Raw genomic sequence first — 72,089 nt, forward strand, 5'->3', positions numbered from 1 at the left:
TCCAAGCTGGATGTTGCACTGGGCACTCACCTCTTCATTGCCTAATGAGTCATTAATGGTTCTAAACATTGTGCAATCATAAGAAAGCATCTCTCATTTTGAAATTACGGTGGAGGGCATGGATGAGGCATCTACAGAGTTGGTGCCGAGCACATGACCCTGCAGAATTCCGGCGGAGATGTATGACAACTGAGATCTCTGCCCTTTTACAGCCAGGATCATCTTCACTTGTACTCAGGATGTAAACGAAGACAGTTGTAATCTCACTGGCCCGAGGTTTTTGAGGGCTCCATGTTGTGAACCTCTGGTCATAATTAATATATTTAAGAGCTGAATAGTTATTTTCAGAATTAAAGTTTTGCAAAAATAGGCGCAATTAATTAAGAAACTGATAATCAGCGCTTCTCTAATTGAAAGGCAAACAATGCTCAGTTTGGTGCATTGGCGAGTTAACGTGTGGTTGTGTTGGAAGGTCAGAGGTTAAGGTACAAAAAACAAGGAACAATGACAGAGCATGGGCTCTTAGCAGTGTCAGAATATTTGTCGTTGTCACACTAAAAGAGAAATGCCCACAATTCTGGAGGTTGGATTTCTGAGCTTTGTTCGTAACATACAGGCCACAAATTTTCAGAGAGTATACAGCACTTTGTGATAGAAATGTGGATATAATATTTCCACTTATGAGAAAGATGGTGACAGGAGTTCACTGACATGAAATACTAAATAACAGTTAGAACTCATCGTAATGGTAGAGGCTTCCACGGTATATTAAAGTAACATGTTAAATGTTCTGTATTGTGTTCTGTCATTTCTGCTCAACTCGATTGTTACCCATAGTCATAATTTTGCAGGTACTAAAGATTGTTAGAAGTTGAAACAGTCATTTTATTCCCACTCTGGTTAGCATTATTTATTTTATATATTGCCTTAAAACTGACTGATGTACGTTCGTCTTCAAAGCCTCTTCCTCCAAAAGAGATTGTAAAACACAAAGCCAAAAGTAGAGGTCTCTGGAAAAATAAATGTGCAAAGATTATGCATTGTAGATTTTAAAAATAGTTAGAATAAATCTAATCAGAATCAGACGCGAATCATAATAATATTTCTGGCTCGATATCCGTCCTTGCTAACGATCAGATCATAAATTAGTGTAGCCACGGCCCACAACTTGTCCGAACTTGCTTGAAGATAAATTCGTCCCAAAATATTATTTGTCTCAACATAATAAGTCGATATGGAGTTTTATTGAAATAACATTATTGTTCTGCCGTTTTCATTTTAGGAAAAATATCACATCTCTTTACCTCCAAGAGGACATTTTCCTTTGTAAACGGCGTTGCAAATATTAACGACCAGTTTACAAAGACTTTCCCATTTGCAATCCAGTGTTTATTTGCAAACTAAGTTAACTGTTTCATCAGTGGACAGAACAGAAATAATGAATATCATGTAAATGAAGCACCACATGGTTTATGCCGTCATAGTCTTCGTAACCACTTTGGTCAGGTATTCCATTTCATTCAGTTCCCCACAAACAGGTTAATTCTATCGTCAGGGATACTGCTCCTTGCACAAGGCCACTGGGGTAAGTTGTTCCTCTCCGGTTAGTAACTATCAGTCAGCGTAATTTTACTTTGAGAGATGTTACAAATAGCACTTTCAAACTGGTGTTCATTGTCCCACTTTGGCTCGAACCCGCATTTGGTAAAATTGTATTTGCAAGATGCTCACTGAGTCGCATTGTCTCTGCATCTGGGTGATGCTTTTAGATTGTTGGTCCACATGCAAGACAGTCATACAGTGAATGATATTCCCAATAAAATAGCAATTGGAGTCACGCTTAATCTCCTGCTGTTGCCCCATACACACTACAATTCTGCCTTTACAGAACATGCAGGAAAGCAAGAATAATCGGTCAAAAGTTCTATTTGAGCAGTTTCCCACCCTCAGTAGAACTTTCTTATGATATATTCTCCAAGCAGCATGAAACCACTGCAATGAAATGGTACAGTCTGAGGTTTATGATTCCCATTCAGTAAAATTCCACTTTCAGGAATTCCTAGACTCAGAGTGATTTCTGAAGATATCAATCAACAGTACACGACATCCCAGTCAATCACTGGGTAAAGCAGCGGGCCTGTGAGGTACAGATTAAGTTTATTTTTATCTTATTTAAAGAATTACAACATAGAATTAGTTTGGAAATGTAAACTGCGTGCATTGATTTCACACAACTCTAACTCGTACTGTCCACTTCCAGTCTCCAGTAAGTCAAGGGGTAAATGTATCCGTTCTACATAGGACTGGATCAGCATTCAGACAGCACGCGAAATCAGTAAGTCGGATCATTTGGAGAAGCAAAGACTGAACATCAAGAGAAGAATAAAAAAAAGGAAGAGAGCCGTCAGAGAATGACAGTGCTAGAGAAGGCTTCGTCTTTTGTATTGCATAAACCTCTGTAGGTCTGGTCAGAACACGTCCTCTCCGAATCTTCCAACGTCTTACCGGATGCCAAATGAAATTCATTTGATATCTTGCCACCCAACATTCCAGCAATAACAGTTTCCTTCAGGTGAACCATTTTGGACTGAAACAAACGGGAAGTTATTGCATCAAAGTGTTTGATCCACTTCGTTTCTCACCTGATGTATTATGGTGAGCGAGATATGTCCCAGCCAACAGTGTTCATTCTGCAGCCCAGACATTTACAATTTATGGAGGGAATGTTCAACTCGGTGTTATTGTTACTGCAAAAAGTTGTCAACTTCCAAGTGTTAGCTGGCAACAATGATTCCCTTCAATAATATCTCACTACAACCGTCAACACACATTCCATCCCTCACTGGACTTTTAAGACTGGGTTTACTCAGCATCTAAATTTGAACTCCAATAAACCACCTTGCCTTAATAAAGTGATTCAACTCACATGAAAGTTATCATCCAAGCAGAAAGAGTTAAAAATACTGAACTGCCCTGTCTGTGGTCATTTCCATGAATGACCATTGTCAACCCACACAGAGTCCAGTCATGAACAATGTCCCATAAAATCAACACAATCAGCGTTCATTCCAACTCATCTCTGCTTTCCAATCCTTCAGAGTGCACGGAAGATGTGACAACATTTCTAAGGTTCTGATTGGCTAAAGTGGCCAGCGAGATCATGAACTGTGTTGATGCAACTGCAGCAAGCCACATGATAATTGTTGGAATTTATATATGAAAAGAATCTGTCTCTGCATTCTAAATCACCATCACCATTTGGACAGACATCCTGTGTGACAATAGGTGCAATAATGCCACACACCATGAGGCACACACCATTATGTAAATCAGGGGCGATACATGATTCATGCTCTTTGAGGAATTTTTTGCTAATAGATCACGAAGTAACTGGTAGGACTGATTTCATTTCCAACTCACTGAGTCCCTCAATGCTGAGCATCAAGTCAAATAGATGTCACAACAGCCGAGCAGACGTTTAGTCCGTTTGGCCAGATGATCTTCATCATGATTGGAGTCTCGGAGCAGCACAACAATATCAAATATGTTAAATCACACATCAGTCCCTCCAAACGAACTTGATTTACATTCGCGAACTATCCTTTTGCATCACCCAACCTCCATCTTTTCAGCCAAGTACAATAACAGAGGTTTCATAAAGTTGACAGACAAACTTGTTTTTTTTTTTCTGTGTTCATTATGTGTGCATCGCTGACGCTGTATATTTAATGCCCAGACGGCAATTAAGCGTCAACCATAATGCTCTGGGTCGAGAGTCAGATGTAGGGCAAGACCACCTAAGAATGGCAGTTTTCACCGTGAATCGTGCCCATTTTGTTTTTCCCTGACAGATAAGTCATGGTCATCATGACACTCTTAATTCCAGATACTTGTTAACTTGAAAGTCCAACATCTGCCGTGGTGAGATTGGAACCCATGCCCTGTGAACATTATCCGGTTCATGGGTTTAGTAAACTAGTGGCAAAATCACTGGGTTATCATATTGAAGTTCACAATACAGCACTATGGAGTTGCTGTAAATTAGTCCAAAAGTATACCCAGGTTTTTCATGACTGAAATGTCAATGCCAACAAAATAACAATATTAAAGATTCCAAGATTTTCATGTATACCTCACATTCCTACTGTGCCACTATTTATTGATCACATCCTTGTCTTATGGCTTCTGCTAAAGTGCATCACCATGTATTTGTCAGGGTTAAATATCACCTGCCACTGATTTGCCTGTCTGACTAATCTGTCTATGTCTATCCGACCAGAGACTATTTTCAGCACTGAGAAATAAATGGTCATTATTTGTGTCATTGGTAAACCTACGTATAGTCCCCCACTATACCTCTGCACATCCCCTACCCCACATGGGACATGCCGTCAGAGGTTTGTGGGAAACGTCAAGGTGTGAAAAGTAGGAATGGAGTCCCATCGTCTGGACAAAAGTCACACAATGGGCAGATTCAAGGGCCACCAATGAGGCCAGCTCAATTTAAAATTCCCGTGCTGAGTTGCAATAATCTGATGTATTTTCCTCACTATCCTCCTCCAGTCCCTGATAAGAACTGCTCACACACCATTTTTCATCATGTTGACTAAACCGGGATATTAAATTGCTGTGATTTTGCTCTGAATTTGATAACCATTCATCTCCTCTTCAGAACGTACTTGGCCATTTTTGACAAACCATGTGTACAATCTGAGCCTGTCCTGCTCCAATGCTAAGTGACGATGCTCAGAAAAACTAAGTGACGTTCTGACCTTTCCTTACTGTCGGTCATTTTTGTGAGTATCTGCCTGTTTCTCTGCCATCTTTCAGAACACGGAGAAACCTCCACATTCAGCAATTTGTCACGTTTGTGTTGGTCCATGGTGGGTTTCCCCCACACACCCAAATCCCATGTACAATCACAACAAGACTTCCGCACTTTATGACTCCAAACGCTGTATGACATGGCTTCACAAAAATTGTCCTCCTGATTGTTGGCTGTATAGTCATTTTAACCATCTGTGAATTGGTGTTCTCTGCCATAAATGGCAAATGGGACATTATTTGAATGTGAGTATCATTCTAATCGAAGGTGCAAGTGTGAGAGACTGTCGGGGGGAGAGAGAGAGAGAGAGAGAGAAAGAGACAAAGATGCAGACAGAGAAAAAGAGACATGGAGAGGAGGTGCCAGGGAGAGGGAAGGACATGGAGAAAAAGTAAGGAGTGCAATGGAAATCAAAGAGGTAGAGACGAACAGAGAAGTAGAGACGTTTTGGCAAGAAGAGAGTAAATGCATTCTGAATCCAGATGCTGCAGCTTGCACAGCTGAGCTGCATTGAATACACGCAACATGCACGGGGATCAAACCCTTCTCACACACTCTCTCTCTCTCACACACACACAGACACACTCGCACATACGCACAGACGAGGATGGACACTGTTTGTCTCTCTCTCTCTCCCACACATACCTTGAACTGTACATTCTCTCTACCCCTCGCACGCGGATTATGACCAACACTGTCCCTCTCACACATTTACACTGCGATGGACACGGCCTCTCTGATGGAGACACTCACACAGACATACACTGTCGCTCTCACTCACACATACTCTGATGTACGCTGATTCACTCACACGCACAGACGCTATGACTTTCACTGTCGATCTCACGCACACTCTCTCACGTACACTGTTTCTCCCTGACACGGAGATAGATGTACACCATCTCTCTCAAACGGACACGCTCTGATGGACACTGTCTTGCACACACACACACACATACTCTAATGTACACTGTCTCTCTCGCACACACACGCACACTAATATAGACTGACTCACATACACACACACTTTGAAGTACACTGCATTTCTCTCACATGAGCACAACCTGAAACACACAAACTGTTGTTATAAAAGACGATAATTTGAATAACCGTTTGGAGATGCGTCCTATATATGTTTATTGTACCTCTCTCCATGTGTGATTAAATAAAGGTTGCCTTTGGACAATTAAAATACTTGCCTGAGTCTTGTATCGGGGCGGTAAAACTTAGACAGGGGAGTGGCAGGGACATGAAGTATGTTTCTCATTGATTGCGCAGTCAGGGGATAGCTGCAGGCTGGGAGCTTGCTGTGTATTATAGTCGTCTGCAAAAATGCAGTTAGCCTCTGCACCATGTCCTTCAGCCCAGAGGCTGTGAGCCTGCGAGGGGAGAGGATGAGAGGTCAATGAGACAGTGGCCATGCCCTTAAATTTCTGAGCAGGAGAGTGGTCAAAAGTGAGAGGCCTGAGAGAAGCGGAGTGTCTTACAGGTTGTTTTGAGTGGAGAAGAGGGAGGAGCTGTTGTAGGAGAGACAGATAGCGGAGGGACAGCAGAAGAGGCAGAGTGTGTGACATGTAGAGGAACAGTCTCAACAGGAAGCGGACTAAATGATGTCATTTGGACAAATCCTGAGGAGCTGGACAGGACAAGGATCATTTAATTAGGGGAGGCGTGCAGGCATGACGGGCTGAAAGAACTCGCTCTCGTACGTAAAACTTCTGTAATTATGGCATTGGGATGTTGCTGTGCATTAAAGCAATCAGTCAGAGGCGAGTCAGTACACACAGACTTACTTGCCTCTGCTTCGGGAATGGGGCTGAATGCAATATCGGGGCCAGCAAAATATTTGTGAGTGCACATTTCGTGAGGCAAATATTTGGGGAACGTCGCAAGTTTTGGAGCAGAGTGAGAATTTAGGATGAAATATTTTTCAGTGGGGTTCAACATTTGTTGGGTACTTTCAGGTTTGAAATGGAGAAAAAGAGAGGAAGAAATGGAGGTCGAAGGAGAAAGAGAGAGAAAGCGGGAGAGAGAGAGGAGAGACGAAGACTGTGGATGGCGAAGGGGGAGAGAGAGAAAGAGTGAAAGCGAAGGACAGAGAGAGACAAGGGAAGCGAGACAAGGAGAGACAGAGAATGACAGAGAATGAAGGATAGAAGAGCAACAGTCAGACAAAAACAAACACAAGTTTACAGTTGGGCAGGCTGAAGGAGTGATACTTCGTATTCCATTTGGTCCCAGCTCACTCGATGGTTTCTCATACTCACTGTCTCCCATGAGAGACAGAACCGCTTCCAGGGGTTTGCTTCAGCCTGAGAATGTATCCACGTCTCTCTATGTTCCTGAGTTATATCTGTGTCTCTGTCCAATTGGGGTCTCTGTCCACCTTGTGTCTTAAATGATACAATACCACACTCTGCTTGACTCCCCATGCAATTGCACAGGCAGAAGATTCTTTTGTGGGTTGGGGGGCAACACATCAAATTTTTTTAATGTCTCACATTGCACATTTGTTTCGTTCTTCAAAAAATGTCTTTCACAGAGCAGTCTTGCCCGATCCCTTCCGGGATTGTCCCTGAGATATGAGGAAAATGAGGTGAACATGCCCATTGTAATCTCAGACCTTCTACCTTTGAATTCTTTCTCACTTAAAATTTGCGAGAGAACATCAGAAAACATTGTAACCTGCAGAATGTGCAATGAAATTCACCCTGTCTCGTTATGAAACGGTTTACTTGAAGGTGTCTGGATCTAAGTGAAGCATTGTTTTTAATGTAGAAACATTATGTTTCATATGCATAATGTTAGGAATAGTGTTCAAAGCCAAATCATTTCCACGTTGCAGAGGGAACATGACATTTTTCCAATATGTTCTACACTGAGAGACCTTAATCCAAATCCAACCATTTTCTCACCAGTGTTGTGTCGTTATGTGTGTCTGTGTGTTGCTCTGCGTTGATGGTACTGTCAGTTTGGATGCTTCTCTGAGCTGTTTCCCTCCCTCTCTCCCTTTCTGAGTCCTCGATTGTTTTCACCCCATACCATCTGCTGTGCAGTGGTGTTTTAGACAGAAATTAGTAGACAGACATTATCATTAGGCATTTGGCATTCCTTAGGCCAATAAATTGAATCTCGATCTGTGTTGTCCTGTGTTATATATATTTTATGAAACTTTTATTTTCTTACAAAACTATAAAAAGCAAGATATAAATTACAACACCAGCGAACATTACTCTATATACAAATAACAGCAAAAAAAGGAAGAAAAGAAAACCCACAACAACTAGAACAATATATACCAAAATACAAGTATACTCATGCGCAAAACAGAAAAAAATCAATAAAGGTGGTTAATAAATAAACAAGTAAACAGCTCAGCACAAAAAAAACCTCTCGCCTTCTGTGAGTACTAAGTATTGCACGCAACATAATCCGAATTCTTCCTTCAAGGACATCTAGTGCACTCAATCAGAATGCCGTGGCTACACGAAAGCCCTTGTTAAAATGACTGATAAATCTGCATCCGAGCAGTCCAGAAAAGGATGCCATATCCTACAAAAATGTTCTGTTTTACGGTGCACCATATTTGTGAAAAGGTCAAGGGAGAGACTTTGCATAACCAGCCGATGCAAACCCAATCGACCCGCGTTGGGGGGGGGGGGGGGGGGGGGGTGACGGTTGGGGTGTGGGGTGGTGGTCAGAAAACCGACACATTAAAATATTTTTCCGAGCCCAGAAAGTGAGGATATTACAATTTTTTTCCCAGATGCATCCAAAGAGAGTATATTGGGTAGGCTGACAAGAAGATAGATAGGGATCCATCTTAACCTCAGCCTTCAAGGCCCTCTCGATGATCCCTGCCACAGAACGTCAATATACATGGAGCCAGTGGCACACCATAAACAATGATTGAGAGGACTGATGTTTACCTTACACATAAGACTAAAGGAGGATGCTCCCACCATAAACTTCGAGACATTGCATTTGACCGAATGGATCAGATGCAAAATCTTTAGCATTATGGCATGGGTCCTATAAATAGAGATGTTCCTCACATTTTCACAAATGATCAAAAGCATGCTCCCTTTCTGAATAAACTCCCGGACCTGAAAAAAGTGGAAAAGGTCTTTGTTAACTAGACCATGTTTACAAATTATTTGGTTAAACGTCATCGTTATTTCAATTTGAAATAAATCGGCCAAACAGTAGATTCCCCTCGCTTCCCAGGGTCAGAAATGATGTTTTGGACATATTACCCTTCTTCTGCTGCATTCTCCTCCCTGCCTAAAATGTATTAATAACAATCAGATTATGGCAATATTTCATGAGCCTCTTCATCTTATCCAAGAATAAAAGGCTGATGAGGAGACATTTTGACTGGGAGGCCTCAATATCTAGCCATATTGATGTCAGGTCTTCACAAGCCCAATCACAAACAAACGAGAGCGGAGAACTTAATGATATCGTCTAATATCTGGAAAAGCCATTCCCCCCAATCACGAGACAACTGTAGTTTAGACAACTTGATAAGAAACTGCCTATGGCGCCAAATAAAAGAGCCAAACCCTCCATTTGGTATCTCGAATTGTTGCCTTGGGAAAGTCAGTGGGAGCATTTGTATAGGATAGCGCAAATGGGAGAGAACATTCATTTCGATAAGAGACACCCTGCCGAGCCAGGATATTCGAAGTGCTTCCCATCGCTGAAAATCTTGCTTAATCCTGTCAAGCAAGTGAGCAAACTTGGCCTGCAACAACTGATCAAAATAAGAGTAATAAAGATGCCTAAATATGAAACATCCTCCTGTGGCCATTTGAAAGTGAACTTTAGTTCACCCCCCACCTCAGATATTCTTCTAAGACCCCCACAACCCTCCCTCCATAGGCATAGCTTCTGATTTTAAGAAATTAATCTTGTAACCTGTAAAGGAGCCAAATGAGTTGATGTATTGCATAAGATGGGATACAGAAACGTGTGGATCCAGCAGAAAAAAACAAAACATCTTCTGCATATAATGGCATCTTATGCGACTTAGATCCTACTTTTGGGGTGACTTTATTATGATCCCTACGGATCATCTCTGCCAGCTGTTCAATCGCCAACGTCATAAGTATTTGGTGAGTGGGGACAGCCTTGCTGAGAGCCCCTACAAATATCAAAATTACCCCCTGTCTGGTTTACTGTCACTTTCTCCTTTGACCGGCTTGTGACTATTTGTTGTCAAAAGCTGAAAACAAAATATTGCACTGAGAAAACTGCGACTGTGCTCCTAGCAACAACCTGCACCTTCTTCTGTCTGAAAAACATCCCCTTCTATTTTCAATATGAACCTTGGAAGATAATTAACAATGTGCCATTCTATTGTGATACAAAGTCAAGTTACTTTACTGAGACTTGGTGGGTGGCATTAGATTGGCTTGATACAGTTTTGACCCCTTTACTGCCATTTGCTTTAATTCTGTCGCTCAATGCTCTCACAGTCAGACACATTTTGGTGACAAGTAGAGTCCGGAAGAGGCTGAAGGGAGAAAGCAAAGGAGATAATCGCAGAGACCCAGAGATGGAGAGCAGAAGGAAGTCTGTGATTTTACTCTTCACTGTGTCTGGGAGCTTCATCCTCTTGTGGTTAATCGTTGTTGTGGATTTCTTATATTATGTCACTCAAGGAATCAATGCTGCCAATTACCCGCCTTTCCTATTTCACTTTAATAGTGTTGATTACATGCTGCATAACCTAAGCTGTTGCACAACCACGTTTATGTATGCAGCAACATTGTCTGGGTTCAGAGCAATGATCAGTAATGCAGTAAAATACCTGGTTACACGATTTCCTTGTGTTATGAATAAATGAAACTCCTCAGTGAACCACACAGGACGATCCTAATGTTTCCATATCATGAAATATTTATCTTATACACTAGTGGGACATGGGCATCATTGTCTGGGACACCATTATTACTCACCCTAGTTCCCGCTGATAAAGTAGTGGTGAGTTGCTTTCTTCAACCACTGCAGTGTTTGTGCTGTCAGCAGAAACATAATGTTAGGGAGGGAATTCCGGGACTTTCATCGAGCGGCAATGAAGGAATAGTGACATGTGTCCATTCAGGATGGTGAGTGGTTTGAAGGCGATCTTGCAGGGGCTGGTGTTCCCATTTACCTGCACCCTTGTCCTCTGAAATGATAGTGTTCATGATTTATGGAATGTAATGGCTGAGGAACTTTGGTGTATTTCTGCAGTGCATCTTGTAGATAGTACACACCGCTGCTACTGAGTGCTGGTGACGGAGGGTATGAATGCTTGAAGATGTCGTGCCAATCAAGAGAGTTGCTTTGTCCTGGATGGTGTCAAGCTGTTTCAGTGTTATAGGAACTGCACCCATCCATGCAGGTGGAGCGTATTCTATCACACTCCTGACATGTGCCTTATAGAGGGCAGATAGAGTTTGGGGTGTCAGGAGGTGAGTTACTTGGCGCAGATAGATTTTGGGGTGTCAGGAGGTGAGTATCCCTAGTCCCTGACTTGCTCTTGCAGCCACTGTGTTTATATGGTGTGTCCATTTGAGTTTCCGGTTAATGGTAACCCCAAGGATGTTGACAGTGGGGGGATTAAGTCATGGTAATACCGTTGAATGTCAAGGGCTGTAGTTAAAGTGTCTTTATTAGTGATGGACATTGTCTGGCATTTATGTGGCGCGAGTGTCACTTACCACTTGTTGGCCCAAACCTGGATATTATCCAGATCATGTTTCATTTGATCACAGACTGCTTCAGTATCTGAGGAGTCGCGAGCAACGCGAGTGATGGGAGTGAATGCTTTTGGATGTGGTGCTAATCAAACGGCTGCTTTGTCTGCATGGTTTTTTTGGGTCTGACAGGAAGGTGACAAGACAGGAGGATCGTCCCGGTTGTTCTGGCATGTCAATGTTTCCTGATTGAAGTGATACAGCTAAGGAGGGAACATTAACACTCCCCTCATCCCCCCAGCCCCGAAGCAACCGCCCTAACTTCTACATCCACGACAGCTACTCTCCAGCCTGTGACTCACTGCACGAGATTCCTCTTGATCTCTTATCGGAATACCAGCCCTGCACCTCCCTAAATCAGATCCTTCGTAATATTTCTGTCAGCCTCTGGACAAAGAGCCCCTCCCTCTGCTGCCAACCCCTGCCAATTGTCCACTTCGGTCTGGTATCAATCCCATGGCTGCTGCTGATAACCAAGCAGAGTGGTTCATTCAAATCTGATAAGGTTTCAGACACCAGGAGCTGTGATTAATCATGGCCCACTGTCCGTCCAGCAAGGTACAGATTATTTCCTGCTGACACCTGCGCTTCTCCACCAGGATTGCCTTCCCATAGCGCCTGTCGGAAAGTGGGGCCACTTCACCAGGGCTTGTCTGTTGCCTCGAAAAAGGGTCCAGAGTTCGAGTGCTCAGCAGACAGCCTTCACAACCTCTAACCATTTCTCACAAACCCACGCTAACTCCCCGGTCCTCTCAAGTACAAAGATTTATTGGACAATTGCTCAAGATTGCTGCGGAGTGGCATTGACTATTCTGTATTTTTCCTGTATGAAATGGAGGACAGGATCAGTAACTTTCTCACACTGTGGTACTGATATGGCTGGTAGATATTTGTTTATAGCAAAGCAAGGAGTCATAAGGTCCCTCTCTGCAGTTAGGGAGGTGGCCTATGTGTGAGAAAATACCTGATCAGGAAAATGGTTATATGGGTTCGAGGTCTGTGTGAGAGATTGGATACTTCAGTAAACTATTTCTGGGATTTGGGCAACTTGGTAAATCGTTATATACGAATTAAAGGACATCCAGTTTACAGTTCTGGGCGATTGTGACGGTGTGTACAGTGTAAGCTTTCAAGAGAATGGAGAATTGATTCCCAAACGATGACATTGTCAACAAAGGGGTGGCATGGACACAGAGAACTGACAAGCCATTTTTACCTGATGGCACTTTTAGTTGCGATCGCATAGAACAATCAGCAGAATATTTTTAGAAATCCCTTTGAATATGAAAAAGGAGCGGGATGTGGGGTGACAGACTTCTGTTTCTTGCTGTCATTGGACTGAGTGTTAACTCAGTGGTTTTTATGAATCAAACTTTGTACATTGGTGCTTACATGTGGTCTTATGTATAATTTGTTTCCTTTATCCCCTAGAACTGGAGATCCGGGAATGTTTTGATTTCAGTCTGCATGTTGGAATTCCAGGGTGATTTTAAAGTGTAGACTGTGTCGTTTATTACTTTAGATCGTGCCTGGTGAATGTTATTTCCCTTTGAGGGACTTTCTGTCCTGACTTAAATTGAGCCATGCTGGGAAAGGTTCATCAAAAGAAAAATTGGGTTGTAACGAATGGTTAAAATTATCATGTTTGCATTGATCATGTCTGAAGTTTCGTTTTCTGTCCAGAGTGAATTTCCAAATACGAATTCAACATTTAAGCTAATCATTAATTTCAGATGATGCAGTTTTCTCATTGCACATGCACTTTGTGAAAATTGGAGTTGTGGAAATGTGGTTCTAAAATCTGAGAAAACTGATGAAGATGTGAGGGTGATGATGCTCGATATTCAGGTATTGAAGTAGATGCTGGTTCCTTGCCATTGTAAGTGCCATTGTAACCACGTTGCAACTATGTGTGAGATGACTGGTCTCTACCCTCTGTGTAGGTCAGGAATCTAGGGACCTGTGATATGGCCTTTTGTGAGCAGGCAGTAAACTTAATCTGGGAGACAAATTATGCGAAAAAGCGAAAATTATTAATTGAAGAATGGGAAGATAAAGTAGATAGTGAATGAAAAGGCACCTAACTGGCCAGTTGGGGGAATAATATATGTAATATGGTGGTAGATGCATGTTAGGCTAACTGTGGATGGGTAGACAGAAGGTGGAAAAGGAAACAGGAAATAAAGCACAAAGAAACGAAGGCTGAGAAAGATACTCCTTGCTAGCCCTGATTTGATTAATAACTAGCAGGACACTCTTTACCTCCTCATATGTCTCCATTCATGGGGATGTGTTGTCCCACCCACTAGGGTTCATAAAGGTCAATCACAAGTGAACGTTTTGGATATTTTGATCAATGCTACTGATCGTTCCCTTACTCAGGAATGCATTATTCCCACCTTCCAAACCCTAACCCCTTCCTCACCCAAATGGATGAACACCTTTTTGGGACTGGTCAGCTTTTACAGGCAGTCGCTTCAGACTTTACAACTTTTACTCGAGACCTTATTCCATGTTCCTCTCCGAATGCTCCCCTTACATTTTAGCTGACTGATTCGGCAAAACAATCATTTTCTGACCTCAAAGATGCCTTGGCTACAGCCCCAGTGCTAGGCTGCTCACTGTATGGCAGACCCTTTCAGTTGGATGTTCGTGTCATCGATGAAGGTGCCACTGGTGTCGTCCCTCAGCAATTTGGTGACCGTCATCGCCCGGTGGTCGATTATTCCACTAAATTGGATCCTTTTGCCAATGGCCCTCCTTGCAACTTAGTAGACCCAGTACCTCACCCAAGCTCATCTGAGCTGCTACGAGGTCTCGTTGTTACAGAACCCTTACCTCTTGTTTCATTCGTGCTCCACTTCACATCCCAGTACGTTCCTTGAGCAACATCCTGGCGATCTTCCTGAACTCTTCTCTACCCCCGCCACATCATTTTTCTTATTTCTCCTCGCCTGGACTTGACATACCTTCCAGTTGAGTATCATGACCTCAGGTTTTATGTTTTTGGTGATTCCTCTGTTTCCCCGGACAGTGTCTGGAAGTCAGGCTATGCTATAGCAACAGACACTGCTGTTCAGGCAACTGCTGCCTTTCAGACCCCTGGCCCTGCACAGAAAGCCAAGCTTTTACCCCCTACCACAGCTTGTATTCGACCGACTGATAAAATTGCTAACATTAACCCCGATTCCACGTCTGCAATCAGTGTTGTGCATGAGTTTAGTCGTCTCGGGCAGCAACGAGGATTCCTTATTCCTGCAGGAACCCCCATTCAGAATGCTCTTTGTGTTAAGAATCTCCTTGATGCTATTCTGCTTCCTCGTCCATGAGCTGGTATTAAATGTACTGCACACAAAGGAGGGACACTTCGTAAAAGGGCGAAATTCCCGTGCAGTTACTACTGCTAAGGTGGTGGCTGCATCAACCATTTTCGTTGTTACACATAACAGGAATTAGGGTTAAATTCAAGCAGCTACTTCAGGCACAAGGGCAGGCCAGATCTAACTGCGATTCAACTTGACAGAAGGATGCCTCCGAATCTCAACACCCACTTTGGAAGTCGATTGGGTGTTCGCACTCCTCGACAAATACCTCTGGCTAACACCAGTGGGTCAAGTCTGTATTCCTGATTCTTTGTTCCCAGTGCTTATTGATGACTTGCATACTTGTACCCATCTTGGCAAGGAAGGAATGGTACAGCGACTTTTAAAAACATGGTGGCACCCCGATTTTAATACAGCACGTCTAATGTGTCTGGAAATGTGCCTTATTTGCACGTATAATAATAAGGGTAAAGCTATTAAATACCCTTCTGGGACTACACACATGCAAGATGATCTTTTTTTCTGAAAACAGCTTCATTCTATTGAATTACCTAATGTACAATTTGGAGAGATTTGTAGCTCAGATTGAGGGTCTGGATGTAGGTTTGCTTGATTAGCTGGAAGATTCAGTTTCAGATATTTCGGAACCATGCTAGGTAACATCATTACTGAGCATCCTGTGAAGCACTGGCGTTATGGCCCGCTATCTATTTATGTATTCAGATATCCTTGGGTTGGTGATGTCGTTGCCTGAAGTGATGTGATTTCCTGCTCTTTTTCTCAGAGGGTGGTAGATGGGGTCCAAATCGATGTGTTTGTTGATAGCGTTCCGGTTGGAATGCTTTGTTTCGAGGAATTCTCGTGCATGTCTCTGTTTGGCTTGTCCTAGGTATGATGTGTTGTTCCAGTCAAATTGGTTTCTTTCCTCATCTGTATGCAAAGTTACTAGTGATAGTGGGTCATGCCTACCCTTGTGGTTAACTTTCGCCTGTTGGTCCAATGTCGTGTGTGTTGCAGTTCTTGCCAGGTATTTTGTAATTGGCGTTTCTTTTGCTTGTTGTCTGTATAGGGTATTTCAAATAAATTACCTGCTGATTTGACGTTGGTGGGTCTGTGGGCTGCCAAGGGGTCTTGGTAGACTGGCAGTCATTTCTGAGAATTATTTGTTTCAGGGGAGAGCAGCTCGGGTTTTTTGGGAATGTTTTGTCTGCTTGTTTGTTTCTGTTGCTGAGAAATCAACGGAATGCACTCATTGCATACCCGTTCTTTTTGAATATGCTGTGCAGTTGGTTTTGTTCTGTACTTCACAATTCATCTGAGCTGCAGTGTGTGTGGTGGTTCATTGAAATAAAGTTCTGATGCAGCTTCGTTTGTGGGTGTTGGGATGATTGCTTCTGCAGTTCAGTATTTGTTCCATATGTGTTGTTTTCCTGTAGACGCTGGTTTAATGTTCCTCATTGGCTGCTCGCTCTACTGTGACATAAAGGAATTGGAGTCTGTTGTTGTTTTCATCCACCTTTGTGAATTTTTTGCCTGTAACGGTATTATTGATGGTCTTGAAGGTTTCCTCTTATTTGTTCAGTTTAGTGATGACCAAAGTCTCATCCCTGTAGCAGACTCACTGTTTAGGTTGGATGATGAGCAGCGCTGTTTGCATTACTGCTTCTGCTAAAAGCCCTGATATCGAAGATCCCATATGTGTTCCATTGGTTGGTCTGTAGGTTTTGTTGTTGAAGGTGAAGTGGGGGGTAAGACATAGGTCCCCTAACTTGATGATAATGTCCTTGCTGATGAAGCTGGTCGTGAACAGTCTACGTGTCTTTGGTTCTTCTAATAGTGTTGTCAATGTTTCCTTGGCCAGGTTGATATTGATGAATGTGAACAGGGCTGTTATGTGAGAGACTATATTTTCATCCTCTTCTATCTTGGTGTCCATTATGTTGTTCAGAAATTTTGGGGGGGGTGAATGGAGGTGCATGATTCTTCTACTTTTTTTTATCTTTGGTGCAGTTCCTTGGCCGTGCTGTATGTTTGTGTTCCAGGTCGCAAGACTATGGGTCAGAGGAACGCTCCTGGCTTGTGAATTTTGGATAATCCGTCGAGTCGTGGTGTGTCGGATCCATCTGGTTTCATCTGTTGGAAGCCTGCCTTGTTTAATTCTCCAGATCTCTGGAGTTTTTTGAGTAAGGCTGTGATTTGGTTTTCTCGATTTTGCTTTGGGCCAATCACCACCTAGTGGTAAGTGTCGGTATTTGCAAGCAGTGTGTTTGCTTTCTCAACATCGTCTGTCCGCTTTTAAATGTCTGTAATGCGTCCTTTGTCTACAGGTAGGACAACAATGTTTTATCTTTCTTGAGACCTTCTAGTGTTTTCCTTTCTTGTTTATTGAGTGTTCTTCCTTTTCCCCAGTTAATGATGGTTTCTTCTGTGAGTTTGGTTTCTTTCAGTATTGTTTCTTATGCTTTAATAATTTTTATGGTCTGCATCCCAGAAGCTTTAACTTAATCCTGTTACTTAGACAGCTTTATCAGTTTCTGTTAAGTGTTGGACAGATAGGTTCTATTCTGTCTCCGGTGTTACTTTGCGTGAGTTTGTCTTGTTTTGTTTCTGCAGGTGTAGTTTTTTTTTCTTCATTTTCTGTGTTAGCCGCTGTCTCATGTCTATGGCTTGTTGTACTGTGTCTGCCCATTTGTGCTTTGTTGCATGAGGAAGTCGAGCTTTCTTCACTATATTTCCCAGTTGTATTTAAGGAGTCTGTGGTGGCCATCATTAAACATTTCCCTTAGCATTCTTCAGCTGTTTTGCTTTGCTATTCATTTGGATAGTGGTGTGTTAAGGGAGGTATGTTTTTGAGGTATTGAGATAGGACCTGTTTCTTTTGGCATTCATGCAGGAAGTACAGGTATTTGTGGGTGGAGCTCTATCAGCGGTCATTGGTTTCCAATCTTTGTGCTAGTTTTAGTGTATTGTCCCCGGAGATGTTAGTGAGTTTGGACAAGATTCAGCGCTCAGATGGAGGTTCCAGATGTATGTTTGCTCGCTAAGCTGCAAGGTTCATTTTCAGATGCTATCACCATGAATCACCAGCACAGAAAATGACATCATCAACCCAAGGAAAACGAAAGACATAAATAGAAAGTGGGCCATAACGCCAGTGCTCAACGAGAGACTGACTGATTATGTTTCCTAGTACGGTGACGAAGCGTCTGAAAGTGAACCTTGCAGCTCAGCGAACAAAACAACATCCTAAAGTACAATGTTATAAATACTGTTTGTTCATGTTCGATGAATTTAGCAAATGGATTGAAGCCTTCCCCTCTACTAATTGCACTGCACATACAGTCGACAAAATATTGTTGACTAAAGTAATTCCCCACTTTGGGTTGCCTAAAAGGATGAACTCTGACAATGGGCCACGTAGAATATCGAACATTACAGCACAGGGCAGGCTCTTCAGCCCTCGATGTTGCACCGACCTGTGGAAGCATTCTGAACCCTATATATCCAACTCAATTCCATTTTCAACCATATGTTTATCCAATGACAATTCAAATGCCTTCAAAGTCGGAGAGGCTAGGACTGTTGCAGGCAGTCCACTCCACTCCCCTCCTACTCTCTGAGTACAGAAGCTACCTCTGACATCTGTCCTATATCTATCATCACCTCAATTTAAAGCTATGACCCACCGTGCTAGCCATCACCAGCTGAGCAAAAAGGTTCTCACCATCCATCCTATCTCATCATCTGATTATCTTATATGTCTCAAATAAGTCACCTCACAAATGTCTTATCGCTAACAAAAACAGCCTCAAGTCCCTCAGCCTTTCTTCATAAGATATTCCCTCCTTTCCAGGAAAACTCCTAGTAAATCGTAACTGCACCCTTTCAAAAGCTTCCTCATCCTTCCTATATTGTGGTGACCAGAAATGTGCACAATGCTCTAAGTACGGCCACACCAGTGTTTTTTATATCTGCAGCAAGACCTTGTGGCACCGAAACTCAATCCCTCTGCCAATAAACGCTAACACAAAGTATGCCTTCTTATCGACACAATCAACCTGTGTCGCAACTTTAGAAATCTGTGTACATGGACACTGACATCTCTCTGCTCATCTACACTACCAAAAATCTTGCCATTAGTCCAGTACTCTTTATTCCTGTTTCTCCTTCCGAAGTGAATCACATCGCAATATTCTGCAATAATTCAATTTGACACCTCTTAGCCCATTTCTGCAGTTTACCTGTGTCCATCTGTAACCTGCAACATTCTTCGGCACTATCGCCAACTCCACCAGCCTTTGTGTCATTCGCAAATTTACTAACCCATCCTTCCATGCCCTCAACTAGATCATTTATAAAAATGACAAATAGCAGTTACCAAAAACAGATCCTTGCGGTACACCATTAGTAATTGAACTCCAAGATGGACATTTTCCATAAACCACCACCTTATCTTCCTTCATCTAACCAATTTCAGATCCAAACTGCTAAATCAACCTCAAATCCATGCCTCTGTATTTTGTGCAATAGCCTATCATGGAGAACCTGATCAGGTGCCTTATGGAAATCCATATACACCACTTCAACCACTTCACCCTCATCTACCTGTTTGGTAACCTTCTTAAAGAACTCAATAAGGTTTGTGAGGCACGACCTATCCTTCACAAGTCAGTTTTGACTACCCCTAATGAACTTATTCCTCTATAGATTATTCTAATTCCTATCTCTTCTAACTTTTTCCAACTCTTCATCCACAATCGAAGAAAGGCTCACTGGTCTAATCGTGTCAGGGTTGATTCTATTCCCTTCTTGAAAAAAGGGACAACATTTGCTATCCTCCAATCTTCTGGCTCTGTTTCTGTTGACAATGAAGACATAAAGATCAAAGCCAAAGTCGCTCCAATCTCCTCCCTAGTTTCCCAGAGAATCCTATGGGACCTATTTATTTTCACACTTTCCACAATTGCGAAAACCTCCTCCTTGTGCGCCTCAGTCCCATCTTGTCGCCTGCATCTCAAATTCTCCTGAACAACATTGTCCTTTTCCAGTGTGAATACTGCCAATATTGCTTTAGCGCGTCCCCTATCTCCTCGGTCTTCATGCACAACCTCCCACTATCATCCTTGATTGGCTCTAATCTTACTCTAGTCATTGTATTATTCCTGATATACCGATAGAAAACCTTCGGGTTTTCCTTGATCCTATCCACCAATAACTTCTCATGTACCCTCCTGGCTCTTCTTCGCCCTCTCTTTAGGTCTTTCCTGGCTAACGTGGGATTCTCAAGCGCTCTAACCGAGCCTTTCCATCTCATCCTATAACAAGCTTTCTTCTTCCTCGTGACAAGAGTTTCAACTTCTTTTGAAAACCACGGTTCACTCACACGAACACTTCCTCCCTGCCTGACAGGAATATACTTATCAAGGATGTGCAGTAGCTGTTACTTGAACAAGCCTCACATTTCAATTGTGCCCACCCCGTGCAGTTACCTGCCCCATCCTATGCATCCTAAATCTTGCCTAATCGCATCATAATTTCCTTATGCCCAACTATAACTCTTGCCCTGTGGTATGTACCTACCCTTTTCCATCACGAAAGTAAACATGTCTGAATTGTGGTCACTATCACCAAAGTGCTCACCTACCTCTAAATCTATCACCTGGCTGGTTCCTTCCCCAGTACCAAATCCAAAACACCCTTTGTTAGCTTGTCTACATACTGTGTCCAGAAACCATCGTGCACACACTGAACAAAACCTGACCCATTTAAAATACTCAAACTATAGTACTTACCGTCAATATTTGGAAAGTTAACGTCCCCCATATCAACTACCCTGTTATTCGCACTCCTATCCAGAATCATCTTTGCTATCCTTTCCATTATATCTATGTAACTATTCAACAGGGTCACCTCTCCTTTCCTGTGTCTGACCTCAGCCCATACTACCTCAGTGGATGAGTCCTCAAACGTCCTTACCTCAATCGTCCTTGATGAACAGTACCACATCACCCCCCTCTTTTACAACCTTCCATGTTATTACTGAAACATCCATACCCTAGAACCAGCAAAAAACATTCCTGTCCCGGCTCTACCCATGTCTTCGAAATGGCCACAATATCGAAGTCCCAGGTACCAACTCATACTGCAGGTTCACCCACCTTATTCTCCAATCTCCTGGCGTTGAGGTAGACATATTTCAAACGATCTTCCTGCTTCTGGTTTTCTCTTGCGACCTTGAAACTATGTTTCTGACCTCATTACTCTCAATCTCCTGTCCACTGGAATAACAGTTCAGGTTCCTATCCTCCTGTTGATATGGTTTAAATCCTCCCCAGCATGAAAATATCCCCCCGCTGCCCCCAACCTTATCCCCAGATACTTGTACCCCTCTGATTCAGGTGTAGACCTTCCTGTTTGTAGATCTCCCACCACCCCTCAAAGAGCACCAATTACACAGATATCTGAAACCCTCCCTCCTGCACCATTCTTGCAGCCACATGTTCAACACCTCTCTCTCCCTATTCCTTGCCTCACGAGCAATAAACATGGGCATCAAATCAGAGATATTAACTTTGTTTGTTCCAGCTCTAAACTTCCACCCGAGCTCCTTGAGTTTCAGCCTTGTATCCCCTTTCCTTTTCTTACTTATGTTATTGGTTATGATGTGGATCACAACTTGGGGCTGCTCCCCCTCCCCCGCGAGGATCCGGAAAACACAATCAGAGACATCAGGAACCCTGGCACCTGGGGAGGCAACACACTAACCATTCCAACAGAACATGCTATCTGTCCCCTTAACTATGGAGTCCCCAATGACTAATGCTCTGCTCATCTCCCCTCTTCCTTTCTGCACAACAGCGACAGAATCTGTGCCAGAGACCTGTATCTCGTGGCTTTTGCCTGGTCAGTCGTTCCCACCAGCCCAACAGAATCCATGGCCACAGGGGATCCCTTTCCGTCACCTGACTTGAACCCATCTACCTTTTTCTTGTCCCTGAGGTCTGACTACTTCCTGTGACTCTTTTCAATAACACCCTCCGCCTCCGAAGTTCATCCAGCTCCAGCTCCAGTTCCCAAACAGAGGTTCTTCGGAGATGGGGTTGGGTGCACGTCACACAAATGAAGTCAGCAGGGACACTATTGGTGGCCCTGACCTCCCACAATCTGCAGGAGGAACATCAATGGTCCTAACCGCCATTCCCACTATTTTAAATTCCCAATATTTATTTTTTTTTAAAGCAAGTTATCTTACCAATCCAGCGCACAGAACATTCTTTTTGGTTCGAGGAGGAGGAGGACGGGTGGGAGCCACTACCTAATTAGTGCTTCAGGTAACGCAGCCATCCAAATACATTACTTCTCTTACTCAGCAGTCCTGTGTCCGCTCCTGCTCAGCTTGCGCTCCGCCTATTTACTAGATAGGTTTTTAAATCTGTGGTTCAACTGCTCATCAGCGCCCTTGTCAACGCTCCCACACTTTTTGCTGCTGAAACATAAAGAGAGGGTCCAGACGTTCTCAGTAAGTTCTTAAATCAGTGCTTCACCTTCCCGTCAGACCCCTGGTCAATGCTCCTGTGCTTCCTGCTGCTGAAACTAACATTTCATGCCTCGATTTATGACTTAAATATGTGACTCACTCTCCATTGAACAGCAACTGCACTGTGCATATCGCCCGCAGGCAGCAGGGATTGTGGAACTGGCCAATCATACTTTAAAAGAGAAGTTAGCTAAAATGGTCAAATAAACTGGCTCCAAGTATTGCCCTTGGCAGGACTGTACATGTGAGTGTCTCCACATTCGCAGACTGGACTGTCAGTTGAAGAGATAGCTTACAGTCGGCCAATGTGGACTCTGTGGATTGCGCACGATAAACCCCCTGAGGGCGTGGATCCCCTTGTAATGGGTGAGCAAATGAAGAATTACTTGAAACATTTGCCACTTTCTCTGAAGTTTCTTCAATCGCAGGCCAAAAGTCGCATTGCCCAGTTAAGGAAGGGACAATCGCCTCCTAATATCCAAAAGCAAACCAAGGGGATTATGTATTGGTTAATAATTGGGAAAGGAACAAATTGGGACAATGATGTTGCGGCCCCTTTCAATCTTACTCACATCAACTTCTGTCAAGATTGAAGGACACTCGAACTGGGTCCACCAATCTGATTGTAAGAAGATTGCTCCTCAAACAGGAATGAACATAGCGTGAAGACATTTTTAGTACTCTTTGAACTTTCTGAATTCTTTAACTTCGGTGGCCATTTGATATTGAAGCACTGACCTACTGGGGAACAGCATGCAAATACTTACTGACATATGCCATGTATGTATGCTGAAAATTTTAATATAAGTAAGCGCTGGTTTTGTGCCCATGTCATCATCTATTCAAGGGAAGGAATATCTCTTCAATTCCTCCTTTTCGTTCCACCAGAAGCAGTTGAGTGGGTGTTACGTCGGAATCACACAGGAGTTAATGGGGACATGAGAATATGGGAATCGGCAGGTTAAGAAATGACTAAATTTTCGACATGGTGTCAGCCCGCATATAATCATGACACAGTTCCTCCTTCCCTTACAGTCCTTTCAAGTGACGTTACAGGTTCCCTATGTTTTAGAAATAAGTAAAGGGAAGGTTGATGGTGCAAAGCAGATGTGACCTCTCATTTGACTGGCAAGGCCCAGTAGTGAACATTTCTGACAGTGCAATGTTTTACTGTAATTTGTCCAGAGTTTGGAAAATAACTTCTAATAGTCTATTGGTCTGTTCTGCCCTATAACCTTGAATGATATTGGCTTATGATTTTACAGATTATAATGGCATATACTTTATATACAACACCAGAGCTTACCCATGGCTTCCAACCATTTCGTTGGGATGCTGCTGTACGGGTTGTGTGCGACCTGACGTGCATCATCCCTTAAGCAATACTATCTACGAGCCAAAAAAGCCACTTCCAAAACAGACCATTTCCTCATGATGTCCTTTCTCGTGTATTGAATGGGCTGGCCATCCGTTGAATTGATTCACATGGGTTCAGCATTGGAACACGTGGCCGATGAGACTGTTTCAGAGGCCAGGGCAAGTGGACAAGCACTGATTGAGGTCTCAGATGAGCTTGTGGCTGGCTGGACCATGGAATTGCAGAATCGAATGGATTTGCATTATCTGCTAGCCTCACCTGGAGGAGCGTGTACTGTTGTTGGTCATGAGTGCTGTACTTTCCAGATAACTCGGAGGGTATCATCAACCTGGCAGACCATATCAAACAACATGCATATCAAACACAGAGGAGTCAGCGATGGAGGCACAGTGGGGTCCGTCTAATGCCCCCAGGTGTCAGTAACAGAGAAACAGTGGGGTCAGTCTAATGCCCCCAGGAGTCAGTGACAACGACACAGCGGGGTCAGTCTAATGTTCCCAGGGGTCAGTAACAGAGAAACAGGGGTGCCAGTCGAATGTTCCCGGGCTCAGTGTCAGAGACAGTGTGGGGTAAGTCTAATGTCCCCAGAGTTCAGAGACAGAGACACGGTGGGGTCAGTCATATGTCCCAAGGGGTCAATGACAGAGACACTGTGGGGTCATATTAATGTTCCCATGGGTCAGTAACAGAGACAGGGTCGAATCAGTCCAATTTCCCCAGTGTTAATTGACAGAGACACAGTGGGGTCAGTCTAATACACACAGGGTCAGTAACAGAGACACAGTGCTGTCAGTCTTATGACCCCAGGGGTCAGTGAGACAGACACAGTGGGGTCAGTCTAATGTACCCAGGGGTCAGTGACAGAGACACAGTGGGATCAGTCCAATGCCCCCAGTGGTCAGTGATAGACACACAGCAGAGTCCGTCTAATAATGTCAAGGTCAGTGACAGAGACACAGTGGGGTCAGTCTAATGTCCCCAGACGTCAGTGACAGAGATAAAGTGGGGTCAGACTAATGTCCCCAGAGGTCAATGACAGAGACACTTTGGGGTCAGTCTAATTCCCGCATGGGTCAGCAATGGAGACATAGTGGGGTCAGACGAATAAGCCCAGGGCTCAGTGTTAGAGACACACAGGGGTCAGTTCAAGGCATCTAGGGGTCAGTGACAGTGACAGAGTGGGGTCAGTCTCATGTCCCCGGGGTCAGTGACAGAGACACAGTGTGGTCAGTCTAATGTCCCCAGGGGTTCCTGACAGAAACATAGTGGGATCAGTCTAATTCCCCCAGGGGTCATTGACAGTGATACAGTTGGGTCAGTCTAATGTCCCCAGACGTCAGTGACAGAGATAAAGTGGGGTCAGACTAATGTCCCCAGAGGTCAATGACAGAGACACTTTGGTGTCAGTCTACTTCCCGCATGGGTCAGCAATGGAGATATCGTGGGGTCAGACGAATGTGCCCAGACATCAGTGATAGAGACACACAGGGGTCAGTTCAATTCATCCAGGGGTTAGTGACAGTGACAGAGTGGGGTCAGTCTAATGTCTCCAGGGGTCCGTGACAGAGACACAGTCGGGTCAGTCTAATGCCCCCAGAGGTCAGTGACAGATACTCAGTGGGGTTAGACTATGTTCCCAGGGGTCTTAGACAGAGACACGGTGGGTTCAGTCGAATATCCCCAGGGTTCAGTGACAGACGCACAGTGGGTTCAGTCTAATGCCCTCAGGGTTTAGCAACAGAGATACAGTGGGGTCAGTCTAATGCCGGCAGGTGTCATTGACAGAGACACAGCGGGGTCAGTCTAATGTTCCAGGGGTCAGTGACAGAGATGCTGTGGGGTGAGTCTAATGCCCCCAGGGGTCATTGACAGAGAGACAGTGGGTAAGTCAAATGTCCCCAGAGGTCAGTGACAGAGGTACAGTGGGATCAGTCGAATGTCCCCAGAGTTCAGTGACAGAGACACAGTAGGATAAGTCTAATGTACACAGGCTTCAGTGACAAAGACACAGAGGGGTTAGTCCAATGTTCCCAGTTGTCAGTGAGAGAGACACAGTGGGCTCAGTCTTATTACCCCAGAGGTAGGTGACAAAGACACAGTGGGGTCAGACTCATGTCCCCAGTGGTCAGTGACAGAGGGACAGTGGGGTCTGTCTAATGCCCACAGTGGTAAGTGACAGAGACACAGTGGGGTCAGTATAACGTTCCCAGGTGTCAGTGACAGAGAGACAGTGGGTAAGTCTAACGTCCCCAGAGGTCAGTGACAGAGGCACAGTGGGGTCAGTCGAATGTCCCCAGAGTTCAGTGACAGAGACACAGTAGGATAAATCTAATGTACACAGGCTTCAGTGACAAAGACACAGTGGGGTTAGTCCAATGTTCCCAGAGGTCAGTGTCAGAGACACAGTGGGGTCAGTCTAATGCCATCGAGGTCAGTGATAGAGACGCAGTGAGAACAGTCTAATGTGCCCAGCTGTCAGTGAGAGAGACACAGAGGGGTCAGTCTAATGCATCCAATGGTCAGTGACAGTGCCACTGTCGTGTCAGACTAATGTACCCAGGGGTCAGTAACAAAGACACTGTGTGGTCAGTCTCATGTACCCATGGGTCTGTGACAAAGACACTGTGTGGTCAGTATAATGTTCCCATGGATCCAAAGCAGAGACACGGTCGAGTCAGTCCAATTTCCCCAGTGTTAACTGACAGAGACACAGTGGGGTCAGTCTAATAAACCCAGGGTCAGTAACAGAGATAAAGTGGAGTCAGTCTTATGTCCCCAGGGGTCAGTGACCGAGACAGAGTGGGGTCAGATTAATGTCACCAGGTGTCAGTAACAGAAACACAGTGGGGTCAGTCTAATTTCCCCATGGATCCGTGGGGAGTCAGTAAAGTCGTGTAGTTTGTGACTGCATTACGTTTAAGTCGAGACAAGATTTGAAAGCACTTGGCCTATAGTCCACTTTGTGACTCTCTCCCAGTTACAAGTTATTCCACATAAAAAGCTTCGCATATCCCTCCATTAGATTCCAGAATGTATCTCACTCAGGGCTATCTGTTATTCTGTATCTGAACCACCCTGAACCCCTTGATTAGATTCCACGCTGTAAGTCACACCAGTCTGTGAAGGACAAAGACACAGAGAGAGAGAGAGAGACAGAGGGAGAGGGAGGGACAGAGAGACAGAGAGAGAGAGGGACAGAGAGAGAGAGACAGAGACAGTGAGAGAGGGATACAGAGGGAGAGAGAGGGGGACAGAGATAGAGGAACAGAGAGAGAGGGGGGTCAGAGAGACAGAGAGAGAGTGAGAGGGACCCAGAGAGAGAGATGGGCACACAGAGAGAGACGGAGGGAAAGAGACAGAGAGGGAGAAGACAGAGATAGACAGAGAAAGAGAGGGACAGAGAGATAGAGTGAGAGGGACAGAGAGACGGAGAGAGAGAAAGGGATACAGAGAGAGAGGGACACCGGGAGAAAGAGAGGGACAGAGAGAGACAGACCGAGAGAGAGGGGTACACAGAGAGAGAGAGAGTGAGAGAAAGGGGAACAGAGAGTGAGAGGGACCCAGAAGGGTACACAGAGAGAGGGGGAATCAGAGAGAGAGAGAGGGACACACAGAGTGAGAGAGGGACACAGAGAGAGACGGAGGGAAAGAGAGAGAGGGCGGAGAGAGAGAGAGACAGAAGAGACGGACAGAGAGATAGAGAGAGAGGGACAGAGAGAGAGAGGGACAGAGAGAGTGGGGGAGCATTAGAAAGAGAGAGGGACAGAGAGACAGAGAGATAGAGAGGGACAGAGAGAGATGGACAGAGAGAGGCACAGAGAGAGAGGGTCACAGAGAGAGTGGAACAGAAGGACAGAGAGAGAGGGACAGAGAGAAAGAAATGGACAGGGAGACAGAGAAACAGAGAGAGAGAGGGACAGAGAAAGGGGGACAGAGAGTCAGAGAATCAGAGAGTGAGGGACAGAGTGACAGAGAGAGGGACAGAGGAAGAGAGAGACAGAGGGAGAGAGAAACAGAGAGAGAGGGAGATGGAGTGAGATAGAGAGAGAGAGAGAGAGAGAGAAACCAAGAGAGAGACAGAGAGAGAGTCAGACAGACAGAGACAGAGAGACAGAGAAAGAGAGACAGAGAGACAGACAGAGAGCCTGAGTCAAACAGACAGAGAGAAAGAGAGAGAGCACGATAGATACAGGGACAGAGAGAGAGAGAACGACAGAGAGAGAGCGACTGTGAAATAGCGGGACAGAGAGAGACAGAAAGATAGGGTGTGCGCACATGACAGAGAAAGTGTGTGTGAACAATTGAGTTTGTGCGAGTGAACGCAAGCGAGTGTGTGTGAGGGGTTGTGAGAGAGAGGGCGATTGTGTACATTCATGAGAGAAGGAGAGTGCATATGTGCGTGAGAGTGTGTGGGTGCAAGAAAGAGGACTGTGTGTGTGTGTGTAAGGGAAAGCGAGGGCATGAGTGCGTGAGGGAGAGAATATGTGCATGAGAGAGAATGCGTCTGTGCATGAGAGAGAAAATGAGCATGTGTGCGAGTGATAGAATGTGTGCATGCGTGAGAGAGAGAATGTGTGCGTGACAGAGAGAATGTGTGTGTGAGAGAGAATGTTTGAGTGCATGAGAGAGAGAATGCGTGTGCGTGCGTGAGAGAATGTGTGTGTGTGAGAGAGAATGCGTGCATGTGTGTGAGAGAGAATGAGCGTGTGTGAGACACAGAATGCATGCATGCAAGAGAGATAAAATGTGTGTGTACGTGAGAGAGAGAATGGGTGTGTGCATGAGAGAGAGAATGAGTGAGCATGAGAGAGAGAATGTGTGTGTGAGAGAGAGAATGCACGTGTTCAAGAGAGAGAGAATGCATGCATGCGTGAGATAGAGTGCGCATGTGTACATGAGAGAGAGAATGTGTGTGTGCTTGAGATAGAGAATGCGTGTGTGCATGAAAGAGAGAATGAATGTATGTTTCAGAGAGAGAATGAGTGTGTGCATGAGAGAGAGAATGCATGTGTGCGTGAGAGAGAGAGAATGATTGTGTGCATGAGCGAGAGAATGAGGGTGCGTGAGAGAGATTGCATGTGTATGTGAGAGAGAGAATGCATGTCTATGTGAGAAAGAACGTGTGTGTGCATGAGCGAGAGAGAGAATGAGTGTGTGCATGAGAGGGAGAATGAGTGTGTATGTGAGAGAGAGAATGAGTGTGTGTGAGAGAGAGAATGCATGTGTACGTGACAGAGAGAAACGCTTGTGTATGTGTGAGAGAGAGAATGAGTGTGTGCTTGAGAGAGAGAATGCGTGTGAACCTGAGAGAGAGAATGTGTGTGGGGGGATGGTGGTCGTCCTCTTGAAGAAGATCGGGTCTTCACCATGTTGGAGGGAGAGTTTGAAGATGTCAGTGAGTACCCCAGCCAGTTTTTCCATTCAGGATCTAATTGCACGGCAAGGGACTCCATCCAGGCCCAATACTTTCCTTGGGTTAACTCTCAGGATAACTGTTCTGACGTGTGCATAGTGAACGAGGGAACAGGTGTGTCTGGGGCTGTTGGGGCAGGAGTCACTGCGCCACTGGCATTCTGCTCAATCCAATCAGAGAAAGCAATAAGCGCCTCAGGGAGGGACGTGTCTTTGTCCGCTATCTTGCTCTGCTTCATTTTGCATCCTCGAATGTTCTTTCAGAAATGCCATAGGGAGCAGGAATCTGTTTCGTAGGTATGGACCTCTTATGTGGTCTGGTCCTCCCTCTTGGAATCCCTGATAGCCCAGCGGAAGTCAGATCTAGATTCCCTTTATAGGTCAGGGTCTTCCCACTTGAAAGTTGTTCGTCTGGTCTTCAGCAGGAGAGGATTTCCTGATTCACTGAAGTTTGACGCTTGGGGAACACTCGGATTGAATTCTTCACTCAGCAGTTCTCCTTGCATTTGCCCACGATGTCTGTGATGGTGGTGGTTTGCTCATCCAGGATTTCCACTGAGTACTTTAACATGGCCCAGTCCACCAATTCCAAACAGCCACAGAGACTGTCATTCCCAGCCTCAGACCAGCATTGTACTTCCTTTCATAAGCAGTCCTTCCTTTTCAGCACCTGTTTGTGAGGTGTTTCTACATGTAGGAGAGAGTAGGACCAGAGAACATAGCCACAGAATAAAGGGGCGACATTTGGAACTGAGACTAGAATTAATTTCTTCAGCCAAAGTGTGCTTCATCTGTGGAAATCAATGCTTCAGAGTGTCGTGGAGTTCAAAAGATTGAGTGCGTGATGATGATGCACCCTTACCAAGGTAGTGTGTCCTTGGTTTTCTTTCTTCGTGTGTTTGTAAATGCATTTGTTCTTGGATGTTGAGTTTGGATGGGTTGCAGAGACAATTTCATGATAGCTAACAGAAACTGTTTCAGGCAAAAAGGCTTTCAAATATAAAACTATCTGCAATGAAAGGGGTGTGGCCAATTCTCCCACCTCTGATTTTTTCTGGTTTGGTTTAATTTGGGTTGGTGTTTGCAAGTTGTCAGATTTTTAAACTGCTGGTAAAAAGAACAGCGACAAGGAAGAAGTTGTTCCATGCTGATCTCTCTCTGACTTCTCTTCTGCAAGACCCTCTGTTTGATTTTACCTGTTTTGACATTGGGTGCTTATGGAGGTTGTGGGAGGAATTTTGAACATTCATTAAGTTGGGACAGTCTGCTGAGTTTTCGGATGGGTGAAGTTATGCAGTCTTCTGTTTTCATTTGTATGTGTTTCATTCGATGCTCTGTATATAAACTTTGCTTCACTTAAACCGATGAATATATTCCTGCTCCATCAATCCTGGAACATCCACTTTACACATGAACAAAACAAATAGAAACGTTAGGGTCTGGGCTTCCATCTTAAAATGCTTTTAGAGGGTCTGGTCCAGAACAATTGCATTAAAAACAGTGAAAGATGGGGAGCTGGTATATAGGGAAATCAAAAGTAGTGTGGAGAAGGCCGGAGAATAGAATTGAGAAACAAATCATTAATGATCAAATGACAGAGCAGTCTCAATGGGCTAAATGGTCCTATTCAGCTGATACATTGTATGGTGGAATGATGCAGTCTATAACAACATTTATGGACGGACACAAACAGCTCCAACATGAAAAAAGTGTATGTATTGCATCCTTGGTACAAACATGGAAGAAACAACTGGAATCCTGCCTTTCATTGTATATTTCCCTGTCTTTTTTTTCATTAGTCTTAGGTCCTTGAACTGACGTAACAGTTCCGCAAACAGGGTGCAGGAGGTACAGATACTAATACCTAGATATTTTCCAGGTTGCTGAAACGCACCATTGAGAGCAATCTGTGCACCATGGCCTGCTGAGGGTTCACGTGTCCTTTTTCAGGGGAGGAAGTCTCATGATCAGACAGAGAAAGAACCACACCCAGAGGGACACTGAAACACGCCCACACCATCACATACACATGTGCACATGCAAACAGAAGCACACCAGCACACAGAAATGCAAAGTATGATATCGGGACTTACTGACAAATAAAAACACATCCACATGCGAACATTCAACTCACAAATATGCACACTTGCACAATAACAAAGTCCAACTGAAATGTGAGAACACTCCTTTCCAAAGAGTAAAGAAATATACCCTCACAACACACACAGGAAAACAATCAGAGTCCTGAATGGGGAACAGCTACTCACATAGGCTTGAGCATTCATGCGCGCACGTGCACACACACTCAAACACATGAAAACAGGCATACTAAGACAGTTAGGAACACACCCACGTATGGTCAGAATGCACACATGTCCAGACACAAAGAAATACAGTCATACTGAGATAGAGGGACGCAGACTCAGAATCACACTCACACTTTCACACACTTACATTAACAAACTCAGATTAAGAGACATTACACACCAACCTGCAAGAATGACAGCAACTTCTTGTACATACACAAAAACACATTCGAACACAGTTACAGATCCATCGCCACAATTAGATATAGACAGAGTGACACACAGAAACAAACACAGTGAGATCCTTTTGGGGGCGCAGAAATATCGTGACACACGGACAGACAGCCAAAAACAGTTTGAACAACATACTCACCTGCTTAAACCAGAACACAGCCAGGCAAAAACACACTCCCCAATCCCACATTAATATAATGACACTCAGAGACACACACATATCGTATCACAGAACACACACACGCGAAACCACATCGTCATTGAAACGCAATCCCACAAACAGCACACACAGGCACAAACACAACAGATGCACATGTGCAAAACACAGACAGATACGCAATCACAGAGGTACAGTAACGTACGCCAACGTAAAAATGCCCACCTTCACAGAAACGATCTCAGACAGACTGAATAACATTCCCAAACACATGTACGCATGAATCGAAATACCTACCAACACAAACAAATCGAAAGCCACACTAACATTCATAAAGACAGTCATAATGTGTCACACTCAGGTACATGTTCAAGGACAATTACTGAGGTACGTACATACACACACACACACACACACACACACACACACACACACACACACACACACACACACACACACAGGGAGATTCCTACAAAGGCATTGAAGCCACCTACCACACACACAAGGAAATCCCCACAAAGGCAATGAAGCCAACTCCCTCCCCACACACACACAGAGATGCCCACAAAGACAATGAAGCCACCTGCCCCGTCCCCAAATGCGGGGAGATCCCCATAAAGGCAATAAAACCCCCTCCGGCACACACACAGGGAGATTCCCAAAAAGGCAATGAAGCCACCTCACCCCCCACCCCCTACACACACACACACACATACACACATGGAGATCGCCACAAAGGCAATGAAGCCCCCTCCGCACCATACAGAGGGATACACAGACACCCTCGCGCAGAAAGACTGACAGATCGGCAGATAGGTAAAGAGAAAGAGACAGAGAGAGAACGATGCAGGCATGGACATAAACAGAGTGAGACAGAGAGAGAGGGAGAGCATGAAGATGAGAGATTGGGCACAGCGCGAGAGAGGAAGAGAGGAACAGACAAAGACAGACAGAAAGAGGCAGAGAAGGAGAGTCTGAAATAACCTTATGAATGAAGTCGACAAAAGGTGGACGCAATAAACACATTCAAATACAAATGTGCACGTAACAACATCCCATTCAGATGAGGAGATCACCAGTACCCAGAACATTTCCCTTGTTGTAATAAAGTGTTTATTGTGAGCTGAACAGAGAGGCGCTGACAATTATCATGGTGCAGGAGGGACTGTTTCTGTCCCTCCCCCCTCCACACCTGCAAGGAAAATTCAGAGACCCCTCCTGCCTCAGTCTTTAACACTCACCCACAGGGCTGTCCGTGAACACTCAATGTTCCAGCTGAACCCATCCTTCGCAGCCTTTCCATCATTTGGAATCACTCTTGCAGCCTCTTTCCATCCTACCCTGGCCCAGAAAGTTACCTCTTCCCCTCTTACCTGCTGTCCCTTTGTCATAACCTTCAGTATCATTGAAAGGGAGTGCAGATAAATTATTGCAAATGTTTTGAGGAATGATGTGGTTAGAGGTGTTCAGATGCACAGTGAAATGTGGGATTGATGGTACAATTGCATCAATCACGATTCTCTGGGCTGGCAGGGCAATCAGACACGACGGGCTGAATAGCCTCTTGCTGCTCATTGTGTGCCCCAGTGTGTGTCAATCCGTCAGTCAATCAAGGATAGCAGCATGCTCCTGCGCAGGGTGAATGGTGATCCATCCTGTTACTGCCCCCCGCATCCTGCACTGGGTGTTATTCTCAAATCCATGTGCTTGTGCTGATGGAATCCTTGCCGTACATCTTCAATTCCTGCGCTGGGAACACTGCGGCTGCCTCTGGACCTCTTTCAGTTGTTTTGCCAATTCATTAAGTGATGAATTTACATGACCAGTTGGTGCACTGAATTCCTGAACTTCGCTCTGAACTTGGGCAGATTCGCTGCATAAAATAATGTGTTTGTGCTGCAGCTGAAATCCTTCAGCATTTCTCCAGTGTATGCAACACTGATGACAGGACTGTACCTCCAATAATTCCCTCTTTTCATGATATTGAACAAGACGTTTGCACCGTGCATGAACTACAGAAGTATGAAGCTGATGGATATGGTGGAGAGGGAAATTACCGACATCCTCGAGCTCTCCATCTCTGCATCTTTGTGACTGTCTCCCTTCCTCTGACCCATCTGGCTCTTGGCCACTAAATTGTGCCTTACCGTGAGAGTATTCATCCACAGAATTAACACGATTGGGATTAAAGCCATCAAAATGAGAGCGAACCACTTAAACCCCAGCCACCTGGGATCAGTCTCATAACTTGACTTTGTTCGAGAATACCACTGAACATTGTCAATTATCCTCCCAGGTTGAAACCGAAAATAGTAGGGAATATTTTTTGAACAGAGTAGAATGCTGGTTGCAGCCAGAGCCACAGCCAAGTCTTTCTCTGTCCAACATTTTCTCTTCAGTTTCAAACAGGAAATGGCCACCAAACGTTCAAAGGGGAAAAGGACAGTGAACCAGACGGAGCAGTCTGTTGCTGCTCGAGGTAAGGCATCGACAGCACTGCGCACAGGAGTCATGTTCAGGAAAGATCCTGGGTAGTAAATGTATTTGAATTGCCACATAATGATCTCAGTGAGAATGAACAGGAGATCCGATGTTGCCATGGCCAACGCATTGTGCAGTTGGAGAGGCCACATTTTTCCTATGCGAGAACCAAAACCGCCAGCAAATTAACTGAAAGACGCAGGAGGTAAACTGCAAATCAGAAATTAATGATCAAATATTCTCTGCGTCGGTTCAGAGAGCAATAGACGATCGCAGCACCGAACTGGGCCAGCTGGAAGTGTTCAGATATCGAGTTTGAATATGCCATCTTCAATGGCCTGACACATTGGTTGAAGCAGCTCTATCCTGTGGTTGACTACTTGTGGGCAGGCAATCAACAGATGGTAGAGGGCATCTTTTTTTAAGATGAAAGGGAAAAGGTTTAGAGGGGGTCTTTGCAAGGTGTTTTCACCCAGAGAATGGTGTGGGTGTGGTAATTCATTCCCTGGAGGGTGATAAAGCAGGAAACCGCACAAACCTTGAAAACTACTTGTATGAACATTTGAAGCGTCATTTTATTTGAGACGATGTGCAGAGTGCTCGAAGCTGGGGCGGGTATAAGATGTCGTGTCGATTTTATAGCACAAACTGAGTGGCACGAAGCACCTCTTCAGTGTCGTTGGATTTTATTATTCTAAGAATTACTTCTGGGGGAAGATTGGGAAGTGAAGCATTTTAATGCAATAAATGAAAGGGATTTGAATGCTGAAAACGTGAAACTGAATGAGGTATAACTGGCAAAACCCTACAGGTATGGCAGAATCTGTGGGGAGAGAAACAGAGTTAATGGAATCACTGTTAATCAGAGCATTTTCACCTAATATGGATCATTGAACTCAAAACATAATCTCATGTTTCTGCGCACGCAAGACCCTATCATTTCAACAAAAAACATAGGGATCTATTTCTAACAGAGAATTGTGATTGAAAGTGGTGATATTCACCTAAAAATGGAACATTTGGTAAACTGCTATTCACTTACCAGGCATAGTTCGTGTCAGAAAGATATACAGCACAGAAACAGGCTCTTTCGACAAAATTGTTCATACGGTCCATATATCCTAAATTAATATCGTCTCATCTGTCCCAACATCTGTCTAAAATCTTTCTAAACGGTTCCCCTTCCAGATTACTTTTAAATGTAAGCTACCATCATATCGTCGAGCAGCTCATTCCACACATGCACCACCCTTTGTATGAAAAGGTTTCCCCTTAGGTCCCTTTTAATACAACATAGAGCATAGAGCATAGAAAAATACAGCGCAGTTCAGGCCCTCCGCCCCTCGATGTTGCGCCGACCGAAGCCGACCTAACCTACATGAGCCGAATAACCTCCATATGCCTCTCCAATGCCCGCTTAAATGACCATAAAGAGGGAGAGTCCACCAGTGCTGCTGGCAGGGCATTCCATAATATTTCCAATGTGGACAATGAGCTCCTGCTGGCCCCTCACCCCCGTGAGAACATTCTGCACTCTCTCTGAGACATCCTTGATCCTGGCACCAGGGAAACAACACACCATTGTGTTTTTTTCTATGCTGGCCACAGAAAAGTCTGTCCATAAGAGAGACAAGCCTGATCCGATCCAAATGTACCGTCTAAAACTGTTGGTCAATTCCGAAGCATTTGTACCCCTCTGTACCCCAACTACACATGAATTTGTCCAGATGCATCTTCAACGAATCTGCCGTGCCTGCCTTCACCACCTCTGTTCCAAATGACAAGCACCCTCTTTGTGAAGTACTTGCCGCGTATATTCCTCTTAAACTTTCCACCTCTCACCTTGATAGCATGACCTCTCGTTATTGAATCCTTCACTCTGGGAAAAAGCTTGTCTCTATCCACCCTGTCAACACCGTTCATGATTTTGTAAACCTCCGTCAGGTCCCCCTCAATCTCTTTTTTTCAAGTGAAAATAAACCTAACCGCCTCAACCTCTCTTCAAAGCGAGCACCTTCCATACCAGGCAACATCCTCGTAAACTTGCTCTGCACCCTCTGCAAAGCGTTCACATCCTTTTGGTAATGTGGTGCCCAAAACTGTACACAGTATTCTTCATGCAGCCGAACCAATGTCTTGGATAATTTTAACATGACTTGCCAGTGCTTATACTCAATACCCCGTCCAATTAAGGCAAGCATACTATAGAACATAGAACATAGAAAAATACAGCGCAGTGCAGGCCCTTTGGCCCTCGATGTTGCGCCGATCCAAGCCCACCGAACCTACACTAGCCCACTATCCTCCATATGCCTATCCAATGCCCGTTTTAATGCGCATAAAGAGGGAGAGTCCACCACTGCTACTGGCAGGGCATTCCATGAAGTAACGTCTCGTTGAGTAAAGAATCTACCCCTAACTTCTGTCCTATACCTACAACCCCTTAACTTCAAGCTATGCCCACTGGTAATAGCTGACTCCATACGTGGAAAAAGGTTCGCATGTTCAACCCTATCTAAACCCCTAATCATCTTGTACACCTCTATCAAGTCACGCCTAAACCTTCTTTTCTCCAATGTAAACAGCCCCAAGTGCCTCAGCCTTTCCTCATACGATCTTCCAACCATACCAGGCAACATCCTGGTAAACCTCCTCTGCAGCCGTTCCAGTGCCTCCACATCCTTCCCATAGTATGGCGACCAAAACTGCACACAATACTCCAGATGCGGCCGCACCAGAGTCTTATACAACTGCAACATGACCTCAGGACTCCGTCACTCAATTCCTCTTCCAATAAAAGCCAGTACACCATATGCCTTCTTCACAGCACTATTTACCTACGATGCAACTTTCAGAGATCTGTGTACATGGACACCAAGATCCCTCTGCTCAACCACACCACCAAGTATCCGACCATTGGCCCAGTACCCCATATGTCTTCTTGACCACTCGATGCAACTCTGCAGCATACAATGGACCTGGACTCCCAGATTTCTCTGTCCATCAACTTTTCGCAAGGCTCTTCCAATCGTTGTATAATTCACTCTAGAATTAGACTTACCTAAATGCATCACCTCACATTTGTCTGGATTGAAAGCCAACTGCCACTTTTCTGCCCAACTCTCCAGTCTATCTATATCCTCCTTATTTTCTGACAGTCCCTTATGATATCTGCTCCTCCACCAATCTTTGTGTCATCTGTAAACTTGCTGATCATAGCAACAATGCCCTCTTCTAGATTATTTATGTATATTACAAAGAACAGTGGGGACAGTGGTTAGCACTGTTGACTCATATCACCAGTGACCCGGGTTCATAATCCTGCCTCAGGCAACAGTCTGTGTGGAGTTTGTACATTCCCGCCCTGTCTGCGTGGGTTTTCTCCTGGTGCTCCGGTTTCCTCCCACAGTCCAAAAATGTGCAGGTCAGGTGAATTGGCCACGCTAAATTGCCCATACTGTTAGGTGAAGCAGTAAATGTAATGGGTCTGGGTGCGTTGCTCTTCGGAGGATCAGTATTGACTTGTTGGGCTGAAGGGCCTGTTTCCACACTGTACGTAATCTACAAATCTGTAATACTGACCCCTGAGGAACATCACTGGTCAGGTTTCTCATTTCGAAAAACTTCCTTCAACTCCTACTCTCAGTCTCCTGTTGCTCAACCAGTTCTTTACTCACCTCGCTAGAACACCCTGCACACTATGTGACTTCACTTTCTCCATTAGTCTACAATGGGGAACCTTATAAAATGCCTTACTACAGTCCATTTATATGATATCAGCAGCCCTCCATTCATCTAAAAACTTGGTGACTTCCTCAATGAACTCTATTATGTTGGTAAAGCAGGATCTCCCCCGCACAAAACCATGTTGCCGATCATTGATAACTCATTCTTTTCTAAATATAAATGGAACCTACCTCGAAGTAACCTCTCCAGTAACTTCCCCATCACCGACGTCAAGGTCACGAGTCTGAAGTTACTGGTCTGTACTACTACCCTTCTTGTACGGGGGGACAACATGAGCAACCCTCCAGTCCTCCAGCACCTCACCTGTATTTAATTTTTCCCCAAAGATATCTGTAAGGGCTCCAGCTATTTTCTCTCTCACCTCCCGTGGGATAGATCCCATCCGATTCTGTGGATTTATCCACCTTAATAACCTCTAGCATACCCAACACATCTGCCCTACTTATGCCAACGTGATCCAGACTAATCAAACTTCTATCTGTAATCTCAAGATTCATCATGTTCCTCACCTCAGTGAACACTGACGCAAAGCAATCATTCAGAATCTCACCCTTTCTCTTAGGTTTGGCACGCAGCCTTCCTTCATTATCTTTTAAAGAACCAATCTTTTCCCTATTTACCTGCCTGCTTCTTATGTAAGAATAAAATACGTTGGGATTGTCCCTAATTCGGCTTGCTAAAGCTATTTCATGAACCCCTAATACCGTTGATTGTTGAAGACTTGTCCTACTCTTCCAACATTCCGCCAGGGCCCGTTCTGTTCTTAACTGACTCGATCTTTTGTACTCTTCCCTTTTCCTCTTGGCGCGTTGTACAATTTCTCTTGCCATCCATGGTTCACGAATTGTGTCCTTCCTATCCTTTGCCTTACACGGAACATGGCTATCCTGCATTGAATTTAACCTAAGACTCCAGTGTAATTTAGCATGGCCAACCAACCTAACCTGCACATTTCTGGATTGTGGGAGGAAACCGGAGCACCCTGAGAAAACCCACGCAGACACGGGGAGAATGTGCAAACTCCACACAGTCAATTGTTGTGGCGGGAGTTGAAGCCGTGTCTCTGGTGCTGTGAGGCAGCAGTGCTGCCAGCGTGCCACCCATTATGGGAATTGTTTTCTTTGCAATGGCACTGAGAGTCGTGTTATGGAGATAGATAAAAATCGTGTCCTTTTGTTTCATTGATACATTGTTTTGAGATTAAAGAGAGCTATGCAATATACTGCGTGTCATTGCCTTTGACTGTGTTATAGGTACGAAATTTGGTTTATTCTAGTTTGTCGTCATTTCTTTTGCAATAAACTTCTGTTTTGACGAGGAAACAATAGTTGCAGCGTTGTGTGTTTACTTTCAACAAGAGATCACTTTGTTAAATTAAAACAGAATCAAGTTGGATTTCTGACGAGGATCTGGCGTGTTCTATAATTAATCAGCTTGTGCTGGAACAGAAGTGACGCTATTAAACACGAGGCTAACTCCAGATGAACTCATAAACTAACCCCACTCTTCAAATACATTGTGCCCTAACGACATTCGTCCAGATCGATTATATGCCCCAGACACTGATCAGGCATGCACAATGAGATGTAATTCCATATTACCTCTCCCAAAGTTACTACTCCCTCACTCAGCACCAGATCCAATGCAAAACAAATTCCCTCAGCCCCTGCCAGATCTTTTACAATGGAACTACATGAGACACTGGCTGGCTCACACAAATGCGGCTTCGTGCAAACTACTGGTCATTACCGAGGAGAAATTGATAACTGCAGATGCTGGAGATCAGAGTCGAGAGTGTGATGCTGGAAAGGCACAGCAAGTCAGGCAGTTTCCCATGAGCAGGAGAATTGACGTATCGGGCATGAACCCTTCATTGGATTATCAATTTAAAGTTTATTTTCCTCTGACATGATATAACATAATAGAGAGTCAACGAGATCTCATTTTTAAAATCATATCATATTATACAATGGATTAGAGCTGCTCAATTCACTAATTGCAGCAGTAATCTGCCTGTCTTGTTTTGTATTGTGTAGTTTATTCATTAAATATCAATAAGCATATTCCAAAACGATTTGAGTCAGCTAATGCAGAGAATACAGTAAAACGTCACATCTTCCTATTTGCATTTTCCATTATTTGCTGACTGAATGTCAGCCAAATTAGAACAGTTGCTAAACTTGACAAGGAATTGATCATTTTCCAAAACAAACTGTGTGGGATTCAATAAGTTAACAGATCCTTAGTTTATCAACGCAGCGATGAGTCAGATCGTGGTTTGCACTTTTGATGATGAAACAAACCACTCTCAGCTCTGTTAGCAATGTCCGACAGACAATTACATCTTCTCAAGTGCAACAACTCATGCTTTTGTAATATTCTGACCAGACGATTCGAGGTAATCCTAAATCGAGGACGGGAAAAGATTGTGGCTGTGAGAGATGCTCCAATACTTGGGGTATTTTAGGTGTCAGCGCTGACTTCCACAAATTCCGTGAATAGTAATTATTGTTTTATGAGCTGTTGCATTGTTTTGGAAATTTAGGGAAAAAAAGGTCAGCCCAACACAATTAAAATAAAGGAGGAGCCTGTATGTGACAGTTCACAGCACAGGAGTAGGCACATTTATGTTTTTTAAATGTTGTGCTGCTGAGTTCTTTTTTTGTGTAAATCTACCATTTGAGTAGTGTGAGTTCTTTTTGGTTATAGGCTTCATTGAGAACTGTCACTTGATTAAAATGCAAAAATATAAAGTCTAGGCACTGCATTAGCCGGGAGCATTGTCTTTCAGAGCAGTAAGGCTGTGGTATTTTCTGGGCGTGTAGATTATAAGGGTGCGAAGATGGCCTTTAGTGGAGTGATGTACGCTACCTGTTGGATGTGGGAGATGAGGGAGAGCTTCCAAGTTCTGATGATATGACTCCAGTAAATGTGCTTGGTTGCAATACCGATCATATCGCATGGATCAGTTGGAGAAGCATTCAGAGACAATGAGCAATTTTCAGGAGCTCGGTGGTCTGATGGATGGAAGCTACAGTCGCAAGTGAACAAAAGCCGACACGATCAAGTAGTTGTGTTATCGCTAGGAAAGACAGGAGAGGGGCATAGTTACCGCAGGAGTCCACTGTGGCCATGTGTATTTTAAACTTATACGCTGTTTAGGAAATTGTAGGGAGTGATGTAGCACTGACAGCCACGTTTCTGGTACAAAGACTGGTTCTAATGTAATTAGGGTTATGTCAGGTTCGAAGTGATCTATTGTGACCAGGGGCTCTTTCCTCAGAGGCAGAGAAAGACATTACCGCGGACAAGTCTGCTTGTTGCCTCACGAGTGCCAGGATCAAGGATTTCTCGGAGAGCGTGCAGACTTTCTCAAAGGGGAGTGCAACCAGCAGGAGGTCTTTGTGTACATTCGAACTCGCGACATAGGAAGGATAAAAGAGGAAATTCTGAAGGGGAATATAAGAAGTCAGGCAGGAAGGAGGTCCTGGGGGTAGTGATTTCTGGATTACTCTAGTTGTCACGAGCTAGTGAGAATAGGAATAGGAAGATATAGAAGATGGATTCATGGCTGAGGAGCTGGTGCAAGGCAGAAGGGTTCACATTTTTGAATCATTGGAATATTTTTTGGAATAGAAGTGACCTCTATGACAAGGACAGATTGCACCTGAATTGAAAGAAAACTAATTTAGTTGCAGGGAGATTTGCTCGTGATGTTCTGGAATATTGAAACTAGTAAAGTTGGAGTGGGGAGTGCGGGGATGGTGAAGGTGCGGGGCTGGGGTGGTGTGCCAGTGCGATCATGAGGAAATAAATCAGTCTGAGACTGACACAACTGGGAAAAGGTGCAAGCCAAATAGTCAGGGTAGGGTTGCCCAAAGCAGAGAATGAAGACGGACTGCCAAATTAAATTGCATTCATTTCTGTCCAAGATGCAGAAGTGGGAAGACAGGTGATCTGCAGTCATGGTTCGGAGCATGGGACTGGAATATCATAGCAATTACACAGATGGCTTTCAGGGATTGACAGGACTGGCAGTTTCATGCTGCATGATAGAAGTGCTGCAGGAAGGAAATAAAGGTGCACAAGAGAAGGTGGCGGGACTTGCTTTTTGATAATGGATAATTTTACTGCTTTACTTCAGGAGGATATTCCTGAGAATACATACAGGGAAGAATATTTGTGTGGAACTGAGAATTAAGCAAGGGCTGTTCACCTTAGTGTGATTGCCCTATAGACTCCCCACCAGTCAGTAGGAAATTGAGAAACAAATTTCTGAAGAGATCTCAGTTATTTGTAAGAATAAACGTGTGGTCATGGAAGGGGATTTTAACTTTCCAAATAGAGACTGGGACTGCCACAATTCTAAGGGCTGGGATGGAGATGAATTTGCTTAGTGTTAAAATCAAAATTTTCTGTTTCAGTGTGTGCATGTCCCGAGTAGAAAACCTACAAAATCTAAACTACTCTTGCGAAACAAGGCAAGGAAGTTGACTGAGGTGTAGGTGGCGCAACACTTTGGGACCGGAAACTTGCATTCTTTTCGTTTAAAATAGTGAAGGAAAATGACAGAACAGTTCTAAAAGTTAAAGTTCTAAATTGGAGGATGGCCATTTGGCAAGATCTTAGAGTATGCTCCTGTTCGGGTGAAAGAAGAGGTTGGCAGGCATAAGGAAGCATAAGATAAGTTTAGACAGCAGAGATCAAGTGAATCTTTCAAAGAGTACAAAGGCAGTAGGAGTATACTTAAAAGGGAAATCCAGACGGCAAATACGGGACAAAAGATAATTTTTGCAAGTAGAGTTGAGGAGGTAAGGTTAAGGAGAATCCAAGGCGATTTCTTAAATACATTCAGGACGAAAAGGGATTTAAGGAGAGAAGACCGCTCAAAGATCAGCAAGGCAATCAATGTGTGGAACTGCTGAAGATGGGGCAGATACTAAACGAGCATTCTGTATCATTGTTTACTGTAGAGAAAGGCCTGGAAAACATAGAAAGTGGGGAAATAGATTGTGACATCTTGAAAAAATGTCCATATTACAGGGCAGGATGAGCTGGTTATGAAATAATGCATAAAGTTTGATAAATCCCCAGGATTTGATCTGTGGCTAGCTAGGGGAGTGAATGCTGGACCCTTGTTGAGATGCTTGGATCATCAATCGACATAGGTGATGTGCTGGAAAACTGCAAGTTGCCTCATGTGCGCCACTGTTTAAGAAACGTTGCAAGGATAACCCAGCAAACTTTATACAGGTGAGCGTGAAATTGGTGGTATGGAAGTTGTTGGAGGGAAATCCAGATTGACAGGATTTATATGTACACTGTATTTGGATAGGCAATGACTAATTAGTGGTTGTCAACATGGCTTTGCTCGTGGGAAATCATGTTTCACTAACTTGATTGAGTTTTTGAACAAGTAACGAAGAGGATTGATGATGGCTGAGTGGTGGACGTGATCAATATGGACGTCAGTAAGGATTTTGTCAAGGTTCCTCATGGTACACTGATTAGCAAGTTCAGACCACATGGAATGGAGGGAGATCTCGCAATCTGGATACAGGATGGGCTGGAATGTAGAAGGCAGAGAGTGGTGGTAGAGGGTTGCTTTTCAGACTGGAGGCCTGTGACCAGGGGTGTTCCACAAGGGTTGAAACTGAATCACTGCTTTTTGTCATTTATATAAATGATTTAAATGTGAATGTGGGAGGTATGGCTTGTAAATTTGCAGATGTAACCAAAATGTAAAATTTTGCAGATAGCAAAGTAAGTTATGTCCGTGTATAACGGGATCTTGATCAGGTGGGCCAATGGACTGAGGAGTTGCAGATGGAGATTACTTTATGGAAGTGTGAGGTGCTGCAGTTTGGAACAGCAAACCAGGGAAGGACCTGTACACTAAGTTAAGCTCCTGGGGAATTTTACTGAGCAAAGAAACCTTGGAGTGCAGTTCTGTAGTTCCCTGAAAGTGGAGTCTTTGGACGCTGGGATAATGAAGAGGCCGTTTCGAATGTGCTCCTTTATTGTTCAGAGCATTGATGAGAGGAGTTATGAGTTCATTTTGTAGCTGTACAGGACATTCGTTAGGCCACTTTTGGAAAAGTTCTGTGCAATTCTGGTCTCCCTACTATCAGAAGAGAGGTGTGAAACATGAAAGGGTTCATAAAAGATTTACATGGATATTGCCAGGTTTGGAGGGTTTGAGTAATAGAGAAAGGTTGAATAGGCTGAGTCTGTTTTTAATGGAGCTTTAGACGCTGAAGAGTGATCATATAGAGGTTTATAAAATCGTGAGGGGCATAGAAAGGATAAATAGGCAAGTTCTTTCCTTTGGGGTGGGGGAGTCCAGAGGCCTGGAGCATAGGTTCAGGGTGACAGTGGAAAGATTTAAAAGGTATCTAACGGAAAACAATTTCCATGCAAAGTGTGGTGCATATATGGAATGAACTGCCAGATGAAACGGTGGAGAGTGGTACAAATGCAACATTTCCAACACAACCGGATGGGTAAATGAGGAGGAAAGGGTTTGATGGAGATGAGGACAAATGGGACGCTATTATTACAGAATATCTGATCAGCAAGGACGACTTGGAACAATGTTTCCTTCCTCTAAATCTCTAAGACTCTAATTTCGCCCAGCATTCTAAGACCAGTAGAACAAATGGTTCATTGTAGATAAACATCAATATTATGATTCTCAATTCCCTTTAAGAGTCAACCCCAGTCCTTTGTTTGCAATGATAGGGCCTTGCGCGAGAAGAAAACCGAGTTGATGTTTTGAGTTCTTTGACAAATGTTCAGAGGAACGTTTTCAGATGAAGAATGATTGTATTAATTCTGTTTCACTCTCCATAGGTGTTTCCATACCTGATGAGTTTCGCCAGATATTTCTGATTAATTTTTATAATTATGGTATTCATAACTCATTTATTTCCTTTATAAAAATGTTTCACTTCCCAGCCTACTTCACAGAAATAATTCTTTGAATTGTGGAATCCGACTGTACTGAAGAGGTCCGTCGGTCCATCAAGCTTGTGCTATCAAGGCTAAATAAAATCTGGACTCTTCCCAATTCGTTGTTAAAGGTTTTGAGGTTTCCTACATCAATAACCCTCCCAAGCACTGACGTATCAAAACCCACACCACTCTCTGAGTGAATGCCTTTTCCTCAAATCCCCTCCAAACCTTTTACCTTGGTTAATCACCTTAAAAATTGCACCCTTCTGCCATCCGTCAATCCCCTGTCCCAGTTAGATATGAAGATCTTCCGTTCAGCAGTCATGAAGAATGTTTGCTTAGTGACTTCTGATTATTTCCCGGTTATTTTGGTTCTGTCATGGCGAAAGTACGGCCTCTATAACTGCATTACGCGTTGCCTGTTGGCTATGGCAGCAGGGTATCTGCTGTTCATTAGCACTGGGATCATGCTGTGGTAATTCAAAGATCATTATTACCGAGGATGTTTCCTGGACATACCCCTGTGTGCAGTGCTATCTTTGTCCTGATTCGTGTAGCCACAGACTGTTCCGCCTGGTTCAGAGGAATGGAGAGAGTCACAAAGACACAGAGATGGAGAACCTGAGGAAGTCGGTGATATCTCTCATCACCATATCAATTAGCTTTGTACTTCTGTCGTTAGCACAGGATGCAAATACCTTATACTTTAGCACTAAAGAAGCATATCGTTGGAAGAGCTCTCATCTATTCCAGTTTATGTTGATGGCAGAAATGCTGAGGTATTTAAGCTGCAGCACGAACACATTATTTTATACAGCCACTCTGCCCAAGTTCAGAGCGAAGTTCTGATCACGTAAATTCTTCACTTATGATGGAAAGAGGATGGAAAGAGGCTGGAGGAATGATTCCAAATGGCGGGCTGGCTGCGAGTGATGGTTTCAGCTGCAATATTGGTTATTCACAGAGTGCCCGTTGGATGAGTGTTAAAGACCAGCATGATGGGTGTCTGCATTTCTCCTGCAGGGGAGGAGGGTGTTGGGCAGAAGCAATCGTTCCTGCACAATGATGATTGTCAGACTCTCCCTGTTCAGCTCATATTAAAACTTTATTACAACTGGCAGGGAAAGGTTCCGGGTGCCAGTCTTCACCTAATCAGAGTTGGTTGTTGGAGAAGTGCATTTGTTTTTGAGAGCTTATTGGGTCCACCTCCTGTCTAATTACTTCACAAAAATATTGCTTTCTACCGCTCTCTCTACCTCACATGTCTGTCTTTGTTCTTCTCTCACGCTGACCCCCCCCCCCCATCTCTCAGTTTCTTGCTGTGTCTCTCTTTCTCTATTTTTGTCTCGCTCTGTGTGTCCCTCCCTGTCTGCATCGATCTGTCTCTGTACCTGTTTATCTGTCTGTCTGTCTCATTGTCTCCCTTTGTGTCTATCCTTCTCTGTCTCTCTGTCTATCTCTTTCTCGGTCCCTCTGTCTCTCCCTCTGGAGTTTGATCATCTTCCTTTCTTCTCTCTGTGGCTGTGCGGGAAATGTGTTCATGCGTCTCCCTTTCAGTGTGTGACTGTCTCTGTGTGTCTCTGCATAGGGGTGTACTTCATTGCTGTTATGGGGATCTAACATTGTTTTTGTGTCGCTCAGTCTTTGTCATTAGATATGTCCCTGAGTGTGACAAATCATGAATGTGTTTATGATTCTATGTGTGGGTCTCCCTTTGTGCGCATTGGAAAGTATTTTGGTGAATTTCCATTCATGCGTTTATATATTTGGATATGTTATTCAATCTTGTGTGAGTGTTCCCGAGAAAGTAAGCGTTCTTATGTGAGTGTACGTTATTGTGCCTGTGTGATTGCTAATCTGTGTGTTCTTTGCGCATTGTGAAGCTGTTGTGTTTTTGCTTGTGTGTGTGCTGTTTGTGTGGTCACAGTCCTATGACCGTGTGGTTTTGTGTGTGCGTGTGTGTGTGTGTTTGTGTATTACTCCCCGCATGTCATGACGGTTCTATGACACCATGTGCGTGTGTCTCTGAGTGTCATTGTATTATTGTGGGAGTATGGTGTGTCTCTGCCTGACTGTGTTCATGTCAAATCAGGTGAGTGTGTTGATCAGACTGTGTTTGGCTGTCTGTCCGTGTGTCAAGGTCTCTCTGTGCCTCTCGGTGTGTGTCACTGTTTCGGACTGTCACTCTGTATTTATCTCATTGTGGTTGTGGTTTAGTAACTAGATTTGAAACTGCTTGTGTGTGTGCTGAAGAAGGTACTGTCAGTCCTTGCAAGTTGGTGTGTAATGACTCTTACGCTGAGTTCTTTCCATCTGTATGTGGGGCTGTAGGTGTAATTCTTTATGTGGAGATGTGTTCCTATATCTCAGTATGACTGCATTTCTCTGCGTGTGGATATGTGTGCATTTGGCATGTACATAATGTGTTCCTTTCTGTATTTGTATGTGCATACGTGTGTGTGTGTGGTGGTGGGTGTGTGTGTGTGTGGGTGTGTGTGTGTGTGGGTGTGTGTGTGTGTGTGTGAGTGTGTGTGTGTGTGTGTGCACGCATGTGTGACCGTGTGTAGATTTGTTCTGATTTCTCACTGTGCCTGCTAAATTTCACCAGATGGTGAAGGAGCAGTACGCTGGAATCTAGTGCTTCCAAACAAACCTGTTGTACCAGAATCTGACGTTGTGTGATTTTTAAAATTCGTACACCCCAGTCCAACAACCGCATCTCTAAATCATCAGTATGACTGCATTTCTTTGTGTGTGTATGAGTGTGCATTCTGTCCATACATGGGTGTGTCTCAGTATGCCTGTTTTTCTGGTTGCATATGTGTGCACGCGCATGTGCGAGAAGGTGTGCCCCCTTCTGCATTCTGTTTTCATTCCTGTGTGTTGTGAGGGTGCTGGAATGTTGCTGTAGTCTGTGTGTTGATGTGTTTCCATGTTTCAGACTGATGGTATTATTGTGCATCTGTGCATATGTGTACGTTTATGTGTGCTTTTGTTTGTCAGTATGTTCCTATATCTCACTTTGACTATATTTCTGTGTACAGGTATGTGATCTGCATGTATGTGTAAGTGAGTTTGAGGGTGAGTGTGTGTTTCTACATGTACGTGTATGTTTGCGTGAGAGTGTGGGTGTGTTTCGGAGATCCTTTGGTTGTGATTCTGTCCATGTCTGATCATGATATTCCATCTCCTGAAAGGGTTCAAATGATCCTTGAGCAGGTCACGGTGCACACATTGGTCAAAATAGCGCATTTCTGGCAAGTTGCGAAATATCTAACTATCAGTATCTGTAGCTCCTGCACCCTGACAGCTAAACTATTACTTCAGTTCAAGGACCAAAGCCTAATGAACGATACAAGACAGGGAAATATTCAATGAAAGGAAGGATTGCAGTGACTCATCCTGATAACATCTCGTTACCTCAGCCTGTCTTCAGTTTCCAGATCCTTATCTCCACTCTTTAGTCGATCCATGACCACACCATATTATGGGAGAGCTTATATTAGATGCCCTGATGATGCCATTAGTTTCCTGATGAAGGTTTTTTTTTCCCTGAAACGTCGATTTTCCTGCTCCTCGGATGCTACTTGACCTGCTGTGTTTTTCCAGCAACACTCTGATCTAAACAGATTCGATCAGTCCAATCAAATGGACGCTAGAGAATGACATACTTCCTTCTCCACCCCCAAAGAACCAAGGGTAGGCAATCGCACGTCCTCATCTTCATTTGGATGGAGAAGAAGCATTTTATGGGGAGAACCGATGTTGTCAACAGAAATTATTAGCCTACCAATAATACATTTAGTCAGAACAACGCGATCAAAGAGGCTAATTAAAACAATAACAATATACATGGCCAGACTTATCAACCCGTTGGACCATGAGCCAAAACCCAAATCTCCGCATTCCGTGCCTTCTGTCATTTGAGTGAGGAAGGTGTGGATGTTATCTACATGGTTGGTAATATTCTCGATGCGGTCAGTAACCCCAACATAAACGTGCCCTTTACAATGGCAAAAAGCCCACCCTCTTTGGCGAGTAGGTAGTCGAGGACGTACCACTTTTGTTTGGAAGTTAGGCATAATTCTGAGAGCATGTCCTAAACCCCTGCCAAGGCCAAGACTGTCTCTTTGCCCAAGAGTCTGAGACCACAAATAACATAATTTCGTTTTAGATAGCTCATCATTCCAGAAGATCCTCCGAAGGAAAATAGTACTAAGAAATTCACAGTACACAGACTGAGCTTCAGTGTTGTCCAAAGCCCGAGCACCCCTCCACTGTACGCAGAACTCAAATAAAATCTGAACTTTGGTAGGGAAACCTCATTCCCAGGTAGTTGGACAGGGAACAGTAGTCGGGAAACGTGTCCCTACGTCTATTGCAGGGGGAATCCCTGTTTCAACGAAGAACAAGTTAGTTGGTTGCTTTGAATTGGCTGGAAAAAAAAACTTCCCGAATATATGTGTCGGCGATGACTCCAAAGTGTGGTTGCACTGAACGCTGATCATGAAAGCTGCTCAATGTAACTGTGGTGCGTCCTATGGGAAGAGATGTGGTCATTCTCCCAGAATGTTTCCTTCCATCCAAGAATGGGGAAGACAGAGATGCCATTCGGGGTCTCACAGTGAAGGTTGGTGGTGCTGTTAACCACACCACAAAGGGCCTGAACACCAGTAATAACAGGGTTACAGAGACATACTCCTCCCGTAGGCATATGCATGAGATGCGAGGCCGCACAGGGGATCAGTCGCCATTGGTCCATTTACTCAAGGTGCATGGAATAGTCTTGGACACATTCACGTAAATGTACCCCCATAACATTCTGTCGTTACAATTGGGATAGGCGATCACGGAGTATGTCCAAAAGCAACAAGCAGGTGGGGATAATTAATAGTCCAAAGAAATATCCTGTCCAGAAAACGACTAAGAAGCGTTCCAGATTCCTATGTTGGGATGGGGTAGACGGGAGGGGAAAGTGGTCAACGAGTCCTTTGCTGATGTAATGGCATAACAGACCACTTCATCCCAGCCATAAAGTTTATTGCGAATTTGAGGAAACATATTGTTCGCGAAATATAATATTTCCCCAATTTCTCTTCTGGGATGTGCCAATTCAGACCTCTTTGAATACAGGACAGGCTTACTCGGGCCGCTCATATCACAGCTGAAATCAAACTGGCACACAACACCTTGACAGGGTAAAGACCATTGAGACTTGTCCAGTAAACGAACTGTCCGATCTTCTTGATGTAGTTGACAATTGCGAGAATCATTCTTGGTAACTTTCCATTCATCGAAAGAATCAGTCCCTCGGCACAAAAAGACACAGTGTCTGGTTGCAAAAGCTCGGACGGGTAAACCGTCCGTTCTTGAGCACCAATGCCGACGAAGATGAGTCCATATAATAGGGTAAGTTCGATCTTCATCATCACCCCCCTTGCATGGGGGTCGTCTGATGAGCGTGCAATGATGGAGTAGCCCTGTGACCTTATTAGCAGTAGGGGTCCCTTCCATCGAGTTTAGAGACCGCGGCGTGTCCATTGTAAGAGAGTATAAACCATTCTCTCCTTTCCCAAGGGTATCCAAGAACAAAATCCCCATTTTCAAATAGGCTCGGGATTCCGAGTAGAATCTAAGTTCTTGATTTATAGCGTTTTTGCTTAACCCTGTTTGTATATTCCTCAGCCTTAGTAGCCTTACATTTTTCTCATATCCCTTTTATTTCCCCATCTACCCATTCACAACACCTCCCATTTTTTGGGAGTCCCATTTGCTATAAATACATTAATCCCCAATCACATGCAAAATCCACTCAACTGGCCAGTAAAGTATTTTTCTATTCTTCAGTTAGCATCAAATTAATGCAGCCATTCTTCAAATTAACCAATAGGCAATGAGATAGGTCACTAATAATGTGTAAAGGAACAAGACCAAGTGATCCTGACAATTAATTCTGCGCTTGTGATTCGGGGCTAATAAAATTAATTACAAAATAATAGTAAATAAAATAATCATTATCTGTAATTCAGAGCTGAAAGTTGAACAGGTGATTAAGACATTTTATAAGTCATCAATATATGGTGGAAATTCATTTATTCAGTGTTCAATATTTAAAATGTAAAATGTATACAATTTCCAACTCTGAAATCCATTATAATTACCTGGTTCTTGTCCTTCAATTTCAAGCCCAGATTAGGTTCCTTAAACAGTCCTGACCAGTCATTGTTCATTTACAATGCTATTGGCCATGAATTGACCGCTGCTGCATTAGAAGTTCTTGTCTACTCACATGATAACAAAAAAAATTCTAATGCTCGAATAATGGCCGAATCCAACGACGCAGGTATGAAGAATAGGATGTTAATTTTGTTACATGATTTATCGCAACTTAATGTTGAACTGAAACTTCAATTGTCATTAAGGAAGGGGAATTGATATCAAATAAAGTTATAACTTGCACACCATAATTACCAATGAAACACGGCAAACTTAAAATTAAGTGCAAATAACGAGTCTGAAACAAAAATCAAATCTGCTAGTATCATTTTCTGAAAACTGTGCTGTTTATTTGGGATACCTTGGATCTTCCAGTTTTACAAAATGTAACGAAATTAAATAAGGTTCATGCAATTCCTCCACTCAAAGAGCAAATGTTAAAGTCTGAAGTGATTTTACTCCATGTTAGGTTTAGATTATACATAAAATTGAGCAGAGTCCTGCTCTCATCCTTGAACAGAATGATTATGCACCAGAGGCCCAGACGTATTGCTACTGCTATACTTCATTCGGTCAATTCTTTCATTAGTACTACACGTTGGGGTGAGAGTGGTGAAAATGATCTTTGACAGAAGCATGGAATTATGGAGAAATTGAGAGCAAGTTTGTATTGATGTCAAATGATGCAGAATCAACTGAGTCTCTCTCTCTCACACACACACACAGACACGCACACACTAGTATAATAAATCCTGGCTGCGGCACGCAGCTGCTTAACCAAGTATGCGAGAATTTTATCACTGGCCAGCTTTATTTTCTTTAATGCAACAAAAGCAGCAACCACCTTCTATATTCCATAACCAAAGAACCAACAGCCAAACAAACAGAACAAAACCACAGCGGACAAACAAGACAAAGCAGCAAAGCAGGACAAGGTAAGCTGAACAGATAAAACAGAGAAGATAACCTCGACCGAAAGCTTTCACTAATCAACAACCCGACAATGAACAAGAAAAATGATTTCTGTGGAACTTTATCGACATTCTTAAACAACACCAATCCGACTTATTCTGAGTTCCCGACTCTGCCTGAGGGTCCCCGACTTGTTAGTGGGATCCCCCGACTCCCTGGGTTCCCCCAACCCCTCCCTTTTGAGAGTGGCCCACTCTAAGCACAGGTCCCCGACCTGTTAGTGGGAGTCCCCGACATCCTGGAGTCCCCGATTCCCCGGGGTCCCAGACACCTTTCTTTCAGTCCGGCTGGACTGAGATGTTAAGCAGCGAGGTGTCGTGTTAACCACGACATGAATGAGAAGGAAACCGAACGGGTAAAAATACTCATGTCTGGCTGGCTGAATCCTCTGAAGTCAACTGCTGACCGAAATCCATCCATTCAGAGTCCAGGTCACAGCAGCAGACGAAGATCTGGGCCCCTGGTGCCAGTGCAGGGGTGGGTGTGTGTGGTGTTATGTCTGTTCTGCCATCAGTCAATAAATAGAAGCAATCGGTCTGGTCTTGATGACTTCACATTCTTTTCCTCACGGCTGAGCACAGATCATCCAGAAACACAGAGGTTAAAAACTCCAGTGTTGCTGAGAGGAACTGGCTTCAAACGGAGACATTTTTATACTTTTCTAAAAGAGAGGTACTGGTGACAATTGTACAGTTCGTTTAAACAATTCCCAATCAATTTAATGAAATGGATTTATTGACAGCAACTTAACCCAATGATATTTCCTGGGAACCAACGTTATTTCTCAAAACTTCAACCATTCTTATCTCACGCACTGAGTTTTTGCCCTGCACTTCAAGGTCCGTTAGGATGGCCAGTAACTAGTCTCGTTATTTCTATGCTGCAAAGGAAGCATTGTCTATTAATCTTTGTTGAGACAGATTGTGGGCAAGTCAATTATGCAGCTTTAGTGGGTTAAAAGCCATTTTATGCAACTTTAAGCAGAATTGTCAATTTGCAGCCTCGAAGCCATTGTTATGTTATTTGTGTTATGAAGCCATTTTAATTACACCTATGTTCGTAAGAATATGTATTAAGTAGTTCTTCCTTACAACAGCGAGTTACCTCAGCCTGAATTCAGGTTTCAGATCCTCAAGTTGAGAGGATTAAATGAAGAGTAATAGAGAGACGGATAATTAGAGAGTAATAGGGAGAAAGATGAATACAAATTGGAAGTTAATGATTATCTTGTGTCCTGTTTACATAGATCTGGTGCAATGGAGGGTAATTCTGACCAACCTCAACGGAAAGTATTAGCGACAGGGTTAAACAGACAGTAACATAGAGGGCTAAATACAAAGGAGGAGCGATGGGTAACACAAGGAACTAGAGAAGATCAAATGCAGATAATGATCGTATTGTGCAAAGAATCATTGTAGAGGCTAAATCCAGACAAATAGGGAAAGGAGTAAATACAAGGTAGTGAACAGAGAGTTGGAATACGGACAAAGGCTTAAATCCAGAGAGAGACAGATAGAAATTGAAAGATAGAGTATCAGGAGACAATTAAACACTGGGGAAGACAGTGGATTGCATACAGGATAATATTGATGATTAAATACTGGGGACGAGAGAAAGTATAACATGCAGAGTAAGGGAGATGATTTCCACCTTTAGTCAGTGTTGGGGGGAGGAGTACTGCTTTCCTGTAAGCAATCAACAAATGGTCTCATTCCTGCAAATTCAATAATGAGCCTTGTTCACACTCTGTCTATTGACACAATTAGTTGATCCCTGTTGCATTGCCTTCAAGGATCACTTCTTTCCATCTCAACGACTGTTCCTCATTCTCAATACAATTGTAATTGGACGTCACACAAATTCCCTCTCCTCACAACTTCCCTTTCCCGCGTGCCTTGTTGTTTTTTTCAAGTCGAACAGTGTGGGCTGATGTAATGCCCATCGACTGTTCTTTCCCACTTGAGAGGGGATGAATGGCGTTCTGCTAGTCCCCTTTCCAATTTAAAAAATAGGTGGAATTGCCTCCTCCAATTCCTCTGTTACAGGTTCAAGAAGGGGCTTTGTTTTTCTTCATTCAGGGATAAGGGCGTCGCTGGCTAACATCAGCATTTATCACCCATCCCGAATTGCCTAAAGGGCAGGTCAGTGTCAACCACATTGTTATGCGTCTTGATTCACACGTAGTAGTGAACTGGAAAGGATGGCAGTTCCACTCTCTGAACCGGTCATCATGAGCCTAGTTAATTTCAGACTTTTATTGAATTCAAATAACACAATCTGCTCTGTCTGTGTCCGCAGAACATTACCTGGGTCTGTGGATTGACAGTCCACTGATAGTTCCACTGGGCCATTGCCTCCAACTTCTGAATGACCTCCTCCTGTGCAACAAGCTAGAGAAGGGGCTGAACAAAACCAAAGGAACTGCAGACTCTGTATATCAGAAACACAAACAGAAATTGATGATCATTCAATCAATTTATTATCTGTATAAATCTTCGACTTCATCCCAGTCAGACATCCTAACAACCCAGGCCATCACGCGAGCAATACTTCCATCGATCGACTCCATTAGACCCCTGCCGCCTCGGTAATGATACCCAACAAATTCTTCCATCAGGCAAAAGGTACAGAAACCTGACTATACAAAAACAGGTTCAGAAACAGCTTCTGCTAAGACGTTATCAGACTATTGAATGGACTCTCTTGACTCAAGTAATGCTGATTTTCCTAACGCTGACCTGTGTTGTACGCCCTGCGCAATATAACCTGTATGACTCTGTCAAAAGCTTTTGTTCTGCACATCGTTGCCTCGTGTGATCTCCCTGGACTGCTCATACACAAAGTTTTTCAGTGCATTTCCGTACACGTCACAATAAAGCAATCAAATTGAATCAAATCAAACTCATCGATGTCGATCAGATACCCGAAATTGTCTCATTTGACCCATGTCCCTCCAAACTCTTGCTGTTCATGTACCCACAGGTACTTCACAAAGGAGAAGATGAACACTACAACAGAAATGATGGGGAGCAGATGTGATAGGCCCCTCACTGACTTTTTGTGTTTTGCATTTTTGTAATGAAATGGGCTTCGAGCTGTGAATTGGGAACTGTTTGCTGAGAGTAACTTGTGGCCTTTGGTACAGCTTGTGGGGAAAAGCACACACCAAACAATCTTTGTCTGTTTGTGGAGCCAGGCCTTGGGGGGAATTGTCCGATCAATCTGGATTAAAAGGTTTTCTACTGACACCACGACCACCAGGAAGAATATTCTGAAGATCAGCAAATCCCTTTTTGCCAGTCGATATGATATGAAGTGCGCAGACAGCGCAGCCGCACAGTTGTTCCTGTCCTGTACCACAGAGGTCTGAGACAACAGCACACGGGAGAGTCTGGACCAGCCGTTACCTCTGTAGAAGCTGACCAACACCCTCAAGTCCTTAAGAATGAGTACAACTTCCAGAAGTGATGGCTGCCCACCTGAGTTGTTTTCACCTCTGTGGCACTTGATTGGCCTAGACCTGCTGGAAGTGGATAACTGTATGCTTCGAACAGGTAGCCTGTGTGAATCAAACAGGAAAGTTACCATCCCTCTCATCTCAAATTAGAAGGTGCACAGGGAGGACTGACGACTGGTTTCACTGCAAAAAGCAATTGACAGAATCCTGTCTGAGATTATCATCAACTAGGTCAGGTCTGCTTCAGGATCAATGATTCACCCCGACAAAGCCTGTGGTGTACTTGGCAGAACGATCTCTCAGAGTCTCGCACTCCTCAGCGATGTAAATGTCTATGTGTGAAACAGCGAGATTGGCAACCTGCCTTACCAGCCTGGACTAGGAAAATGCCATTTACAAGAAATTGCATACCAACAGGTGGGATGTACTCTCCAAAATTGGCTTTTGTAACGAGACCTGCAATTGGATGCCAATGCTCTGCATCAACCGCGTTCGTGCAGTCTGAGTAAATGGGTGGGAATCAGAAAGTTTCCCGAACAGCCGTGGAATCAGGCAGCCCCACCCATTGTCACCTATCCTGTTTGTTCATTGTCCGAGAGGTGACTGAATTAGTGTTGTGATTCATGAAGATGTTTCATACTCTTTAGCCATTCCCTATCCACAGAAAACTGAGTCCACGGTTGACCATTTAGGCATCAATTCCTTGTTGTTCTTTATTGTTAGCTTCAGGGCTCTGAGCTTCATATTCCATTTCTTCGTTCTCCAACTTAATAAACAATTTGAGCATTTTATGGGCATTCTTCCAAATACAACAATATTGTGACGTAATTTTTTCTCATTGTTTTCGTAATTTGTGGAAATATATAACAGATTGCTGCATGCTAACATCTGTGCTCCTGTGTCAATCCAATGCTGTGAGATGTAATATATTAGTCCTTCCAATGTGCATTCTGGCTTTAGGTTCTTGGGCGGTAGTGAACTGTTCAAAATATTGATGTATACTTGCAGTCTATTTCAGAACAAATATCTCACACATCATCATAAAGACAAAATAAAATCAAAAAAATCTTTCGATAGTAACTATGTTATTGAGCTTCTCCCGAAAATGAAAAAGAAACGTGCTGGAAATAACTCTGTCCCGAGAAATGTGAGTTCGGGGTTGGAAGTTTGATCCTGGAGACCAGAATTCAGATGCACAACATCTTAACAGATCCAGATTGTGATTCTGCTGCTTTTCTCTTTCACTCACAGATTGTCTACTTATAATGACCAGCTTCATTTCCCTACTAAATGCGTTTGATCTCAGATTCCCAATCCTCTGACAGGTCTGATTAAATATTCTCCAACAACAGTCGTATATCTCCCGAGCTGAGTTGCAATCCCCATCCAATTAAAACAAAACAATCACAATGCATTCAGGTCGCCCCAGCCTGAGAAACATTTCCAATGACTGAGATGCCCAAAGCACTTCCTCATGGAACCAGTGTTTCCAGCCACACCTTCTTCGGCTTATTGAGCACTCGGAGTCACCCATGGATCAGCATTTTAATTTCTTGCCCGATTGTTAATCCGCACTTTCAGAAACTCATTGTTTTTTTCACCCTGGTAATGATTGCCATGAGATGGGGTAGCTGGATTATACTGGATAAGAAATCCCTGACTGGAGCCAATATTCTGTGTCAGTCAGGGAGACCAGGCTGATTCTGAAGGGTAAATGTCAGGAATACTGAGATGCCTAGTACCTGACTCAGTGACAGTCTTCCGTCAAAGGCTCTTGCTTTGTAAATAAAATGTGATTAATGGCAGGATGCAAGATTCTGAAGGGTTGGCGCCAATGTGGATGAGGACCTCCTCATTTTCCACACTTCCCTGTCACACTCACAGTCAACCACACCTCAAAAATGTGCTGAAGATGTTTTGTGATATTCTCGACTCTCGGCACTTTTCAAACAATAGATCTTCCTGGACACTGTCGGGTCAGGACGGATGATTCTGAAAAAGTCAATCAATTTAGCTTTGAACCCTGCTGCAACTTTATGTTAACACAGAACCAAACTGACTCTATAAGTGGGGAAAAAACGAAAAATATAAACCATGTTTTGCGTCCATGTCTGTTTGAGTGCAGCATCATTTGACCAGAATGGTAACTGAACTAAAAGGGATCAATATGAGGGACCAAAATGATGGAAACCCAGGGTGGAATTCCTCAAATTTAGCAGGGTGTGAGGAAAGTAAAGTTTTCAAGAGAATAATAGAAACTACTGGCAGTGAATGGAACGAAAGGATTCCTGTAGACTTTTGATTTACGACTGGAGTGAGCATCGAAAAGTTACTGGTGGCCTGAAATCTTTCCAAGATTGAAATGGTTGAAGATTTGTTCACATTTCTCGACATTAAATTGCACAGACTATTTTTGTGCTCAATCACTCACTGAAGCTGTCCTTCGTTTTTCATTCTTCCTCTCTCCTCCTTTACTGTTCACCTAACATTGTGTGATCACCAACGTTACACATGATCCTATCACCTCAGTCATGGATACAGATCATAAATGGCACGAGGAATGATAATTGTGGTACTCACTAATATCAGCCGGTGAACATGAATATGACAGATTTATTCCTGCTCTCTGTTTTTTGTACTTTATCAGTCCTCACAGCAATTCCCATTTCCCCATCACTGTACGTTCTCATTGATAACATTTACTACTTCTCAAACATTTCCAGAATTTGAAATTTCTTCATCCTTAAGTGCGCAAATCTACCATTAGTCAGATGTTTGAAGTTTCTTCTCTATACATGCTCAGTACACTGCAGGGAAGAGATAATGACTCAGGCCCATGTGCTTCTGTATAGGTCAGGTGTGTCTCAGAGTCAGCTCTGCAAAATGTCCAGGACATTCGTATCCCAGTCGAAGGATCTGTATTGATTGGAGTTTGCATAGTCTTTGAGGGCAATTTTCAGTGATTATTTTATTGATTTCAATTATTGCCTGAACAGGAAACGTTATATTAGTTTCAGACGCTGTACCTGTGGAGGGAGAGGAATTCGATCACGATGTTTGATGTATTAAAACATACAATGTGTCGTCTCCATTAACCAACTATCATCCCTTTACAAAGCAGCCGCTGATAACCAGGGAAGCCATATCCCAGTGTTGAGGAGAACATTTCTCAGAGAGAGACGCTCAACAACTGGAATTTAATTTCCAAATGGTCAAAGGCAAGGGAAGGATGACACTGAAGTAAAATGAGTTTTCAGTGTTCGAGAGATGGTGTTGGGGTGTCAATGCTGGTGGACAGGTTGGCACAGTAGCTCAGTACTTAGCTCTGCTGCCTGACAGGGACGGTGGGTGGGTCTGGGTGGGATAGACTTTTCAGGGTCGGTGTGGACTCGATGGGCCCATTGGTCTACTTCCACATTGTAAGGATTCTATGATTTTCATCAACATGCATTTTCCAATGTTTCCTCTCGACGATTTGAGATTTGCATCATCCAATAAACATCAGTTCTAAAAATGCTCTGTGACAACTGAGAGTTAACTCACCGCTGTCACCTGTTTGTTCAAGTTTGTAAATAAATTGATTGAACCATATTTTAATGTAACAGTCCCCGAGACGATGCCAGCAGACATAAATGAAAGGCTTTGAGATGATATCACCACGGCATTGAGTACAGTGAAATTGACATCACAAAGTGATTGAGGAAGAAAATGACGTTTTCACTTTATGGTGTGAGGAAAATATTTCTCACGACCCTTCCGTTTGTCACAATTCCTGGTAAGTGCCTTGCACCTATGAATTTCTGTGAATCTGTTTGAGGATTCTATGCGGGTTTCTTCTGCCACTGGCAATGATAACTGGCCATATTGTGCCCAGAGGTCACACAGTGGCAGACAATCAGTAATTTAGTCTCAGATTACAGGGACTGCGTGGAATCCACATCATCGCAGATTCCACAGGAATTGCCTGGAAAAGTATTCCTCTCTTCTGGGAACCATCCAGAAATCTCCATTTCAGTCGAAGAATATAAAGATTTTCTTTGGAATTAATAAAATGAATCACTTTGTAAAAATATAAGCTGAGGTTTTTTTATGTCGAGTTTGCACAATCAGTTAATTTGCATGTTGTTCTGGTGTGTTGAGTGAACAAGCAGTAGGCTTCTCTGTGCATCTGAAGTTGAAGTTATTTCTGCAATAACATAAATTTGTTTTAAAAATTGCGTTTGAGCTTTGCCTTTCGGCTAAATGGCTTAGTGCATGAGTGAACCTGTGTTTATTTTTGATGATTACAACCCAGCATGGTGTTAATGGAGCCTGTAAAATTTGTTGAAGAGTTCTGGAATAAGCGATGGAGGACCAAACACTTAACTGAGAAAGATTTGCTTTCACTGATATCATTTTTGTCACTTCTTTTAGTTCCAGTCAGACCCTGGAAATGATTGGATGTGTAGCTCTATGCTCATGCGAAGGAAATGAGGGCTTCAGTAAATTGCATTGCCTTTGAATGAAAATGTTGTGTTGGTCCCAGGCAGAAGTGTTGGGACAAGAAAAATCTCTGAAGCGATGGTTTAAAGCTGAGTACATTGACATTCAGTTATGTGGTAGCTTCATGAAGAAATCCATTGCAGTTCCAGTTTACAAGTGATAATCACAAGCATTCAACCAATTGTGAGATAAAGGGATTCTGGTGTGAATATTATGTGAGGGTTGTTTCGTTATAACGACACTGGGAGTCGTGTTTTACACAATATATAACAGTCATGTCCTTTTGTTTCATTTTTCTATTGGTTTGGGGTTAATGAGGTTAATGCCTATGAATCTGCAGAACAAATACGAAGTTTGGTTTATTGTGTTTTATCGGGGTGAAAACAAGGACTGCAGATACTGGAAAGCAGAGTCTACATTAGAGTGGTGCTGGAAAAGCACAGCAGGTCAGGCAGCATCCGAGGAGCAGGAAAATCGACGTTTCAGGCAAAAGCCCTGATGAAAGGATTTTGCCGGAAACGTCAATTTTCCTGCTCCTCGGATGCTGCCTGACCTGCTCTGCTTTTCCAGCACCAATTTAATCTAGATTCTCATTCTATTTTATCGTCACTTCTTTTGAAATAAATCTCTGCTTTCTTGTGGAACCAATATGTGCAGCAAAGTGTGTTTATAATTCAGCAAGAGATCACTTTATTAAATCAAAACAAATAAATTTATTATCCAACAGGCTGGATTTCTTCGTCGATCTGGCTTGTTCTTTAATTAATCAGCTTGTGTTAGAACAGAAGTTAGGCGATTAAACACTTAGACTTACTCAGGAGGAACTGATACACTAACCCCACACGTCAAATAAGATTGCGCCCTACTATATCAGTTCAAGTCCAGTATGTGTCCCAGATCCTGATCAGATATCCACACTGAGAAGTAATTCAATATTACTCCTCCCAAACTGACTCTTCTCTCACTCTGCACCACAGCCAAAACAAAACAAATTCCCTCCCTCCCCACCACCAGACCTGTAATACTGGAACTACATGAGACACCGGGTGGCTTCCAGCAGTGGGTTTGTGCACAGTACAGGTCATCACCGAGCAGCGAGGATAGAATTGCACTGTGGAGAGTATAGAAGAGATTTACAAGAATGGTGTTAGTTCGTGGAAATTACTGCAGCATTGAGGAAAGATGGATTTTAACGAAACAGATGTGAATGAAATTTGACGTGATTGAGATGTGCAAAATAAGCAGGGTCTTGGTTGGAGACTTGTCTCCCAGAATGCAGGACCATTTAACAGGACCCACAGAATGAGACAAATTAATGGGAGGATTATCAAGAAAATTTAGGCCTATCATTTCATTTAGAAGATGATGTTGCAACTGGAATTCACTGCCCAGTTTTGATGGTGGCTTGAGGTGTCAAACCTTAACTCATTCAAAGGGAACTTGGATCTGCATGTAAAGTGTACAACCCTTCAACACTGTGGACAAGATGCTGGAAAGTTGTATCAGAGCAGGTAGCGAGTTTATTCAGTTGATGCAGACATGAATGACCTCTTACAGTGCCATAACTTCCGAGCATTTCTGTGAGATTGCAGAAAGACTGAGGAGTGTTAAAGTGAATTCGCTTGGTGCCTTAAATAGCCTGTTTCTGTGTTGTCAGTTTCCACCACTGGAACATGGTGAAGTGTTAAGTTGAATTTCAGTCGGCTGCGGCGCCCTTCCAGTTGTTCACTGAAGAAGTTTTTGTTGCTTCATAATTTTTGCAGTGCCTAAAGTGATTTCAACATGGGGAGGAATAATATTAACTAAGTTTGGAACTTCAGGATTTAATAATTCATTAGGTTAGTATTGCTTACCTTGCTTAGTTACTCTCATTCAAAAAAACTAATATTTTTTTTAAAAGGAGTACTGTGAAATCTTGTACTGTTTATGAAATGCTGAGTATTTGGATTATCACTTCAAATGTTAATTATCCCTGACGTAATCAAAACGCAATAGAAGTCAGAGAGACTGAATTTTTACCGTATTATATTTTCATTATACAAAGGATTGGATCTGTCACACTCTGTAATTGCAGCACTGAATTGCCTGTTTTCTTTTGCATTATGTCGTTTATTCAAAAAATATCAACAAGCACAGCCCCAATCAATTTGAGTCAGATAACGCAGAGAATGTATCAAAAAGTCACAGTTCTCGATTTGCATTTTGCATTATTTGATGACTGAGTGTACAAAAAAAATTACAACATTTGTTAGACATGACAAGGAATTGTTCAGGTCCCAAAACAAAGTATGAGGGATTCAGTGAGTTTACAAATCCTCAGTTTATCCTCACAGAGACGGGGCTTCTATCGGGGTTTGTGCCTTTAATGATAAAACAAACCTTTCTCAGATCTGTTAGCATGAGCCGTCAAATAATAACATCTTCTCCAATGCAACAACTCTTGATTTTTGAATTGTGGTGACCAGCCAATTCTAGGTAATTCTATATGGGGACGGGCAAAGATTGCAGCCTGAAGAGCTGCTCCTTTTTTGGGTGATCTTCGATGGCAGAGCTGATTTCCATGAACTCCAGGAAAAGTAATTATTGTTTTATAAGCTATTGCATTGTTTTCGAAATTTGTGCAAAAGAAAGACCAAAGAAACGGCAATTTAAAAAGGAGGGAGAAAGACAAAGCTAGAGATCACATGGCCAGTGAAAGAGAACGACAGAGACACCGACACTGCTGACTGACACAGCAGTGAAGTGCTGAAAATAGACAGCATGTCAGACAACATCCGAGAAGCAGGAAAATAGAAGTTTTGGCCAAAACCCCTTCATTAGGAATGTCCGAAACGTCGATATTTCTGCTTCTCAGATGCTGCCTGATGTGCTGCGCTTTCCAACACCGCACACTCGACTCTCAACCTCCATTATCTGAAGTCCTCACTTTTGCCATTGCGGTGAATCTGCCCAGCTACTGCCTTTGCTTTTTGCGTTCATGTATTTCTGGGGATCAGAGTGCATCTACGAAAAAGCAACAACACGAAAATTGCAACTGACCTTGGAGGAACCTGTGTGGGCGAATTCATGGTACAGGCTTTTACTTGTAATCTTGCTGACATTTTTTTGTGTAAATGTACCAAAGTGAGTAGAGTGAGTTCTTTTTGGGTTTATGTTTTATTGAGGTCTGTCTCTTGACGAAAATATGAAAGTAAAAAGCATAGGCAAAACGTTTACCTGGAGCTGTGCCTTTTAGCGCAGTAAGACAGTGACATTTTCTGGGTCCGCAGATTGCTCAGCCGCAGTGGTGGCCTTTAGTAGAGTGATATAATCTTCTTGTCGGATATGGGATTTTCTTGACAGCTTCCATGTTACCGATGATTAGGATCTACAGTAAGTATGTTGGGTTGTGAATCCCATCAGATCGCATGGTGTGAATTGGAGCAGCAGCCTGAGGTAATGAGGAATTTATAGGAGGTCGGGGTGTGATGAATAGCACTTATACGAAGAGAGAATAACCACAGATACAATCAGTTTGATGGGTTTCCACCAGGAAAGGTAGGAGAGGAAGGTGTGTAGTGCAGGAGTCTCTGGTGGCTACACCCATTTTAAACAACCGTGTTCTTGTGAAAAACATAGCGCTGATAGACTGTTAGGGGAATGCAACACGAACAGCCACGTTTCTGGTACCAAGTCTGGCTCTAATGTAACAAGCAGTACATCAGTTTCCAAACGATCAGTTGTCGTCATCAAAGACTCACAGAGATGCGTCTGCGGTCAGGAGTGAGAAATCAAAATGGAGTTCTCTCTTTCTGCCACCAGCATTAAGGATCTCTTGCAGAAGGTGCAGAGTATTCTCAAAGGGGCGTGGTACCAGCAGGAGGTCATTATGCACATTGGATCTAAAGACATAGGAAGGAAAAAAAGATGAAATTCTGAAGGGAGAATGTAAGAAGTTAGGTAGGAAGTTAAAAGGAGGTCCTCGAGCGGAGTAATACCTGGACAATTCTCAGTGCAACAAGGTAGTGAGCGTAGGACCAGGGGGATAGAGCAGATGAATGCTTGGGAGGAATACTGGTGCAGGGGACAAGGGTTCACACTTTGTTATGACTGGAACCTGGGGGAGAAATATCCTGTATCAGGTGGACGGATTGAATCTGAATTGGAAGGGGACTAATATACTAGCAGGGTGATTTGCTCGAGCTGCTTGGATTTAAAATAATAAGGTCGGTGTTTGGTGCGGGCGGGGATCCAGGGGACTGGGTGGGACCCAGGGAAATAGTGAGAAAAATATCAGTCTGAGACTGGTACATTTGGGAAAAGGAGGCGGTCAAACAATCAGGGCAGGCAGGGACAAAGCAGAAAACGCGGTAGGTCTAATCAATTAACCTGAATTTATTTCAGTGCACGATTCCAAACAAGGAAGACAGATGAACTTAGGAAATGGTTAAAAAAATGGGATTTAGAAATCATAGCAATTGTGGAGATGTGGCTTAGGGTGGACAGGTCTGGCAGCTTAATGTTGCAGAATACAAAGGCTGTGGGAAGGAAAGAAAGGGGGAGCAAGAAATGGGGAAGAGGAGAAGTTGAGTATTTGATAAGGAATGGTATTATGGCTGTACTGACAGGATGTTCCTCGGAATAGGTGCAGGGAAGTATTTCTGGTTGAACTGAGAAATAAGAAAGGAATGATCTCCTAATTAGGATTGTATTGTGGACCCATTCCCCACCGTCAGCGGGAATTTGAAGAGAAACTTTGTCAGGCCATCTCTGATCTCTGTAACAATAATAGAGTGGGAATGGTCGGGAATTTTAACTTTCCAAACATAGACTGAGATGTCCGTCGTGTTAAGTGTTTAGATGGAAAGGAATTGGGTTAGTGTGTGCAAGAACATTTTCTGATTCAGTATGTGGATGGGTCTACAAGAGAAGGCACAAATCTTGGGAAGTAAGGCAGGGTAAGTGACTGAGTTGTGAGCTGGGGAGCACTTTGGAACCAGTGACCATAATTCCCTTAGTTTTCGTACACTGATGGACAAGGATAGACCGGATTTAAAAGTTGAAATTACATAAAAGCCAATTTGATAGTACCAGGCAAGAACTTTCAAAGTTTGACTGGGGACAGATGTTCTCATGTAAAGGGACAGGGGAGAATTGGAACCCATAAAAATGAGAAAAGGAGAGTCCAGAGACAGTATCTTCCCGTTCGGTTGAAAGGCAAGGCTGGTAAGTGTAGGGAATGCAGGATGACGAAAGAATTTGATCTTTTGGTAAGAGAAAGAAGGACACATATGTCACATCTTGATCGCAGAGGTCGAGCGAATACTTAGAAAAGTATAAAGATGTATACTTCGGAGTGAAATCAGGAGATCAAAAAGGGGTCATGAAATGGCTTTTGCAAATAGGTTTTATGAGAAAACAATGGGGTCTCATAAATATGTTAAGGACAAAAGCCTAACTGAAGAGAAAATAGGATCCTGCAAAGATCAGCAAGGTAGCCGATGTGTGGAAATGGTGGGGATGGGGGAAATATTAATTGAGTATCTTTGCATCATTTTTTACTGTGGCGAAAGACTTGGAATATACAGAATTTGGGTAAATACTTGGTGATTTCTTGAAAAATGTCCATATTGCAGAAGAGGCGGTCCTGGATGTCTTACAACGTATAAAGGTGGATAAATACCAAGGAACTGATCAGATGTACCCTAGAACTCTTTGGGAAGCTGGGGACGTGATTGCGAGGCACCTTGCTGAGATATTTGTATAATCGATCATCACAGGTGAGATGCCAGAAAATTGGAGGTTGACGAACGTGGTGCCACGATTTTAGAAAGGTTGTAAGGAAAAGCCAGGGATCTATAGACTGGTGTATCTGAGGAGTTATTGGAGGGAATCCTCAGGGAGAGGATTTACATGTATTTTAATTGGCAATGATTGATTAAAGACAGTCAACATGGCCTTGTGCATGGGATAATATAACTCACGAACCTGACTCTGTTTTTTGAAGAAGTTACGAAGAGGATTGTTGACACAGAACAACGCATGTGATCTATATGGACTTTGGGAAGGCATTCAATCAGTTTTCTCATGGTAGAGTCGTGAGCAAGGTTAGATTATATTCAAATAATGGAGACACAACCATTTGAGGAGAAGTGCCTTGAAGGCAGAAGACAGAATGTGGTCGTGAAACGTTGCTTTTCAGATTGGAGGTCGATGACCAGTGGTGTGCCACAAGGTTCAGTGCGGAATCCACGGCGTTTCCTCATTCATAGACATGCTTTGGAGGTGAACATTGGAGATACAGTTGGTAAGTTTGCAGATGCCACAAGAATTAGAGTTGGAGTGGTCAGCGGAAAATGTTTCTCAGTTTACAACGGGTCTTTATCAGATGGGACAATTGTTTGAGGAGTGTCAGATATATTTTAATTCAGATGAATGTGAAGTGCTACATTTTGGAAAGGTAAACCAGAGCAGGACATGTACAGTTAATGGTAAGGTCCTGGAAAATGTTGCTGAAAGAAGAGGTGTTGGAGTGCAGGTTCATTGACACTTGAAAATGATGTCTCAAGTCGATAGGATGGTGAAGAAGACGCTTGTTATAATTTCCTTTATTGTTCAGACCACTGAATGTTGGAATTGGGAGAGTATGTTCTGTCTGTGCAGGACATTGGTCCGGCCACTTTTGGAATATTGTGTGCATTTCTGGTCTTCCTACAAAAGGGAGGATGCCTTGAAACTTGAATCGGTTCGGAAAAGATTCAAAAGGATGTTGCCCGGATTGGAGTATTTGAGCTATGGGGAAATGCTGAGTAAGTTGGGGCTGTTTTTCCTGAAGTTTAGGAGGCTGAGGGCTGAATATTAGATGTTTACAAAGCCACAAGGAGCATTGACAAGGTAAGTGGAAAGGTTTTTTTTCCATGGGTTGCGGGAGTCCAAAATTAAAGCAGATAGATTTAGAGTGAGAGGAGCAAAAATTAAAAGGGACCTAAGGGGTAACTTCTTCAAAGGGTGGTGCATGTCTGGAATGATCTGCTCTAGGACGGGATGGTGGCTGGTATAATTACATTTAAATGTTTAGAAAGATTTTAGAGGAAGATAGGGGCAAACGAGACTAGATTAATTTAGGATATCTGAACTATATGAACAATTTGGGCTACATGGCCTGTTTCTGTGTTGTACATCTTCATGACTCCAACTATGTAAGTGAAGAGCAGTTTACCACATGTTCCATTGTAGTTGAATATCAACACTTTCAACCTCATTTCCCTGTTAGAAACGAATCCCTGTGTTTTTGGTTGAAATGATAAGGTATAGAGTGGGCAGAAACCTGATATGATGTTTTGAGTTCAATGACCCATGTTTAGATGAAAAAACTCTGATGAACGGTGATTCCACTAACTTTGTTTCTGTCCCCATAGATGCTGCCATATCTGTTGGGTTTTGCCAGTTGTATCTGATTCTGTTTCATGTTTTCAGCATTCAAATCCCTTTCAGTTATTCCATTAAAATGCTACACTACACAATCTTCCCCCAGAAGTAATTCATAGAATAGTAGAATCAACGATACCGAAGAGGTACTTCGTTCCATCCAGTTTGTGCTATCAATGCTACACGAAATCTATACCCGCGCCAGGATCTACCACTGTACATGTAGTCTCAAATACTGTGACGCTTCAAGTGTTCATCCAGTTTTTGAAGTTTGTGAGGTTTCCTGCTTCCACGAATCTCCCAGGCAATGAATTACCTACGCCCTCACTACTCTTTGTGTGAAAACATCTTGCTCAGACCCCGTTTTAACCTCTTCCCTTTCATCTTAAAAATGATGCCATCTGCATCTGTTGATTGCCTGCCCACAATTAGTCAAACACAGGATTGAGCTGTTTCAAACAATGTGTCAGGCCTTTGAAGATGTCATATTCAAACTCGATACCTGAACACTTCCAGCTCCCTCAGTTAGGTGCTGAGATCTTCTATTGCTCTCTGAAACGAAGCAGAGAATGTTTGATCATCAATTTCTGATTTGAATTTAACTTCCTTTGTCTTTCAGTTAATTTCCTGGTGGTTTTGGTTCTCGCACGGGGAAAATGCGGCCTCTCTAACTGCACAATGCGCTGCCTGATGGCCATGGCAACATCGGATCTCATGTTCATTCTCACGGAGATTATTCTGTGGCAATTCAAATTCATTTACGACTCAAGGTCTTTCCTGAATATCACTCCTGTGTGTAGTGCTGTCTATGCCTTAGCTCGAGCAGCCACAGACTGTTCCGTCTGGTTCACTGTCCTTTTCTCCTTTGAACGTTTTGTGGCCATTTCCTGTCTGAAACTGAAGAGAAAATATTGGACAGAGAAAGCCTTGGCTGTGGCTGTGGCTGCAACCAGCATTCTCATCTGTTCAAAAAATATTCCCTATTATTTTCGGTTTCAACCTGGGAGGATAATTGACAATGTTCAGTGGTATTGCCGAACAAAGTCAAGTTTTGAGACTGATTCCAGGTGGCTGGGGTTTCAGTGGTTCGATATAATTTTAACCCCTTTAATCGCATTCGTGTTAATTCTGTGGATGAACACTCTGACGGTAAGGCACATTTTAGTGGCTAGTCGAGTACGCAAGAGCCTGATGGGTCAAAGGAAGGGAGACAGTCACAAAGATGCAGAGATGGAGAGCCGGAGGAAGTCGGTGATTCCCCTCTTCACCATATCCATCAGTTTCATACTTCTGTGGTTCATGCAAGGTGCAGTATACTTGTACAATTTAATTAAAGGAGGGAATCAATGGTACAGCAGTTCCTTCATGATTTTTGTATACATTGGAGAAATGCTGAAGGATTTCAGCTGCAGCACAAACACATTATTTTATGCAGTGACTCTGCCCAAGTTCAGAGCGAAGTTCAGGAATGCAGTGCACCAACTGGTCATGTAGATTCATCACTTAATAAATTAGCAAAACAACTGAGAGAGCTCCAGAGGCAGCCGCAGTGTTCCCAGTGCAGGAATTGCAGATGTACGGCCAGGATTCCACCAGCACAAGCACAAGAATTTGACTATAACACCCGGTGCAGGATGCGGGGGGCAGTAACAGGATGGATCACCATTCACCATGCTCAGGAGCATGCTTCTATCCTTGATTGACTGACGGATTGACACACACGGAGGCACACAATGAGCAGCAAGAGGCCATTCAGCCCTTCTTTTCTGATCGTCCAGCCAGACCAGAAAATCGTGATTTTGATGCAACTGTACCATCAAACCCGCATTTCCTTGTTCACCCGAGCGGTCCTCCCACATCATCCCTCAAAACATTAGCAATAATTTATCTGCATTCCCCTTCAATGATACTGAAAGTTACGAAAAATGGACAGCAGGTAATGGAGCAAGCGGTGACGATCCGGGGCAGGGTAGGATGGAAAGAGGCTGCAGGATTAATTCCAAGTGATGGACAGGTGTGAGTGATGGGTTCAGCTGGAATATTTTGTCTTCATGGACTGCTTGGCGGATGAGTGTTAAAGACTATAGCAGGAGGTGTCTCTGAATTTTCCTTGCAGGGGCGCAGGGGGGAGGGGCTGAAACAGTCCCTCCTGCACCATGATGACTGTCAGCCTCTCTCTCTTCAGCTCACAATAAACACTTTATTACAACAAGATAAAAGTTCTGTGTACCGGTGATCTGGTCATATGAATGGGTAATTGTTCAATGCACATTTGTATTTGAGTGTGTTTATTGCGTCCACCTTCTGTCTACTTCATTCATCCGGCTATTTCTGTCTCTCCCTCTCTGCCTCTTTCTGTCTGCCTTTGTCTGTTTCTCTCTTGCTCTGTCTCTCTCTCTCTAGCTATCTGTCTGTCTGTCAGTCTCTCTGTCTTCCTCTATGTCTATCCTTCTTGTCTCTCTGTCTCTCTCTCTCTCTCCCTCTTGCGCTGTCTGTCTTTATCTCACATTGACCATGTCAGACAAATGTTGTCTCAGTTCAGCACATGCTCACTTGCATTGACTTTAATCCCTTTATTCACTGATCTTTCCCCAAACAGTGATTTTTAAAATACAAAGTGTACGGCTATAGCCAGCAATACTTTGACACATTACTGTAAGTAAGTCGGCTGGAGTTTGGTCATCTATCTCCCATTCCTCTCCCTGTGGCTGGGCGGGAAGTGTGTTCACGCGTTTCCCTTTCTGTGTGTGAGGGTGCCTGTGTAGCTGTGTGTGTGTGGGAGCGGAGTGGGGCTTCATTGCCTTTGTGGGGATCTCTCTGTGTGTGGGGGGAGGGGGCTTCATTGCCTTTGAGGGGACCTCCTTGTGTATGTGTGTGTTGTGGTGGGGGGGGGGAATGGGCTTCATTGCCTATTTGTGGGGATCTCCCTGCGTGCGGGTGGGTGGAGGGACCATAATTTATTGCATTTTTGGGGATATACCTGTGCGCCCGTGTGTGGGGGTGGAAGGTGCTTCATTGCATTTGTGGGTGTGTGTGCGTGTGTGTGTGGGGGGGTGTTGTGGGGTTGAGGGGGCTTCAGTGCCTTTGTGGAGATCTCCCTGTGTGTGTATGGGGCGTCTTTGCCTTTGTGGGATCTCCCTGTGTTTGGGGTGGCGTGGGGCTGCATATTTCCTTGACTTTGTGGGGATCTACCGGTGTGTGTGTGTGTGGCTGGGTGTCTTCACTGTCTTTGTGGGGATCTCCCCGTGTGTGTGGTGGGGGGAGGGTGCTTCATTGCATTTGTGGGGATCTCCATGTGTGTGTGGATGGGGGAAGGGGGCTTCTTTGCCTTTGTAGGGATCTCCATGTGTGTGACGGGGAGGGAAGGGGGCTTCATTGACTTTGTAGGAATCCAACTAAGTGTGGAGGAGAGGGGCTTCATTGCCTTTGTGGGGATCTCCCTGTGTGTGTGGGGGGGAGGGGCCTTCATTTCCTTTTGTGGGTATCTCATTGTGTGTGTCGGGCGAGGAGACGTGGCTTAATTTCTTTTAGTGGGGATCTCCCTGTGTGTGTGGGTGGTGGGAGGGGGATTCATTGCCTTTGTGGGGATCTCCCTGTGTGTGTGTTTGAAGAGGAGGCATCATTGCCATTGTGGGGATCTCCCTGTGTGTGTGGATTGGGGCAAGTGGGCTTCATTGCCTTTGTGGGGATTCTCGCTGTGTGTGGGTGGGGGGAGGGGAGGTGACTTCTTTTCTTTTTGTGGGGATCTCCCTGTGTTTGTGTCGGGTGGTGGGAGGGGGCTTCATTGCCTTTGTGGGGCTCTCCGTGTGTGTGGTGGGGAGGGGGCTTCATTTCCTTTGTAGGGATCTCCCTCTGTGTGTGTGTGTGTGTGTGTGAGAGGGGTGGGTCTTCATTGCCTTTATGGGGATCTCCCTGTGTTTGCGTGTCTCTCAGTATTTGTTCTTGGACATGTCCCTGAGTGTGACACATTATGATTGTGTTTATGAATGTCAAAGTGGCTTTCCCTTTGTGTGTGTTGAGAAGTATTTCAATTCATGCATACATCTATTTGGGAATGTTATTCAGTCTGTCTGAGATCGTTTCTGTTAAGGTGGGTGTTTTTATGTTGGCGTATGTTACTGTACCTGAGTGATTGGTATCTGTCTGTGTTTTGCACATGTGCATCTGTGGTGTTTGTGCCTGTGTGTATGCTGTTTTTGGCATGGCAGTTCAATGACTATGTGGTTGTGTGTGTACGTTCTGTGAAACGATGTATGTATGTCTCTGAGTGTCATCACATTATTGTGGGTTTGGGGAGTGTGTTTCTGCCTGGCTGTGCTCTTGTTTAAGCAAGAGCACAGCCAGGCAGAAGCAAGCGAATATGTTTAAGCAAGAGAATATGTTGTTCAGACTCTGTTTGACTGTCTGGATCTCTCTGTGTTTGTTTCTGTGTGTCACTCTGTCTATTTCTAGTTG

Source organism: Chiloscyllium punctatum, chromosome 47 (genome assembly GCF_047496795.1).
Source record: "Chiloscyllium punctatum isolate Juve2018m chromosome 47, sChiPun1.3, whole genome shotgun sequence".
In the NCBI taxonomy this organism is placed as follows: Eukaryota; Metazoa; Chordata; class Chondrichthyes; order Orectolobiformes; family Hemiscylliidae; genus Chiloscyllium; species Chiloscyllium punctatum.